A 72,089-nucleotide genomic window follows, 5' to 3' on the forward strand; every position below is an offset into this window, starting at 1 on the left:
CAGTAGAATACTATCAAAGGCGCCATCTTTTGGACCAAGCATTAAACCAAGTTCCCAGCTGATCCCTCAGTTGGATTTAAAATACCAATAGCAATATTCAAGGCGAGTAGGGGAGTTCTCTGCAACATTGCAAACCTATATTTGGAACTCAATCTTTTAAACATTGCTAAAAATGGACACAATTTACCATATTTTGGCTGCGTCAATTTTGACGAGAGAAATTTGGCACCTGCTTTGTTGACAAGGACCTGGACATTCTGGTTGATGCGGTGGTGCAGAGACAAGGTGTCATTTATCCTCAAGACCAGCAGAGGGCACACTGACACTAGACCCTGCCAGCTTTGTGCAAGGTTACCACAAAAGTTGGTGCAGTCTCCATGGTGCAGAGGAACACACAAAAAATAGTCTCCATTGTGCCAGGGTAATTGTCACCATCTTCATCCTGATGCCTCACACTCACTGTATTGGTGTTGCTGCACCCTCCTCCCACTAAGTCTCATGCACTACCACTATACTTTCTCTATTGCTTGCACTATCTCCTCCTCTCATTCTCACCCACTCCAACCTCCTCACAACATTAACCCTGAATGCTTTCTGCACTGCATACACATCAGGACTTTTCCACCCACCTGCATCACTGCGACCCACTTTCATCTCTCTCAATCCATCTTTTTCTTTCATTCCAGGAGAAAACAGCACACAATAGGGTCAAAATGGGCCTGGGTGGTTAGTGGGTACCTGAAGTTGGGCTCAATACCTCTGGTCATGAAAGGAACCTGGCCTTTGCAGGAAAAGACTACGACCACTCCTGTGGGAATATAGCAGCACGTCACACCAACTGAGTAAGAATCATTCTTAATTTTAGTGCAGCTCTTGTATTTATGCCACTATCAGTGTCATATTATCTAAGCTTTGATCGTGATACTTTCGGTTTTGTGTTTTGCAGGTTTCTGTGACATGTCCACTGTTTTGGCAGCCACTTGGGCCACCTGCAAAAGAGGCTCTCCTGCACCTCTCATCTTCTCATCCATACTTTACCATCTTTACCCTTACAGTTGGAGAAAGTGAGGTCTGCAGATGCTGGAGATCAGAGCTAAAAATGTGTTGCTGGAAAAGCGCAACAGGTCAGGCAGCATCCAAGGAACAGGAAATTCGATGTTTCGGGCATAAGCGGGCCCGAAACGTCGAATTTCCTGTTCCTTGGATGCTGCCTGACCTGCTGTGCTTTTCCAGCAACACATTTTCAGCTCACCCTTACAGTTCACAAGTATCATCTCCCAAACTGCAGTCCCCAATCCTCCCAAGTATGTTCTGCAGTCTACATTCTGCAGCAGCAGCTCCCCCAATACCTTGCCTTTATTAAATGGCAGATGGGTCTAGATTAGGTTGGCATATCTGTTCGACATGGATGAGTTGGACTGAAGGGTCTGTTTCCGTACTGTACATCTCCATGACTCCACAGACTGACTGTCTCACCTCTAACCAGACTGACCGAGATGAGCAGTGATAAGCCCAGTTACCTATAGTTAAATCATCAGGAAGTTTTGAAAACATTGCATTTTGTCCCCGTCACAAACGTTAAACCCTTGTTCATCTTCTAGTATTTTTTAGCTAACATGCCGTAAGACCACAAGATGTGGGAGCAAAAGTAGGCCATTCAACCCATCAAGTTTGTGCGGCCATTCAATGAGATCATGGCTAATCTGATAACTCTTAAATCCACTTATCTGCCTTTTCCCCATAATCCTTGATTTCCTTATTGATTAAAAATCTGCCTATCTCAGCCTTGAATATACTTAATGACCGAACATCAACAGCCCTGTCAGGAAAAAAAAATCCACAGATTCACCATCCTCTGAGAGAAGAAATTCTTCCTTATCTCTGTCTTAAAAGTGAGATTATGCTGTGTGGTCCTAATTCTTCCACAAGGGGAAACAGCCTTTTCAGACCTACCCTGTCAAGTCCCTTAGGAATCTTGCATGTTTCAATAAAGTCATCTCTCATTCTTCTATATTCCAATGAGTACAGGCCGCTCAATGTCTCTTTGTATGACAATCTCTCCATACCTGGTATCACCCAAATGAACCTTCTCAAGACTACCTCTGAAGTCTTGATTGATTTGTAATTAGAAAATGTTTTTAGTTGTTATATACTAACAGCCAGCTATAATCAATTTTGATCATCTCTTTGTTCATGACAGGGAATTTAGGGAGACTTGGTGCATAGTGGCAATGACACCTGACTAGGTAATCTAAAAAGGAAATGTGCGCCACACAACACCTTGCACTCGAGCAAGGAAGGACTCGAACCCACAATCTTCTGACCCGAAGTCAGACGCATTATCCATTATGCCACTATCCGGTATTCTTGATGAAGGGTTTTTCTGCTCTCCAGATATTGCCTGAACTGCTGTGCTTTTCCAGCACCACTCTACTCCAGAATCTGGTTTCTAGCATCTGCAGTCATCGTTTTTATCTACATAATCTAGAAGGCGAAAGTGACGGCTGCAGATGCTGGATATGAGAATCAGGAGTGTGGTGCTGGAAAAGTGCGACAGGTTAGGGAGCATCTGAGAAGCGGGAGAATTGACGTTTTAGGCAAAATCTAGAACCCAAGCTCGTGTTCTTAGAACTTGGTTTCATCTTCAGGCATGCTGGGATTTGAAGTTTTAATTTAATAAGAATTTGAAATAGAAAGCTACTTTAATAGTAACCTCATAATAATTATCATGTTTTTATAAAATCCCGTTGGATTCATGAATATTCTTTAGCGAAGGAAATCTGCCACACATGGGGTACATATGACCCCCAACCCACATCATGTGGTTGACTTATAACTGTCACCTGGTCAGTTAGGAATAGGCAATAAAGGCCTAGCCAGCAATGTCCACATTCCATTAATTAAGAAACAAAAAATTAGCATAATGTTAAAATTAGTGTTGTCCAACAATTCAAATAAGTGCATTTCTGAACGCAACACGTAAACTTATGAGTTAGGAGTAAGAGTGGATCAATCAGAACCTTGAGTCTGCTTTGCCAGCGTTGGGATCATGGCTGATCTAACTGTGTTCAAAATCACTTTCTTGCCTATACGCAACATTTAGACTGTCATTTTAGCTCCTTAATCTGATTTCTAGTGAAAATAAAAGGTTATTAGAATATACATGAGTTTGAGTGTCGTTGCTATATGTTGAATGACCTCCTTCTATGCTGTACCTACTTACAATTATGCTTTTTCTTGGATGGAATGTGACTCAATAAAGGTTACATATTGCAAGCTAGGTTTGGCTACAATGATGTTCCCAGGAGAAATGTTCTGAATCCCGGGAGAAATGTTCTGCAACAAACACTTTTCGTGAAACATTGATTAGAAAAATAATCAATGCAACACCCAAAGAGATAGCATGCAAAGTGATTTGATTGAGGTTTTATTTACTCAGTGTAGGAGCCTCAATGACATGAAATACAAAGAATTCTATATTGCACTGGTTACATATAAAGGACATAAAGATACAAAAATAATACTGACAAGAAGGAGGGGAATCAAAGGATTGTCTCAAGTATCTCAGAAGTAAATTAAGAACCAAATGATTAAATGATTGAATACATCACTGAGTGTAGCTCATGTTGACCAGAAAGGCCCCTGATAATTTACTCATTCATCCTGCATTTTTCACAATTAGAAGCAGACATTTAACTTAACTTTACTAACAATGAATGTCTGTAGCATCATTTCATTGGAAGACAGCAGCAAGAAAATTAATATATATGACCACGCATATCTGCATCACTGATTCATGCACAACCCATTGCTCCATCCATTTCCCCCAATTACATATGGGATGTGGAGTTCTTAAACTGTCTGCCATTGTATTGAGGGGAGCAAATCCAGCTGATTCCAGCCCTTGACTATAACCTATGATGAGTTGTGGATGGGGAGATTGTGAGAGCAACAGGAGTAGTTCCCAGTGCAAGTTTAGGTGGCTATGTGGCTCTGATCATGGTGACCTCTTCAGGACCTGGCTGCAGTTTCTAGCAGGTTAGGCTTGCTGGAAGAGCCAGATTGCTGCCCCATTAGGCCTCGTTGAAAGGTCATAATCAGCCTCAATATTGTGATTGACCTGCCTATTTAAAGTTTGCCTGAGCACAATGACTGGAGTAGGTTGTTCACCTCCTTGAGATTGCTTCATCATTCAATGGGGCCATGGCTGACCTATGATACAACTTGATCAACTTACCTTGGCTCCTTACTCTTTCATGTCCTTGGCTAGCAAACAAAAAACCTGTGCGACTCAAATTTGAAATTCATCGTGCATGTGCTGCTTTTAGTCAAAGACAGTTTCATGTGTCTACTATCTTCTGGGTGAAGAAGAATTTTCTGGCTCTGTCCTGAGTGTCTGGCTGTCTGATTCATATCGTCTTGTTCTGGTCTCCCTCAACAGCAGTAAAACGTTTTCTCTACCATATCACTATCCTGTGAGTCTTGGTAACTTCACCTCCCAGGAAACATAAACCTACTTCGGCTCTTTGCTCCTCATAATTAGTTTTGGGTGAGAGTTCTTGTTGTCTGCAATTCCATTTGAACTGTCACCATCCAGGGATGAATTAAAATTGAACCCAGTGACCTCTATCCCTATTTTGTGGAATGCAAAGTTCAGTCAGAATTCCCACTGTCTAGTAAGTTCTGCAATTATGTGCTTCTGGATACTAGATGAAGATGTGTTCAAGCTCAGCAGTAATCACCGAAGGCACAAAGTCTGGCATAGGCCCCAAAAATGAAGAATTATAAAGACTCTACCTGTGGAATACTGTAAGTTGTCCAGTCTGGAATTCTTGGAACAAAATCATTTCTGGATTTCAGAAATTTATCTGTAGTTTAAAGTTTAAATTGCCCCCCTACACCAATAGTATTTAGTCAGTACTTTGTCTGTTTTTCTCACAGTAACAGTAATAAAATGTAAAATCTTGTTCTGTCATCTTTTCAGCTATCAATTAGAAATTCAATTTTGTTTTAGGGAATTATTGAACTGATAATTGAGCAAATAAGGAAACTTCTCCAGTAGAATTTAGTTTGAGCTCATGTTTATTACTGGTAAGTTTCCCAACAACAATATTTTATATTTATATTGGACCTTTAACACTACAGAATGACCCCAAGTTGCGTCACAGGAGTATTATAAACCAAGTATGATACCAAACAACATAAGGACACTTCGGATTTGATAAGTAAAAGACAAATGTTTTAAGGAGCACTTTAAAGCAGGAATGGGAGGTAGACAGGTATAAGGACTGAATTCTAGGACCAGGTCATTGGTCACAAATAAGAGAGTGATTCAAGATAAGGATGTACAGGAGACCAGAAAGACTAAACATATTTCAAAGAATTTTAGGGCTGGCGGAGATTGCAGAGACAGGGAGTGACATGGAAGGACTTGAAAACAGACATAGCTTGACCAGGACTGTTAAACTGTTAGAGTCTATAGCTCAATCTATAAATGGTTACGAGAGCAGGACCAGTGCAGATCAACAAGCACAGGGGAGATAGGGGAATTGGGACTGTGTGATTTAAGACATGGGAAATAGAGTTTTGGATTACGTCGAGTTTACAGAGGGTAGAATGTGAGGGTAGAATATTTTGGAATATTTAAATCTAAAGGTAATGAAGGCTTGAATGATTAAAAGTCATAAACTAATCAGAACACTATTCCTGCAAACTAATGTGCTATAGCTGAGAAAACTGCACAAACACAGACTTCTGAGGGCAATGATTTATAACTGTAAAGATTTAATTTTTAATTCAGCATTAAACATGGAGTCAAAGTAAGTTATCAATTCTTATTTTATTTTATTCTGCACTCAATAAAATGTTCTTGAAAAGTGTTTCTGAAGCTGGCTTTCATAGGACATATAGTCATAGAGGTTTGCAGCACAGAAAAAGGTCCATTAACCCATCAAGTCTTTGCAGACAAAAACAATTACCTAAGTTTTCTAAATCCATTTTCCAACACTTGGCCCAAAGCTGTGACATTGCAAGTGCACATCAAAATACTTAAATGTTATGAAGGTTTCTGCCTCTACCACCCTTATAGGTAATGAGTTTAAGATTCCCACCACGCTCTGGATGAAAACACATCCCCTCAAAACCTCCTGCGTCTTTTCTTCAATCTATGTCTTGTCTTCATTGAACTCCCCACCAAGGAGAAAGTTCCTTACTGCAGCTTTCCTATGAAGTATTTTCCTAATAGTTTAAAGAAAATTGGGAATATGCAATGTAAAATGTTGTGATGGGAATGATCTTGCAATTCAAAGTCACAGTGCTTTGAGGTAGCACTCTATTTACAACATCAATAATTCCTTGAATTTCTATCATTGTTTTGTGAAAAATAATGAAATACTTTTATACGAACTGACTGCGTTTATTTGAAATGTTTAACAGGAGCAGACTAGATAATCCTTCCTCTCTAACCTTCTCTCAATCATTATCTAGCCAGTAGAACAGGCAGGAGCTGTATACAATACTGACCAGTCTTAATCTATGTAGGCACGGTGGTGATATCATAAAACGAGTAATTCAGAAGCCTAGGCTGATACTGTGCCAACACAAGACATAATCCCACTGTGGCAGCTGGTGGAATTTAAATTCAATTTAACAAATAAAGGGATTGAAAAGTAATTACAGTAAGGGTGAACTTGACAACTATCATTGGTTGTTGTAAATCCCATCTGGTTCAGTAATATCCTTTGTGAACGAAAATGCACCATCAGGACTACACTCTCAACTCTAATCTCCAGCATCTGCAATCGTCACTTTCACCTACCATCCCTATCTGGTCTAGGTTACATGTGTGCACTATGTGTAAGGCCATTCTGCTCAGAGTAATTAGGAACTGGCAAAAAATATTGGCTTGCCAGCAATGCCTATATCCCATGAAATAAAGAAAAAGTGAAAGGGGGGAAAGAGGTTAACTGGATGGTTCTGCCAAAGATCCATCCAGCACTGCTTCTACATGGTATGCAAATATATAAAGTTACTTCTCCTCAATTGTAAATCAGACCCTTAAGCATAATTGAATTTGGGAAAATTATGAGTGATAAAAAGTAAATCAATAGATAAGTGAAGTCTAGTCTTCCTGTCATAATTTTCCATAAGTCCTACATACATATGGTGTTGGTTAGCTCAGTTGGCTGGATAATTGGTTTTTAATGATGCTGAGGCCAAAAGATCCACACTGGCTGAGCTTACCGTGAAGACCTCCCGTCTTGCCTAAGGTGGAGTGACCCTCAGGCTAAACTATCAGTCATCTCTCTCTCTCTGTGTAATGAGAGAACAGCCTCAGAGAACAGACCTTATACATATATATAATTGCCTCTGTGACCAGTTAGTACTAGCATCCTAAATCAAATTTTCAGGTTTTTTTATTCATTCACAGGATGTGGGTGGTGTTGGCTGGGCTAGCCATTGTTACCCATCCCTAATTGCCCAGAGGGCAGTTAAAAGTCAACTACTTTGCTGTGGGCCTGAAGTCACTTGTGGGCCAGATCAGGTAAGGTTGGCAGTTTCCTTCCCTAAAGAACATTAGTGAACCAGATGGGTATTCTGATAATCAACAATGGATTCGTGTTCACCATTACACTTAGTTCCAGAATAAACCCTGTGACAAACTACAAACAGAAAAGGCAAGAATGATTACTATTTACTAGGGATATAATAAATTTTAAAACAAACAAAATCTATTACTTACTAACACATTATATTTCTAACTTGAATCAGTTTTGATGAAAGATGACCTATGTGAATATTTGAACTGGATTTTCAGGACCTCCCTACCAAGTTAGAAATAAAGGTGGGATCCTCAAAAATACCATACTGGTATGTGAATTTCATAATGCTATTCCCCTCTGTAATGGATGGGTGTGTGTGTTGGTGGAGGGAGGTGGCGGAGGAAGAGATTCAGTGGTGGTGATGGTCATGGGTTATTGGTGGGATGAGAATCCTGCATTCTTTTCAGTTGAGATCAATTAAAATAACAACATAAGAACCGCTAAATGCTGAATTTTAAGAAGCACAGGTCACAGGTCACAGGTAAACTCAGCGCTTGGTGAGGGACAGTTAACTGAGTTTTGTCTGCAGTTCTGGAAGTCTCTGATTTTGGTAATTTACTGACCCCCATTCTCCTTGCACCTATTTTTCCCTAATGAACCTGTAAGGGATGTAACTACACATCTCATGGAACACGTGGGATTTGAAGCTGGGTCCTTAGTAAGGACACCACCATTACACCCAAACCTACCCGCACCACCCCCCTTTGTTTTTTTTTTGTTTTTTTTTCTTTCTTTTTTAATCTGCTGTTTATTTTTTTCCCCCACCACCCGGAAGAAAGGAAACACCCGAGTGGCCAGTGACAAGCACTGCCCTTCACATCAAAGGGCAATGTTGTGTGAAACAAATCTGCTGTTTATTTTTTCTCTCTTTTTTATGGTGTGTGTGTGTGCAGGTGTGAGACACAGTGCGAGACACAAGGTGTACGAATCTTTATTCAATTTCCACAACCACGAAGATAGGAAAACACCCGAGTGTCCAGTGACAAGCAGTGCCCCTCACAAAGGGCAATGCTGTGTGATCAAACAGTGAAGGGGAGGGCAGGGACTAAATCAAAATAGAGTTGGAGGGGGAAACCATCCCCCTTTGTAACGCTTAGGACCTGTCTAATTATCATTAGTAGAGTATTTTTAAGCAGAATACGCAGCTGTCTTTCATTGAATCTGGGTTGAATATTAAACAATGTTTAACTTAACAGTCAACAACTAGCTTGTCCACCAGCGACCCCCACCGGCAGCCCGCCGACATGGATGGCCTGCCCCGCACAAACATGGCGCAGGCTCGCAATTAACGTTGTTGCTACTGCTGCTGTTGCAGCGCGCAACATCCACTTTCTTCCCCCAGCTCTGCCACTGCGCTCTCACCCTAAAAGGGGCCGGGGACATCACAAATATCTCATTCGCCAATGTGCGCAGTGACGTTCGCGACATGTTATGGTGGTGTCGCCATTCTGATTGGTTAATTGCCGTTACCACGGGAGATGACCGTTTCGCTGATTGGCGGACCATTTACCTGCTGCGACGTTCCGACCAATCAGCGCGGAGTGGTGGTGGGGCAGGTGCGTGGTGTGAGAGTAGGCCTGCGGCAGCGGGTTGTTGCTTCTCTCGGGCGATGGATGAGGGGAGCAGGATGTGGATGGTGACTTGCACGGCCCCTGTCAACATCGCTGTCATCAAATACTGTGAGTATTGACACTGAAACCGGCAGCAGATTCAAAATCCCGCTCTTTATTCTGTTGTGCTAGGATTGGTAACTGCCGAGTATGCAAGTAAACTCGGAAAGAGCTAGTACCACCACGATGGACCGAATAGCCTTTTCCCGTGCTGTACAGTTATTTCTAACCTGCCAGCACCGCACAGTCTGTCCGTCTGCCGGAAATGTAAACTAGGCAGACCACTGAGATCAGCTTTGCATTGGGAGTAGAACCTGATGGCAAATAGGACCTGACCACTGTTGTACAAGACTCTTCTCATTTCAACTGATTTAACATGAACTTTTTTTATTAAATTTAATTTGCCTAATTTTTAATGTTAATGAAAATCTGGTGGGCAAGCATTGTCCTTTCAAACAATATTCTCTCCATCACACTGTCATAACCTCAACGCAAATGCTGTGGAACAGGGACGTGGGATTGTCATTTCAGCATTGCATATTGCTTCTGGCAGAGGTTAGAAAGAGTTTCTTTTCAAGCCATTTTCTCTGGATGAGCTGATTCAGGAGTTCAAAGTAAAATTGGAAGTGACCTCTTAACCAGTTGAATTGTATTGTGGGGCTAAAATAGCTTGTAGTGTTAGATGTAGGGGAATGGGTCTGGGGAGGTTGATCTTCGGAGTGTCGGTGTGGACTTGTTGGGCCAAAGGGCCTGTTTCCACACTAAGTAATCTAAGTAATCTAAAACTTGATCAGCGAGGACTGATGAAGGTGTACAACAGTATGCTTCTTGATGTTACCACTTGCAAATCCATAAGGAAAGGTTTCTCTCACCCACAAGCAGCAGGGAGAGGGGGAGGAAATCAGAAATTGTATTTATTTTCTTGATGATTATTGTTGCTGTTCTGGATGAGTCTGAAGTACTGGATTGTTTTGGAAAAGAAGAATAAGGTCTTTTGTTGGTGGTTGTGGACCAAAAAAAAACTGGTGAGGGATGGTCACTTGTCCTTGTCATAAAGTCACAGAGATGTATAGCATGGACACAGACCAGATATCCTAGATTAATCTAGTCCCATTTGCCAGCACTTGGCCGATATCCCTCTAAACCCTTGCTATTCACACCCATCCAGGGTCCTTCTAAATATTGTAATTGTACCAGCTTCCTCCACTTCCTCTGGCAGCTCATTCCATACTCGCACCACCCTTTACATGAAAAAGTTACCCTTTAGGCCCCTTTTAAATCTTTCCCCTCTCGCCCTAAACCTATGCTCTCTTGTTCCGGACTTCCCCCAACTCAGGTAAAAGACTTTGTCTGTTTACCCTACCTCATGATTTTATAAACCTCTAAGATCACCCCTCAGCTTCCAGGAAAAATGGCCCCAGCCTATTCAGCCTCTCCCTTTAGCTCAAACCCTCCAACCCAGGCGAGATCTTGTAAATTTTATCTGAAGCCTTTCAAGTTTCACTTCCTTCCTATAGGAGGGAGACTAGAATTGCATACAAGATTCCAAAAGTGGCCTAACCATTGTCCTGTACAGCCACAGCATGACCTCCCAATTCATTTTCTCAGTGCTCTGACCAATAAAGGAAAACATGTTAACCACTTTCTTCATTATCCTATCTACTTGTGACTCCATTTTCAAGGAACTATGAACCTGCACTCCAAGGTTTCCATGTTCAGCAACACTGCCCAACACCTCACCATTAAGCATATAAATGCTGCCCTGATTTACCTTTCTAAAATGCAACACCTCACATTTATCTAAATTAAACTCCATTTGCCACTCCACAGCCCCTTGGCCCATCTGATCAAGAGCCCTTTGTACTCTGAGGTAACCTTCCTCCCTACACTTCCAATTTTGATATCATCTGCAAACTTACTAATTGTACCTTCTATGTTCACATCTAAATCATTTATACAAATGATTTATATAAATACAGGGAGGTTTAATTCTGCACCCCATTGTTCACACTAGAGTGAATGTGAAGATTTTAGCCTGACAAGCATCAAAAGTGCAGGTAAGGTTGGTGTAGCTACTGGTGGGTTATTAGGTATTATGGTTGTTGAACAGCAAAAGACGTGGTAGATAGGAGTTTGAAGGTTCAGTTGGACGTGTCACGAGGAATAGATTTGTTTCCAGTGAACATGGGAGAAAGTGGTTTTGTACAAGGGGTAAGGGCTGTGGATGATGGGAACAAGAATGGTCAGAAATGGCCTCTGAAATAATGGACATCAACAATTTAAGATCAAAGGGACTAGCTTAAAATGTGTTAAGAATATTTTTATGGAGGAAAAGCCATGAATCTACTCAGGTGAGAAGGAATTTGGAAAATATGAGGGTGCAGAACATAGCAAAAGTTACAAAACCGACTGGTAGAAGTGTTATTCAGGCCACACCACTGCTGTGATAACTGGGCATTTCATGTGGAAGACTATATAGTCAGCACACCAATGCAATCATCCCTGTTAAACTTCTGGATGAGAAGAGTTTTAGTGACAAGTAAATGGGCATTCTGAAGAGATTGTTAGACATCTTCTAGCAGAGTCCAAGGGGATGTTAATAATGGGATAACTGGAACCAGAGCAAGTTGATGAGGTCAACCCCAAGAGGCACTATAGGGTGAGGTGGAGGCCATTACTACTAATGGCATTTGGTTTGCTGCCAAATGCTGCTGCCTCATTCAGTTGATCAGAAAATGCCAAGACAGGCACAAATGATAATAATGAGTTGAGATAGTAGTGAAAATATATACCCAGACTATTCATTCAAATTAAAATTAAATTGTCTGAAAAATTGAAATTGGTGAAAGGAGCTTCAGATAGCAGGAAAGACTGAATGTTATCAGATCTAAAGAGAATTTAAGCTATTCTACTTCTTTTGCTTAGGGGGAAAACGAGATGAAGAGCTGATTTTGCCAATTAATTCCTCTCTAAGCGTTACGCTACATCAAGATCAGGTAAGGTTTCAGACTCTAAAGGTTTTAAAAGATTAAGGGTAGGGTTGATGTTCAAACGTGAATCCCATTTGTGTTCTGGGTTTGCTCTTTGCTTTACTCCCTAGTTAAAGAATCCACAGGTGGCCTAGCGACTACTGGTGCTACGCGGAGTGTTTCTCGGTTTTATATAAAGCAGTTTGATCCCTGGCTTGAGATGACTGACAATAACCAAAGCATCAATTGAAGTGGTCTCATTCCCTAAGCAAGAGGAGGGGCCAGTCAAACAGGGTTGCATTCGTGTTAATATCTAATAGTACTCACTGGAATGTGAATCTGTCTGCTAATGACTTGGTTGTGACAAATGATCTGCATTTGGTCCTTCTACACCTCTGCAGAAAGGCTCCTGCCTTCAGTGGAGGGGAAACTTTAGTAGCATTTCAACAAAACACATTGTCTAGAGTGGTGCAGAAAGTAATACTGCAGCCTGATGAAGCATATGGAATTGATAGCTGTACATTAGAAGTAGACTGTATCCTCTGTAATCTCACATCAAATGAGACGGGGACCTGAAGGAAGAAGGTTCCAGTGAAGTCCCACTGTGCTATTTTTCTGCATATAACTTAATGCTTAATGTTTGCCCTTGTTTGATGTTAAGTCTTCAATCTTGCTTCAGATTTGCTATGTGGTGTCAGAAGTCTGAATTGTTCCCTCATCAATGTTGAAAAAGGCAGAAAAACTGAAAAACCTTCTAACCTGACAAATCGCACATCAGAAATTACCTATGGTAGTACTTGAGGTAACTTAGTGAAATCAGGATCTAATGACAAGTCACTAAATTGTTGGAGGTCATCATTCCTCTGCTGAGGGACCTAAACCATGTGGAATTCCTCAACCATACTGCATACTGTACAACTTAATATTGGCAATTCGACTGATGCCATATTGCCTTCTGACTATTAGCTGGATAATGTTCAAGTATTATGATAGATGGCTGCACAGGCATTCTGAGAAGATAGGGTCTATCTGAAAGTTTCCAAATATGGAGAGATTATCAAAGCTCTAGATTGATATATTAGTGTTCACAGGGTGGTTGTCAAGTTGGGGAAGAAAAGTCAGTCTAGGACTCCCAGGACTTTGCAACAAAATCTGATTGGGTGACAGCTAAGAGTTGAGAGTCGGGATGCCCCAGAGCACCTGCAACAGAGTTGTGCAGGAAAGCAGTAGCCACCATTGCTGCTTGCTGCGTTGTCAGGGCAGAGCCTTGCTGGTACCTAGCTGATCCAGCTATCAATGCTGAGCATTATTTGCGCTGTCTGAAAGGCCATTTTTAGATTATTTGCTAAAGAACTAAAGGAAAACATACATCTGCCAGAGAGAGAAAAAATAAAATCACAATTGCAACTGTCTGTGAAGTAGGCAAAACTAAAGAGCAAGATGTACTGTTAGGAGTTCTATATTGACGAGATGGTTTTGGGTATGCAGACGCCATGGCAAGAAATTTATATTTAAATTGGATTCAGCAGCAGGCTTTATCAGTTATTTCAGAATGATTACTATCAGCAAAGCATAAATTTCTCTAACAGTCATCAATTCAACTTTAAGGTGCAGAAACTATCTCAATCCTAGTGAGGATGGATGCGAGGTATAGTTCAGTAAAAGAAGGAATGAGATCAACATTTTCTTTGATTGCAGCCAGTCACCTTAAGTCATGACAGGGTTAAGTTTATCAGTAAATTCCCCTTAAAGGTCAAAACAAAAAATCTGAAGATATGTAAGTTTGCAGATTACACCAAAATTGGAGGTGTCGCGGACAGCGAAGAAGGTTACCTCAGATTACAACAGGATCTTGATCAGATGGGTCAGTGGGCTGAGAAGTGGCAGATGGGAGTTTATTTAGATAAATGTGTGGTGCTGCATTTTGGGAAAGCAAATCTTAGCAGGACTTATATACTTAATGGTAAGATCCTAGGGAGTGTTGCTGAACAAAGAGACCTTGGAGTGCAGGTTCATAGCTCCTTGAAAGTGGAGTCACAGGTAGGTAGGATAGTGAAGAAGGCATTAGGTATGCTTCCTTTATTGGTCAGTATTGAGTACAGGAGTTGGGAGATCATGTTGCAGCTGTACAGGATGTTGGTGAGGCCACTGTTGGAATATTGCATGCAGTTCTGCTGTCCTTCCTATCAGAAGGATGTTGTGAAACTTGAAAGGGTTCAGAAAAGAATTACAAGGATGTTGCCAGTGTTGGTGGATTTGAGAAATAAGGAGAGGTTGAATAGGCTGGGGCTGTTTTCCCTGGAGCATCAGAGTGTGCGGAGTGACCTTATAAAGGTTTATAAAATCATGAGGGGCATGGATAAGGTAAATAGATAAAGTCTCTTCCCTGGGGTGGAGGAGTGGAGGGCATAGGTTTAGGGTGAGGGGAAAGATATAAAAGAGACCTAAGGGGCAACGTTTCCATGCAGAGGGTGGTGCACGTATGGAATGAGCTGCCAGAGGAAATGGTGTAGGCTGCTACAATTGCAGCATTTTAAAAGGAATCCGAATGAGTATATGAATAGGAAGAGTTTGGAGGGATATGGGCCACGTGCTGGCGGGTCGGACTAGTCTGGGTTGGAATATCTGGTTGGCATGGACGAGTTGGATTGAAAGGTCGGTTTCCATGTTGTACAACTCGATGACTCTTATATGCTGGTTTAATTTTCCTCAAATCAATTTGATAGAATAATCAATCACATTTTATGGGTGGATTTTCAACAAATTGTACCTTTTAACTTAAAGTAGAATTGTCATGTTGTAATTATCTTTGATATTCTACAATAAAGTATTCATTATCCTATAATTTAGAAACGACTCTGAGAAGAAATATTTGTAAGCAAGTTATGAAATAATTGTGGTCTCCAAATCCTGAAAGACTCACATTTAGCAAGGATGTAGAATCAGAGCACCATTGAGAGCTTCATATAGAGCTGAATCCTGATGACAGTGTCCAAGAGGGACTAATATTCTCCAAGCTTCATCTTTATTCTGTTCACAGTGTAGACTTATCTTCTGCAGAAGTTCCTGAGATCTCATTGTTTGCAGCAGAGTAGCCTCCAGTTGAAGTAAATAATACTACTGGCATTATTCCTTCTGTAGGAGTCCAAGGAACAGTTTCCTTTCTTCTCCCTTACAGCTGCTTTTGATGTTCCTTGTCCTACTTTGTCTACCAGATTCATCCTTGGATAGGGTGTTGAATAATTCTTTTGCTATCATAGTAGTTGCAGATGGTACAGCTGTGAAGTCCTTTTATAGCAGTTGAACTTGGTTCATTCCCTCAAGCTGGTGTTTTGACCTTCCCCAGCATCCAAAACAGAAAAAGAGAATGAGAATTCCAGTTCAGTGTCTTCATCGACATGGGAGTTGTAGTGTTTTGGGTCTGGAGCTTTGTCTCTTGAATCAATCCTGGTGTTCAGGTCATGGTAAGTGTCTCAATCCAGGTAATAGCTGTTGACATCCCACTCCATTGATATGTTTGCTTTTCAAAGAGGTGATAGTGGAAAACATGCCTCTGACTTCCTCATAATGAGCTGAGGACACTGGTGATTGACACATTTGATGAAAGGTGAAATATTGGAGTAGGGTGGAAATGTAAATACTTCCCAACATTAACAGTTGTGGGTAGGGTGGATTGGGGAAGAGCTGTAGTATTGTAAGGTTGACAGCTACATTCAACTGGCTAGACTGCATCATCAGTGATGTCAGATAGCATGAGACAGAGAGAAAGGTCCAGTGAAGTTACGCTCTGCCATGTTCTGTGTTTATTTTAATAGCTATAAATTATGTAAATAGTTGTACTATTATGGTGTATAATGCTCTTCTGTATACGATCCCTAGAATATGCTTCTCATATTCCTACATTTGCCAGTTACTGGGCCATCAGTGACGAAATTCAGTTTGGTTACTTAAAGCCTCTCACCTGTGAATGTAAGAACACAAACATTTAATGCAAAGTAAAATAATGCCTAACATGATGTGATGTTCTTTCTTAGAGCTCTACATATTTCTGTGAAGGAGTAAAATCTGTCTTTATTTGGAATTTTAAAAAGCACTTAGCAGAAATCAATAATATGTGAATGGGAAAAATACACTATTGTCACTTTAATGAAAAAAATAGTTTAATAGAATTTGTTCTGTAACTCCAGGGTCAGCATTAGGCAGTTTCATGCCATGTTGGTATGGCTTGATGTAATGTTGAATTCCTTCCCGTGTTAGGTTCTTTACTGAGGTTTCACACATGAGATGCAATTCACACACACCAACCTCTGCAAACGGTTAAAGTTTGTACAAGCTAGGTGACCCCTTTTCACCCCCCTCGCAGGTGTGTGAGCTTTAGTCAGTGAGGCCCTGAACTAAGAAAACACATCCCCTTTATTCAGGTCATTTGGACGTGCGCACAGATACTCTGGCCATTCCTCCATACTAGCATGCCACTCAAGACAATCCGCAGTTACTCTGTCACAAGTTACCCCAGGTAGAATGGCAGGATGAGATCATCCTCTGAGATAATGCAAATGCTAATGCCCTAATCCTGGGAAATCATTATGCAGACAGTTTTCTGACTCAGTGATTCCCCAAGGCAATTCAGGTGCTGCATACCTCTGGCCAGAAAGCATTTCTGAATGAAAGATTGAATGATAGTTTAACTTGCCAATAGTAAGGGAGTGATAGCAAATGACTGTCAAAATGAACTGTGAAATACAATGGATGGTCATCCCTGTTCTTTCATGATTGTCGTCCTCACCAAGGATATTAAAGAGTTAAACTGCACTATTACATTAATGTCCATAGATATTCCCACTTAATCTTTTAACATTACACTCAGGCTGATTATTTCCTAGCAAAGGCTGAAACTTCATCTCAGCAGGGTAGTTTAATATTTCACTTCCCTCACTATCTTGTCAGTGGTGTTTGGGAGTGAGTTGATGCGGTAATGTGCTTTGGTTGAATGGGAACGGTATTTGGGCTAGTCAGATGTGATCGTTTCAGAATATCATCAGAAATTTAAATGTTTGTCCTCTGTTTAAGCATTGGCACGTGCAGCCAAGTATCATATTTTTTAAATCACTCCTGCAGAGGAAAATAGCTATTTGGCGAAAAGTGAAGACAGAGTTTGTAATTGAATTTTTTTCTCTCTCTCTCTCCCATATTAACCTATCAGGTGCTGTTAAAATTTGTGCTAGATTTTATTTTGTATTCTATGGGATGTGACAGAGGAAGGAAAGCTAACATTTGTTGCCCATGAACTGATTGCCTTTCGGGATGGCTGACAAAGCCAATTAAGAGTCAACCACATTGCTATGCATTTGATGTCACATGTAGGCCAGACCAGGTAAGAGTAGTAGATTCAAAACAGACAGAAGTTGCTGGAAAAGTTCAGCAGATCTGGCATCTTGTACGAAGCTTTGGGTCCAGCGACCCATCTTCAGGGAATCCTGAGGAAGGGTCACTGGACTCAAAACGTTAATTTTGATTTCTCTTCACATATGTTGCCAGACCTGCTCAGCTTTTCTAGGGACTTCTGTTTTTGTTTCTAATTTACAACATCTGTAGTTTTTTTTAGTGTGGTAGATTTCCTTCACTAAGGACCATTAGTTAACCTTATGGGCCTTTTAGTTATATGTCGCTATTAGTCTAGCTTTTAATTCCAGATTTAATTGAATTCTTATTTCGCCCATTGCCATGGAGAAATGTGAATCCATATCTCCAGAACACAGGTGTTCAGAGTCCCAATCCAGTGACATTGCTACAATGCCACCATCCCAGTTTCCCCCACTCCCCTACTTCTTGCATCATGGGAGTGAAAATTGGAAAATACCTAATCAGCTGTAAAGCACATTGGCATTTCCTGAGGAATGCAAGATTAAATAAACTTGTCTTTTTCTTTTAACCAAAGAATGGGAACAATAAAACACTTTGAGGGGATGTTGATCAGTAAGTTGAACTAATTTCTAGTTACAGTATTAGAGACTTATGAAGAAGGAATAAGAATAGGCCTTTTAGGCCTTTGACCTTGCTCTGCCATTTGATAACATGATGGCTGATCTGATTTAACTTAAATTTGACATTTCTGTATATCCCTGATAATCTTTCAATCCCTTGATAATCAAGGTTAAAGCTTCTGTATGTACATCCTTTTGAGCAAGGGAATTTCAAAGACACTGAACCTTGTGAGAGAAAATGTTAATGGTGATGAATTCCTATATGAATCATCTGAACCTCCTCTGAGAGATACCCAGTATTACAACTGCCAGTCTTCAACCACATCGATTCATTCCTTGTGATGTCAAGAAATAGCTGAATACCCTGGAGACTGCAAAGATGTGTGCCCTGACAACATTCTGGAACACTGCTGATTGTACAGTGTTCAGTGCTGTTTGCAACACCTTTTATGTACTGAAGCAGTCCATAGCTAAATGCAGCAGGACCTGGACGATATCCAAGCTTAGAATGAAAAGTTACGAGTAACATTTGCAAGGAACACAAACACCAGGCTATGACTATCTCCAACAAGAGAAAATCTAGCCATCAAAGTTGTCATCACTGAATTCCCCCACTATCCACATCATCAGATTATTATTGACCAGAAACTGAACTGGACCAACCTTATAAATACCATGTCTATAAGAGTGGGTCAGAGGCTTGAATGCTACAACAGGTAACTCGCCTCCTGACTCCCCAAAGTCTATTATAGAGTCATAGAGATGTACAGCATGGAAACAGACCCTTCGGTCCAACCTGTCCATGCCGACCAGATATCCCAACCCAACCCAATCCCACCAGCCAGCACCCGGCCCATATCCCTCTAAACCCTTCCTATTCATATACCCATTCAAATGCCTCTTAAATGTTGCAATTGTACCAGTGTCCACTACATCCTCTGGCAGCTCATTCCATACATGTACCATCGTCTGTGTGAAAAAGTTGCCCCTTAGGTCTCTTTTATATCTTTCCCCTCTCACCCTAAACCTACGCCCTCTAGTTCTGGACTCCCCAACTCCAGGGAAAAGACTGTCTATTTATCCTATCCATGCCCCATAATTTTGTAAACCTCTATAAGGTCACCCCTCAGCCTCCAACGCTCCAGGGAAAACAGCCCCAGCCTGTTCAGCCTCTCCCTGTAGCCTTAAATCCTCCAACCCTGGCAACATCCTTGTAAATCTTTTCTGAACCCTTTCAAGTTTCACAACATTTTTCCAATTAGAAGGAGACCAGAATTGCACGCAATATTCCAACAGTTCACCATCTATAAGGCATGAAGTAGGAGTTTAAGTGGCTGAGGAACTGAATAATTACTTTGTGTCAGTCTTCAGTGGAACACATGATTACTATTCCAAAATTGGAGAGTGATGGGGCAGGGCTGAGTATGGTGGCCATCACCAAGGAGAAGGTGTTAGAAAAACTGAAGGACTTCCAGGTGAATAAATCACCTGGACCAGATGGACTACACCCCAGAGTTCTAAAGGAGCTAGCTGAAGAGACGTTGGAGTCATTCGTGTTGATCTTTCAGGAAAGGCTAGAACCAGGTAGGGTTCCAGAGGACTGGAAAATTGCTAACATGACACCCCTGTTTAAAAAGGGAGTTAAGCAAAAGAAAACTGATTAGCCTAACCTTGATCATGGGTAAGATCTTGAAATCCATTGTGAAGGATGAGATTTCTGAATATTTGGAAGTGTATGGTAAACTAGGGCAAGATCAGCATGGTTTCATCCGGAGGTCATGCCTGACGAATCTAGATTTCTTTTGAGGTAGTAATGGACAGATTAGACTAAGGAGTGCCAACAGATGTTATCTACCTGGACTTCAAGAAGGCCTTTAACAAGGTGCTGCACAAGAGGCTGCTGAGAAGATAAGGGCCCATGGTGTTAGAGGCAAGATGTTTGCATGGATAGAAGCTTGGCTATCTGACAGAAAGCAGAGAGTGGGGATAAAAGGGTCCTTCTCAGGATGGCAGCAGGTGACAAGCATGTTCTGCAAGGCTCTGTGTTGGGACCATGACTTTTCACTTTATACGTTAATGATCTAAATGAAGGAACTGAGGGAATTCTGGTTAAGTTTGCAGATGGTACAAAGATAGGTGGAGGGACAGTAGTATTGAGGCGGCAGGGAGTCTGCAGAAGGATTTGTCCACTCAACCTGTCCAAAGAAGTGGTAGATGGAGTACAATGTGGGAAAGTGAGGTCATGTAGTTTGGGAAGAATAAAGGCATGGACTATTTTATAAATGGGGAGAAAATTCAGAAATCTGAAGTGCAAAGAGACTTGGGAGTTTTAGTCCAGGGGTGCCTCAAGGTTAACTTGCAAATTGGGTCAGTAGTTAGGAAGGCAAATGCAATGATGGTATTTATTTTGAGAGGACTTGAATACAAAAGCAAGGATGTACTTCTGAGGCTCTAAGGCTCTGATTAGACCACATTTGGGGTATTGTGCATAGTTTTAGTCCTCATACCTCAGGAAGGATGTACTGGCCCAGTGATTTCTGAGGAGGTTCATGAGAATAGCTCCAGCTTAATATGAGGAACATTTCAGGATGCTGGGTTTATGCTCGATGGAGTTTAGAAGGATGAGGGGAGATCTAATTGAAATATACAGAATACTGAATGGCCTGGACAGAGTGGATGTTGGGAAGATGTTTCCATTAGTAGGAGAGATTAGGACCAGGGCATCCCTTTACTCTAAAGGGAAGATCTTTCAGAATGGAGATGAGGAGAAACCTCCTTAGCCAAAGAGTGGTGAATTTGTGGAATTCACTTCCACAGAAGGCTGTGGAGGTCAGGTCACTGAGTATATTTTTAAGCCTGAGAGTATCAAGGTTTTGGGGGAAAAAGCAGGAGAATAGGGTTGAGAAACTTACCAGCCATGATTGAATGGCAAAGCAGACTCTCTGGGCTGAATGGCCTGATTTTTGCTCCTATGTCTTTATGGTCTAATGGAATTCTTCCCACTTGCCTGGTTTGAGTGCAGCTTCAAAAACACATAAGACAAAGTAGCCCACTTCACTGGTACCATATTCGCAAACATTCAGACACTCCCACTGATGCTCAACAGTGATGTAGAAATTCACAAAAGTTTCTTAAACAGCACCTTTCAGTCCCATGACACTACTGTCTAGAAGGGCAAGGACAGCAGATACATGGGGGACTTGACCACCTGCAAATTTCCCTCTAAGTTGTCCTGAGTTGGAAGTTCTGTTCCTTCAGTGTTACTAGGTCAAAATGCTGGAATTCCCTCCTCAAAAGTATTGAGTCTACCTACAGCAACTGGATTATAATACTTCAAAAAGGCAGCTCACTGCCCAACCTTAATTGCCCTGGAAAAGATGGTAATGAATGATGGCCCAGCCAGTGATGGCCACATCACATGAATGAATGAACAAAAAAAAATTGAACTCATTATTCCTAAAGCTAACTGCATTAAGAAAGGTGTGTTTGGTTATGTAATCCAACTGTCATTCAAGTGCTGAGTTTTACCAATGTTACATGACTTTTTTTGTGTAATTTCAGTTAAAGAGTACAACTACAGTAGCTGCAAGTCGGGATTTTAAGGAAGACAGAATATGGCTAAATGGAAAAGAGGAAAACATCAACCACCCAAGACTGCAGACGTGCTTACGCGAAAGTGGGTATCAGTTAGACATTCTGCGTAATGTTTCTGAAAACGACGGTGTACCAGTGGAAAAAGTTCTGTTGGAGTCTGATCTATGTTAGGGATTCATTTAATTGTGTAGTAATGCAGACTTGTTGATTTGGTATTAACCAGCTGTGTGTTAGTGCAAGAAGCTGTCAAAACATGCAATCTTTGGAGGACGTGGATGATGTTTTATTGCTGAGAGCCATATGGAATCCTGCTGTAGTATCAAATTATTAAATATTCTAGTATTCCCATTACAGCTGGGAATCAGAATCCATCCATTTGTTGGACGGATGGATTCTGATCAGCACAAGCAATGTTCTAAACAATTTTTTTTTTCCCCAATCTGTTGTATGAATTTGTATATTTTAATTGTAATTTTTAAAGTCTTTATCAGATGGCGTTTATAATAGACAAAGCACTGGACTAATAGAGTATAAAACCTTGCTGTACAAAGGAAGAATTTGACACTCCACTCATCAGTGTTTACATTTGGAATATGCTCCCCTTGGGGTACTGTACATATCATAAACCATAAATGTTCATCAAATTAGTTTAATGAAACATTTGTCATTTTAAAGCCTTTATATCTCAGACTGTAATTGTGATAAACTCACCATTTCATTGAATCCTGATGGTTTACTTTGTCCCTCTTCATCCCAAATTTTGCAGGGATGCCTTCAGCTTCTAAATCTCATGACCTGGAATTCAAAGCTTAAAACCCTCCCTACCTGCAGCATCCCTTCCTTTAAAATCCTAGAAGCTGATCTACTGCCCCCTGTTCACACCTTCCCTCTGTCCATGAGCCTACGTTTTCCATCATTCCACATTGATTACCTCAAGGCCTGGGTTACAATCCTGGGACTCCAGAACCTGTCTTCCTGACAGCAACTGTGGCCTTCCTAGTGAATTTGCTGGGTGTGGGAGCTGTGGCCTCTGCTGGCAGCTTGGTAGTCAAGACCTAGGGTTTTGATTCCAGATTAAGGCTCACCACTGCCTAATTATTTTGTGGTTTGGCAGACCTTCATGTGCAAAGGCAGCAAAGTTCTTTTGACAGGCTGTCCAGTGGGCAAATCAAACCCAATTTCTCATCAAAATACAGTCTGTATGATTTACATATAATCAGAAAATGCAGCAATATTTGTTTTCCGCCTGTGTTCCTACATTACTTCATAGCTATAAAATGGTTTGGGACATCCTTTGGTCATTGAAAAATGCTGTAAGAATGCATGTTTTTTAAAACATTTTTTCCAGGTAGTAAACGTGAAACTTAGTGAACTCTTTCAGCTGAGCACAATATTTTTAAAGTTACCGGAAACTATAATACAAAATTTGTACTGAAATGGATGACTTATTCATTTTATATTTCATCCCAGCAGAAATGAACCCATTCAGATCTTATATCAGTTTATAATTTTGCCTGGGGTTAATTTGGCAATCCTTGGTACGTGCCTATTAATGTGAAGGTCAAGGCGGGTAGGTGGAAGGAATGCTGGATGACTAGACAAATTGAGGCTCTAGTCAAGGAAAAAAAGGCAAAAATCGGATATAGACAGGATCGAGTGAATTTCCAGAGGAGTAGAAGAGAGAAATCAGAAGGGCAAAAAGGGAACATGAGGTAACTTTGCCAAACAGAGTTAAGAAGAATCTTAAGAGATTCTGCAAATACATTAAGGACAAAAGAGTAACCGGGGAGATAATAGAAGCACTGAACAAATATTTTGCATCAGTATTTACTATAGAGAAGGGCATGTAAGCTCAATTACTTGTGGAAATATATAATGAGGTCTTGGAAAGTGCCCATATTACAGAAGAGGAGATGCTGGAGGTCTTAAAGCATGTAAAGGTAGATAAATCTCCAGGAGCTGATCAGATGTTTCCCAGAACTTTTGTGGAAAGCTGGGGAAGAGACTACTGGCCCCATTGCTCAGATATTTGTATCATCAATAGCTACAGGTGAGGAGCCAGAAGACTGGAGGTTGGCTAATGTGTTGCCATTATTTAAGAAAGACTGTAAGGAAAAATCGGGGAACTATAGAACAATGAGCCTAGTCAGTGGTAGGTAAGTTGTTGGAGGGGATTCTGAGAGACCAGATTAACATGCATTTGGAAAGGTGAGGACTGATTAGGGATAGTCAGCATGTCTTTGTGCATGGGAAGGCAAAGTGGTAGACATCCATATGGACTTCAGCAAAGCATTCGACAAGTTTCTGTATGGTAGACTGATTAGTAAGGGTTGAGAGTGTGATGCTGGAAAAGCACAGCAGGTTAGGCAGCATCCAAGGAGCAGGAGAATCGACATTTTGGGCAAAAGCCTCTAATTTCCAGCACCTGCAGTCCTCACTTTTGCCTGGTTAGTAAAGTTAGCTCTCAGAATCCAGGTGGAGCTAGCCAATTGGATACAAAATTGGTTTGAAGATAGGAGACGGAGGTTGCAGTGGAAAATTGTTTTTCGGACTGTGACCAATGGTGTGTCACGAGGATCAGTGCTGGGTCCACTGTTTTTCACTGTTAATATATTCACATCCAAATCATTCATATAAAGTTTGCAAATGACACCAAAATAGGTGGTGTAGTTGACAGTGAAGAAGGTTATCGCTCAGTTCAACAGGAACTTATCAGATGGTCCAATGAGTGGCAGATGGAGTTTAATTTAGATAAATGTGAGGTGTTGTATTTTGGTAAGGCAAATAAGGGCAGGACTTATACAGTTAATGGTAGGGTCCTGGGCAATGTTGACAAACAAACTGACCCAGAGGTGCAGATGCATAGTTCCTTGAAAGTGGAGTAGCAGGTACACTGGGTGGTGAAGAAGGCGTTTGGCATGCTTGCTTTCATTAGTCAGAGCATTGAGTGTAGGAGTTCGGATATCATCTTGCAGCTGTCAAGACATTGGTTAGGCCTCGACTATCCGAACAAGATGGGCGGGCATTATTCCGTTCAGATGATTGGTTACTCGATTAAATGCCTTTCCTGTGGGGCTCGGAGTTTTTAAAGTCTGCTCCCCATTCAGGAGACTGCAGCAGCACGCGTTGTGCGAGACCCTGCCCCCCAACCCCTTCCAACACCGCCCATGCCCCAGCAAAAGGCACGCAAGCCCCCGCCCCAACAATGACCCTGCCCCCAAAACCCTGTCCAACCCCGTCTCCCAACCCTGTCAAACATGGCCCCTGCCCACCCCCGCTCTCCAAACCCATCCAACCCTGCCCCTGCCAGCCCCACCCTCCAAACCGATCCAACACTGCCCTCACCCAACACCTTCCCCCACCCCAACCCTGTCTAACACCACCCCCCACATGCGCAACCCCTGTCCACTCCCCCCACTCTTCAGGGCAGCCGAACTGTACACCAACAACAAGACTGCTGCTGCAGCTGCCTATGGGTAAATCTCCAAATAGCATGTACACATGCACAGCCACTCATACAACTTTTTACTACAACGTTTTGACAGGTTCCACCTTTGCCCTGTACAGGTTAATGTTGGAGAGATATCTGGGGAAGGGGGGATTTAGGATACACCTCGCTATAGAACTCCAGAGAAAGTGTGGGGAGAGAGAGAGAGGGTGGGAGGTCAGTCATTTGGAGATGGTGCCTGTTTAATCACTAAACAAAAGATGTGATCACATTTGGAAACACGTCTTTGATGTAATGTTTCTATCAGGACCTCAACATCTCCTTCGGATAATTGGTATTCGGATAATCTAGGTTCCTCTAATGTGTACAGTTCTGGTCACTCTTTTTTAGGAAAGATGTTAAATTTGATAGGGTGCAGAAAAGACTTACGAGATGTTGCGAGGACTGGAGCTATAGGAAGCAGCTGAATGGGCTGTGGCTATTTTTCATGGATGGTTGGAGGCTGAGGGGTGCCCTTATAGAGGTTTATAAAATCATCAGGGGCATAGACACGTCTTTTTTTCCCCAAGGTAGAGGACATAAAACTGGAGGGCATAGATTTAAGGTGAGAGTGGAAAGATTTAAAAGGACCTGAGAGGTAACATTTTCATGTAGTGGGTGGTGTGTGTGTGTGGAATGAGCTATCAGAGGAAGTGGTACAATTGTCATTTAAGAGGCATCTGGATGGGTATATGAATAGGAAGGGTTTAGAAGGATATGAGCCAAATGCTGGTAAATAGGACTATATCAGATTGGGATTTTGATCTGCATGGATGAGTTGAACTGAAGAATATGTTTCCTGCTGTATAACTCTGACTCTATAAACACACAACAGGCAAGACTCCGTTTAAAAATATGTTTTCATCAATTCATATGTTTGTTACATATTCTTAGCACTTTGCCAATCATTTTTTCCTTAGAAACAGGAAAAATACACAACATCAATTGAAAGTTTATATTTAAACTGCAGGGGTTCAGTAAGAATACTGAATAGTTTTTCTATGCTTTGCTGAAGCTATATGTGGTAGTATTTGCTTTTGAAAAATACTGACCTTTTATAGTATGATTGTAAAATGATTAAAGTGTGATCTGTAATTACATAAATACTTAATTTGCAAATACTCAGGAAATTAAAATTTTCTCTCCCAGTCCGCCGTCTAGCAAGAAAAAGAAGAACCAGCGGTGATGGAAATTCTAACACATTATCGCTCCACCATAAAGTTCACATCTGCTCTGTAAATAACTTCCCTACAGCAGCAGGCCTGGCATCCTCTGCAGCTGGTTATGCTTGTCTGGGTAAGCAACATGATCGATGGACCTAGAGCTTTAAAGCATGCACACTATACAAAATGAGGTGAGAACTAAATTGGGTTGAAACAGGGAAAATCGTAGAATTGTATGAAGGTACAGAGGCCTGAAGCTGACCAGAAATTAGACCTTGGGCGTTAGTTATGTCTTTGTAGCCTCAGTTGTAGTTGGCAGTGATCCAAGCTCTGATAATTAACTGGATGATGGTTTGAATTTTGTTTTGTTTTTTTTTTAATCCTTTGAATTCGAGATGCTACAGCACCTCCAACAGTGCAGCATTCTGGCAGTACTGCACGAAAACGTCATTGTGTTCCAGGCACAAAACAAATTGTTCAAAAATCTCAGCAGATCTGACAGCATCTAGAAAGAAATCTGAGTTAAAGTTCTGGGTCCAGTGACCACCGTTACAACTTCAGGACCTAAGCACAAAAATCAAACCTGAGACACCTGAGTATTGAAGTGTTGCACTGTTAGAGGTGCAGATGATATGTTAAACAGAGGCTCTGTCTGACTTTTCAGGTGGATGTGAAAGTTCCCATGAGACTAGTGAAGAAAAGCAGTTTTTTTAGGTGTTTTGGCTAATAACCATTCATTTAAATGTATTATTTGGCATTGTATTTTTGCTCATTGTGGGTACTAACTATACACAGACTGGCTGCCACCTCTCCAACATTACAACAGTGACTACTTCAAAAGTGATTATTAGCTGTAATATGCTTTGAGACGTCTAGTCATTATGAAATGTAAGTCTCATTTCCTATGTTTTTGTGTTTTAACTAACTGATGTTCCTTTTTGCAGTCTATGCACTTGCCAAGCTGCATGGTTTGGAAGGAGAGCTGTCTGAGATTGCTCGCCAAGGGTCAGGAAGTGCCTGCAGAAGCATGTATGGAGGCTTTGTGCAATGGATGATGGGAGTAAAAGAAGATGGAAGCGATAGTATTGCCCAGCAAATTGAGCCGGAAACTCATTGGTCAGAGCTTCGAGTCCTTATATTAGTGGTGAGTCCATGGCAACATGAGCAGATCCATTCTCAAGATTCAGTCCTGTCATGATAATGACAATGGCCTAATAATCAGTAGCTCTTCAGGGATTCAATGGGTTAATTTATTTAAAACAGTACAACATATTATAGCCAACTGATTTCTGTATTTGGAGCTTGCAAACCACAGAAAACTAACTGCCAGGTAAGTCACAACATTGTTTACATTACAACAAATTTTGAGTCCTTAAAATAAACTCTTTGAAAGGAACTACTCTTGGCCCTGACCGTACAAGAGACTGCATATGTGTTTATGTACATTCTTTTCTCACTTTGCAACTTGTTAATTAAATTTACAGACCACGTTGAGTATGCTATGAGGAATTGTGTATTCTACAAAAAGTAAAACTTTTCATCCAACATGTTTGTAATGAACATAAAAGTCATTGAAATTAAAACAGGGAATACGAGGACAACTCAGTAGATCAGACATCATGTGTGAAGCAAGGAAGATAGTGTTATGCTTACAATCGATGAGGTTTTGCCCAACTTAAGAGATGAACAACTCATTAGAAACAGAGTTGAAAAGAAGGGGCTGGGAGGTAATAAGTATTGATCCATGATTTAGTCTGAGAAAAGATGATTAAATGACCATTAGGAGTGATGAAGAAAAAAACAATAATGAGAGTAATAAAATATGTGAGTGATGCTGTTTATCATGGATGGGTGGGTTATAAGTGGTGATGACTAAAACATTTGTGTTACAGGCTTCACTGGTTACACTTTTCATAGCATGCAATAACTCTTGCGAAAAAGTTGGAGGTTGAGCAAACAGTGTTGGCTATTTTGTAATAAGTAAAAATAATATAGAATTAGCATTTTGTTATAATATGCAATTAATTGTTTCACAATGTATGCTACAAGAAAGCATTATAATAATTGGCTGTAAACCTTCAACTCTGGATAGAAAAGGTACAGTACTACTGATCGTATCTTGAGGGGGATAAAGGAACGAGAAAGCTGCTTCTATGTATTACTTCATTAGCAAAGGACGGCTAAATGTGGCATATTATTTAGAGTGTTGTATTATGCTAAGATTGACATGAATAAGTAATGGTTATTTCCTTGAATCAGTAGAAATGCTGTTCCACACTCATCAGCTCAATTCTATAAACTTTGCTTTAATTTGATCAACATGCCACATTAAAATCATTACTGTTCCTGGATATTGGAAAGCAACCCCAAAATATCAGCTAACTCAACAGTTTCTTAAGGCCTACTTTTCAGACATCTACTCAATTAATTATAGTTTAATATGATATATGGTGATTTTTATTTACAGAATTAATGAAATATGAAAAGCAACTATTTCAATCAGCAACTCAAATTATCTTGGCGCTGAAACCTTTTAGAGTTTTTGCACTTTACAATTTGCCTCATTTTTCCTCTCTCTCAACAGTCTAAGTTTGGCCCTAAGTAGCTACTATATCAATAGGTATGTATTTCTGTTTTGTGGCTGTCAGTGTCATCAGCACATTAGTCGTTTCATTGCTGAAATAGAAATGTTGTTACTCTTGAGAGTCTTTTTGTGTGGTAAGACATCTTAACACGTAAAGATCACCCTAAATCTATACATTAAAAGAACTGTTGTGTAGCTATTACTTTACATGCACTTACTTTCTTTGTCTTCATTATAATTTTTTAGTGGAAATCCTGATTATACTAAACTGCAGGTTTAAAAAAAGTAGTCCCATGATGTCACACTCTGACCAACCTATGTTAGACTAAAATCTTTGGATTCTAACTTGTGCTAAATGGTTTGTTTTAAGGTGTTTCTCTTGTGGTAAATGACAAATCCAGAAGTTCAACTAACTACTGCTTCTTTTCTAGGTCAGTGCGGAGCAGAAGCCAATTGGTAGCACTGCTGGGATGCAAACCAGTGTCAAGACCAGTCCATTGCTGAAAGTATGAAATTTTTTCATTTGAAGTATTAGCAAGCTTTTGAAAAACTTAGAATTGCAACAAAGAAGTCTATTCTTCTCCATCAGCCCATGTCAGTTCTACTCTTCCATACAAATTGCAGTCATAACCACATATGTGCACCATGTTTCCATGTGGTTTATTTCCCAATTTTCTTCAATTTCTCGGCCTCCGGCATTCCAAGGCCTTACAGCCCCCTGTATTGAAGAAAATAAGTTAAAGGAGACTTGATGAGAATTACTTTGTTTAAGAACAGACCATTTTAAAAGAGCCCCAAACACGACACACGTTCAAGAGTCAGAATACTGAATAGGAACCGCTGACTGCTGGTTTTAGTTATTATAGTCATAAAAATGGTACTTCATTAACAATGGAGTTTCATTTCACCTGGTCAACATTAATTAAAACCTTGGGCCTTTCAGATAGAGATTGTTTTCAAGCCTTTGTTCTGGTTCCATTGGTTCCTTAGGTTGAAATTAGTTGCTTTGTTCTGCTGCATCTGTAATTAATGAAAGTAAAAGTTCCTTAAAATAATATTATGATTAATTTTGAAGATCATTGTTGGCAGTGGGGCTTACAGAACACGGTTAAAATGTTCTTATTTCCTCTTTGGAAGAAGGTAATGTGAAAAAAGATGAGTGAATGAGAAGTTAACTCCAGGAAACCATTTCATACCAGAATGGGAATATGCATTTTATGTTTCCAGTATCGGACTGAAATTGTTCCAGAACGAATGAAAGAAATGATTGATGCAATCAAACGGCAAGATTTTGAAACCTTTGGACAGCTAACAATGAAGGACAGTAATCAGTTTCATGCAACATGTCTTGACACCTTCCCTCCAATCATCTATCTTAATGATATTTCCAAACGCATCATTAACCTGGTACACAGATACAACACCCATTTTGGGGAGACACGGGTAAGATCTTTACTGTTATCTATACCAAACATTGTGTTCACTTTAAAAGATGTATATACAGCTATTCAAATTTCCAGTAATTTCCCAAGCTAAAAGTGATACATGAACTTTTTCTGGAATAATGATAGAAATACCTTGTTTCCAACTCAGTAATTTCTGACCAGTTTGCTGCCATTACAGCATCTGGTACATGATTGTCTTTCTTAGTACTGGAGAAAGAGAACAGCCTTCCTCTCCTCCACTCCATCCACTAAGTCCTCCAGTTCCACGTTAGCGAATTAAGGTGCTAACTTCCCTTTCTCGGCTTTGTACTTTTGGATTTGTGTAGCAACACTACGTAGGGCAATTCTTGACTTGCAGCTTTTAAAGTGGTCTGTAGCTGGAGTATAATCATGGCTTTTGCAGTATGAATGCTGGAAGGTCCTGGCGTCAGTGACCACTTCCTTTGCTGACTTGTCAGAGCAAGAGTAGCCTTGTTGAGGCTGGATGCATAATTACTGAGGTGATCAGTGAAAAATTGCATGAGAAAGGTCACCAGGGCTCACAGTGGGAAACCCTTCATAAAACTCCCTGAAATTGATCCTTAGCCAAAATATGGGAAAATTTCAGCCAGTAGTTTTTAAGGAGTGTGGGATAAGGGAAAAAAGTGAGGGAGAGAAGTGGGATAATTTGTTTTGGACCAGGGATGAAGGTCAGTGATTACAACAAAGTGGGCTTTGCTGGCAAGGCCAGCTTTTGTTACCCAATCCTAATTGCCCTTGAACTGAGTGGCATAGTCAGCCTTTCACAGGGCAGTTAAAAGACAATAAATTGCTGGGATCTAGAGGCACATATATACCCAATTAAGAACAGACAGCAGATTTCCTCCCATAAAAAGAGCATTATTGAACCAGATGGGTTTTCCGAAAATCAACAATAGATTTATGGTTGCCATTACTGGGACTGGCAGCAAAGAAATTTATGGTAACTTATATAAATTCAGCTCCTGTTTTTGGTATTGCATTACTTTATTTAACGGTAGCAAAATTTAAACAAAGCAACTTCTTCAAAAATTTAACCATTAAAATATCAAAAGAATTGTTTGTTCTGGCAGCTAAAAATATTACTCTCAGTAATTGAACTGACAATCCAAGTTTGTATACATTCCAGTGTGTTGGGTATTTGTTTTGTTATGCATAATTAATTTATCTATTAGAAATCTATTAGAACATTTCCATTCAGTTGTGACATTAAGTTATTGTAGATCATCACATACAGGTCAAAGTTTGAAGCTTCGAAACATGCTTTCTAAGATTGGTGGTCCACTTTTGTGTTGAGTAAAAATGTGTAGCATTGGTGCTGCTGCAGGAGGACCCCAGTTCTGTTCATCATGCACAGCATGCTGTGTTGTTACCTTAAAGTCCCACCTATCTTCATTGAATTGTAGTCATATTACCCCCTTAATCCTGTTTGTTTATTTCTAAGGTGAATATGCAGCTGAACTGAAGATTTTGGGCCAATTCCTAATTTGAGCGTAGCTCTAAGCCTGCATTTATTAACTGAAATTTTAAGGGAAATATAGATCTAAACATGCATTTTATCACTGACAAAATGAGCTCATCTTGTATGTTGGGTCAACTAATACGTCACAATCTACAGTAATTGCTCACTGCTTATGAACAACTTCTGCCTACTAATTTACCCTTCAGTTCCTGAGCAGAATTGATATGAGCTCCATGATACAGTGGAAACTGAAGGATGGAATATAACCTATGTTGTGATATGGCTAATAATTAAGAATGTACTGAAAATATGTGCAGATAATCTGTAAATTGGGCTGGTATTGCTTTTTGATGCAATTTTTGTTTACATTAGGTAGCATACACATTTGATGCAGGTCCTAATGCAGTCATTTACGTACGGGAGCAGCATGTGGATGAGTTTGTGGAAGTTGTGAAACATTACTTCCCTCCTGAAGAAAATGGTGAACAGTGAGTCCTACAATTTTTTTTCTATTATAACCTGTTGAAATTTGTTCAATTTGCAACTTTTGTTGTCCTCAATCAGTAGAGAGAAACAGCCATGTCACTTTGATTTTTGATGAGAGAAATGCTGATATTGAACTGAGGTGGACAAATTCAGAAATCACTTGATACCGGGTTATAATCCAACAGGTTTATTTGAAATTACAAGCTTTCGGAATGTTGCTGCTTCATAAGGTGAAGTGGAGGGAAGTGCATAGGCACAGACTATATAGGCGGAGATATAATAGCAAGATAATTCCAGGTAGTTAAGAGTGTCAACAGATAAGTACAAATATTATGAGTGGAGTGTCAACAGACTGAATAACAAGTCTCTGCGTGTGATCGAAGGTGTCAACTGGTATGAGTAAAGTGTCAACAGCTGAATAGCAAGTGAAGGGATGACCGATGAACCGATTACTTAAGGCAGAGAAATTGTTACAAAACTTCAAAAAGAAAGATGATGCTAGAGGTGAACCAAATGGCCAGAATACTATAATGGGTATCAGAGTCGCATGATGAGGGTCTAACCAAAGGAACAAGACATCCAAAACTGTACAAACTAATTAAGATAGAGAGGTAATAACAAGTCATAAAGTTGATGATATCAAAACAGAACAGTAAGGAAGATTTTTACATACAGAACAAAATGGTGGGGCTACATGTAGCGTGACATGAGCCAATGGTCACCGTTGAGGCCACCCTAATGGGTATGGAACTTGGCTATCAGTTTCTGCTCAAAAATTCTGTGTTATGTATTTTGAAGGCTTCCTTGGAAGCTGCTTACCTGAAGATCCGAAGCTGAATATTCTTGACCGCTGAAGTGTTCCCTGACTGGAGGGAACATTCCTGTCTGGCGATGCTTGCAGTGTCTGTTCATTTGTTGTTGTAGTATAGGAATTTAAATCAGTAATGTTAATGCAAGTAATGTGGGAAGACAAATGTCAGGGTACAGTACCAGGAATGGCAAATGCAATTGGAGGGTTGTTAGAAAGTGGAGATAAAAATTAAATGTGATAAAGCTCACCAATGAAAGAAAACTGCAGAGGTGTTCTAGGGACCAGGGTCTTGTGTATGTAGCTCTAGGTTGGAAAAGAGGGCTGAACACATGCTTATTTGTCTAACAGTAGGAGGGTGTATCTGCTATTCACTTGAATGCTAGGCCCTTTACTTCCATTCTGTTTATTCTTTAGTGTGTGACATCTAGAAGGCAAATGTTTGTGACCCATCCTTAATTGTCCTTAATGCCACACGGATTTGATGTAGGTCTGTTCCATGTCCTTTGTGGGGAGTCCCATATTTTAAACTCCAGTGAAGAGCAGTGATCTATTTCCAAGTCAGAATGATATAGCCTTAGAGCAGCTGTTTCCCCTTGTTTCGGATGCCTTTGTCCTTCAATGTGTCAGTGGTCACAGGTTTTGTAGGTTCTGTTGAATGTACCTTGTTAATTTGATGTTGTAAAGTGTTGCATATTGTTGCCACTGTTTGCCAGTAGTGGAGAGATGGAATGTTTTTACGTTGATGGTTTTGTGTGGGGGAAATAGTGTCTCACTCACTTGATGCAGTTTTTTTGAAGAGGTGACAAAAAACATTGAAGGCAGAATGGTAGACTTTAGCAAAGCATTTGACAAACTTCCACATGGTAGACTGGTTAGATCACATGGGATTGGGGAGCTAACCAATTGGATGCAAAAGGGTAGTGATTAGATTAGATTACTTAGTGTGGAAACAGGCCCTTCGGCCCAACAAGTCCACACCGACCCGCCGAAGCGCAACCCACCCATACCCCTACATATACCCCTTACGTAACACTATGGGCAATTCACCTGACCCGCACATCTTTGGACTGTGGGAGGAAACCGGAGCACCCGGAGGAAACCCACGCAGACACAGGGAGAACGTGCAAACTCCACACAGTCAGTCGCCTGAGGCGGGAATTGAACCCGGGTCTCTGGTGCTGTGAGGCAGCAGTGCTAACCACTGTGCCACCGTGCCGCCCCTAATAGAATGTTGTTTTTCAGACTGGAGGCCTATGACCAGTGGTGTGCCAGAAGGATCGGTGCTAGATCCACTGCTTTTCTTCGTTTATATACTGAAGAAGGCATTTAGCACACTTTGTTTTTCATTGATCAGAACACTGCATATAGGAGTTTAGGACATCATGATTGTCAGTTTGGGTTGACCTTTCACAGGAAGGTGGTTGTTAAACTTTCAGAAAAGATTTACAATGATGGTTGACGAGCCATCTGACATGGAGGCAGTGAACAGATGGGGTCATACTGCAGCATTCTGTAATGTGTAGGTTGACTGTAGGATTTCAATTCTGCTGTCCATGCTTTAGGAAGGTTGTTGTGAAACTTGAAAAAGTTGAGAAAAGATTTACAAGGATGTTGCTGGGGGTTGGAGGATTTGAGCTATAGGGAGAGGATGATTAGGGTGGGGCTGTTTTCCTTAGAGCATTGGAGGCTGAGCAGTGACCTTGGAGATGTTTTAAAAATCCTGAGGGACATGGATAGGATGATTAGCTTTTCCCTGGGGTGGGGGAATCCAAAACTAGAGGGCATAGGTTTAGGGTGAGAGGGGAAAGATTTAAAAGGGACCTTAGGACACCTTTTTGCATACAGGGTGGTGCTTGTATAGAATGTGCTGCCAAAGGAAGTGGAGGAGGCTGGCACAATTACAACAATTAAAAGGCATCCGGGTGAGCATATGAATAGGAAGGATGTGCTGGCAAATGGGATTATGTCAGATTAGGATATCTGGTCAATGTGGATGAGTGGGACTAAAGGATCTGTTTGTTTCCATGCTGTATGACCCTATGTCTGTCTGTTTCGCTCCCGGCCTCCCCCTCACTGCTCCCTCCTGGCTGACCCCCAGTCTCGCCCTTTCGTGTGTTCATCTGGAAATGAATGCTCGTCAGGTTTCGAATATCCAGGTGGCTTTCTCTCTCAACATTCCAGATGAACAATTTGGAAGCTGTCCACTAAGCATGACTCAGTCACCTTTTGTGTACAAAGTATTTATTACGTTATAGTAAATAATAAATTCTTGGCATTCAGCAGTAAAATTCCAGTAAGGATGTCAAGGTTGTAAATTTAATGTAATAGCAATAGATAATGACCGAAAATTGCATCCTCTTCTATTAGTTCAGCAAAGTGCAATGCGTAAGTTGCTGTGGGTCTTAATTGCAACATTAGGGAAATCACTCAATATGTGCAAGACTATTAGTAATCAGTGGATTTCCCATGTATTGCTTGTAGGGATTCTGAGGAAATGGCATTTAATAAGGCAATACATCACATGAGGCTGTGGCTGCTGGAAAAATGAACAAAAGAAAACCAGACGAGAGAAACCAAGTTAAAGGGTGAAATCTTCCCGTCTGGAACAGTGGGGGTGTTGGCAAGTTAGTTGGAAAAATAGGATTAGATTGGAGAAGGGTCCAAATTTCTAACCAAGTTTTGATCAGCAAGACAAGAATCTTAATGGTGAGCAGTGAGAGGCCCATTAACATGTCATTATTATCTAATTTAAAGAAATTTATATGGTGTCTTCTCATTTTTCACTTGCTGAATATAAAACAGACAATGGCAGTTCCTAATGCAAAAGTACAAACACATATATGACCACTCCAGCTAGACACTTGCGTTTAGACAATAGTTAATCATCTCAGACAATAGTCACTGGCATTTCAGAGCATGCTTCATTGACCGCTCTCCTTGCAGTATGCATCTGCACTGGAATGCTGCACTTTGGAGTACACAAACACTTTTCACTGGAATGCTGTTGTCAGGATTCTGTGTGTGCAGGGACAGGCAACCAGCTCATGAGCTCATCGAGAGCTTCTCATGTGCTTTCTTAGCACGCAAGTCACTTTGTCCCTGTTTAGATGCTTAAGCTTCTCTGCCTTGACTTGGCCTCTCTTGCACTTTGCACTCCCCACGCTGCCAGAGCTCAAGAGTTCACAGTACCTCTGTCTTGTCTTCCCTTCTACAGCAGCCACAGAGCAAGGCAGCTTGTCATGATTTCCAGCAGTGATCAGTCAAGGAGATGGACATATTTTCTATGCTGGTCTCACATATACACCATGCTGATGAGGTCACAGGTGGAGGTTCCCTCAGATTCAGAGGAGATACGCAAGTCTATCACCCTCCATGCCATTTCTTCGGATGGGAGAAGCACGGTGCTGCAACAAAAATAAGAAAGTCCAGGACATTATCATTGAACTATGGCAACTACTGGAGCTGGACCTGCAATAGTAAAGAGTGGGTGGCTATCATATCCTGGTGGCTGTCAAGGTGACAGCTACACTAAACTTTTTATGTAACTGGCTGCTTCCAAGGAACCAGTGGGGGGAGACTTTCAAGACTTGAAGCATAAAAATGTGGTTTAGATTACATTGCTTCATCTTATTTCCCTGTGATGACATCATTGCAGTTGGGCAGTAGGCTTTGCCAACATAGCTGACTCGCCCTAGGTGCAAGGTGCTGCACACCTGTCAAATTGAATGGGCCCCATCGGAACAGTTAACTTCAAGAACAGAAAAGGCTTCAATTCCAGGAATGTTCGCGTTGGCCATGATCAGCAGTACCACATCTTAAAGTCTGCGCCAGGTACCTTGGGAGTTGCCATAATGCCTTTATCTTTGAGAACAGTTGTATTCCTGATTTGTTTCAAGGGCTGAACACCTTACAAGAATGATGACTGGGGATGAAGGCTAACTTTTTGAAACCAAAACTAATGAGTCTATTATGCCCGAAACCAAACAAAGCTATAATGCTGCCCATTCTTAAGTCAGGGCTATCATGGAGCAGACGAGATGAGGCTCTGATGACATTCTCATGCTTGCGATTGTCCAGGGGTTGTGACTCTGACAAGCTGGGAGAGTGGCAGCTGTCTTCTAAAGAGGAAGGTGAAGACAGTGAGCAGGAAGAATATCACCTACGTGATGGTACATTGCATCATCACCACAACAAGCCAGGCAAGGTTTAATTGACGTCCATTTACATGAAATGAGAGCTAGATAATGAGCATACGTTTGTTGCTACTTGAATGGCAAGCAGTCTCTATTTGTTCCCAGATGTAATTGCAGTTTCTGCTTATTTGCACATTCTTTGGCTGTTGCTGAGTAAAAGTGAAAGAGTCCAACCATCAGTAGGCTTTCCAATATGCGATGGTCTCACATTGAACAATGCGAAGATGTTAGACTACACATTGTGGGGGGAGTGGTATGTAGCCCTCCCTTAGACAAGGGGTTCTAAAATGAGTTGAGGCTAAGCAAGGGTAAGCTGTGTACCTTGTTTTTCAATAGCAATACATCTGAGAATGTGCACTAGTGTTTACAATAAAATGTCAGCTATGAGTTTTCAGTTCTTTCCCAATCTGTGCACGAACGAGAACTCCTCGCCTGCGTCACCTTGACCTGCTTTCTGGCTGGGGTTTAAAAATGGTGCAGGCACAAGGAATCCAGGAAATTCCAGCAATGGCAAGTACTTCCTCCTCTGGGGAGAGGGATAAACTGTGCACCATAGAGGTGTGGCGCACTGCTGGTACGGTGAGTATCCGAGAATAGTGTGAGAAATCTCATTAGGGCTTGTGGGTAGAATCCTTCCATGAAACTCGCCAAAATACTTGGAAATTTGCTGGTGAAATTTAGGCTAATGTTTCAGGACAGGTTCTGAAGAAAATTATTTTAAATTAAACTCTTTCTTCAGAGGCTGGATCTGTTCAGTACATCCAACATTTTCTGTGGTTTATGCCACTTGAGACAAACAATTGTGTACAAGTGCTGTTCCTGAATGAAGCAATTTTGTTTGAGGATTTATGAAGGACATGACAGTCATTAAGTATGTTGGGAAAGTGAGTTGAGAGTGCAGTGGTAACGAAAATATCACTTAGTTTTGGGAAGTAATTGGTTTAGAAAGTTACAATTAAAGTGAAGGGACAGTGAGAATCCGAACAAGACTGAAGGTATTTTGGGGATGGGGAATGGGAATTTGTTTGAGGGGTGATGGACTACATGTAAACAGGAAAATATACAAGAACTGCAAGAAAATTGCTGTTGATATGTAACAATGGCCAGATCATGTTTGTGAGTGCATACCATCAGAAATCTTGCTGTCTTTGCACTCAGGCCCACAGCCATTTTCACCATCTTTCGGGCCCCATGATGAAACAAAGGTGTTTGGTGAAAAGTTGAAAATGTGTTGCTGGTTAAAGCACAGCAGGTCAGACAGCATCCAAGGAATAGGAAATTTGACGTTTCGGGCATAAGCCCTTCTGAAAAGGCAAACTGACCACATCTGGCTTATGATCCTGTCCATCACCTAGCCATGCAAGGACGACACATCCAAAACAAGTGCCATGCAGCCACAAGGTACTTTACGGAGAAAACCAGTGGCAGCCTGCTTTCAAAGAAAAAAAAACTTTTGCTGCCTCGTCTCCTTTGGAGGTTGCTTTTCAGCACTCACCAAGGTGTGTTGAGTTTCAATGTAGACTATGGAGGAAGCAGCAAATCAGTAAACATGAGGGCCTTGCCTTTAGCACCAGATATTTGGAGGCCACCTTGGAACAAGAGGCGCGAGGGAGGTTACTGAGGATCTCTGACTGGCAAATGCAATTCTGGTGTTTTTATAATGTCATTCCACCTTTTCGCATTGCTTCAGAATTTACCACCATCTTTTGCTCCATTGGCTATATATCGCGATCATCTTGGCTAAAATCCCGAGAAGTGTCATAGTATCATAGCTACTTCACCAAATACACTTCAAATAATTCCTACAAAACTCAATTGTGCGCCTTTTGTGCATTCCATGGTTCTTGCCAAGCAGATGTTGTTACCTGGATGTTTAAAAAAGAAATTGAAGGGAAAGTTAGAACAAGAGAAGTCAAGAAAGACAACTGTATCAATGAGGCAGAAAACTCGGAAAGGGATCATGCTGTAAGGTTGAGTGAAATAGGGGTTGATGGGAAGGGTGAGAGCAGTAACAAATTTAAAAATACTGTATATGAACGCACGAAGCATTAGACATAAGATGGATGAGCTTGAGGGTCTTTTAGAAATTGTCAGATACGATATTGTGGGGATAACTGAGATGTGGCTTCAAGTGGACAGGGCCTGGGAAATGAATATTCAAGGCTACACGTGCTATCGTAAGGACAGACTGACGGGCAGAGGGGGTGGAGTGGCCTTGTTGGTAAGGAGGATATTCAGTCCCTTGCGCTGGGGGACCTAGAGTCAGGGGATGTAGAGTCAGTGTGGATAGAGCTGTGAAATACTAAGGGTAAAAAGACCCTCTTGGGAGTCATCTACAGGCCCCCAAACAGTAGTCTGGATGTCGGATGTAAGTTGAATCAGGAGCTGAAATTGGCCTGTGGTAAAGATGTTACTACAGTTGTTATGGGGGATTTTAACATGGAGGTAGACTGGGAGAATCAGGATGGTATTGGACCTCAAGAAAGAGACTTTGTGGAGTGCCTCAGAGATGGATTCTTAGAGCAGCTGGTGCTGGAGCAGACCAGGGAGAAGGCAATTCTGGATCTAGTATTGTGTAACGAACCAGAATTGGTCAGAGACCTCGAAGTGAAGGAGCCATTGGGAAGTAGTGACCGTAATACATTAAGCTTCAATCTGCAATTTGAGAGGGAGGGGGTACAGTCGGAAGTGACAGTACTTCTGTTGAACAAAGGGAACTATGGAGCTATGAGGGAGGAGCTGGCCAAAGTTCAATGGTGCAATAACTTAGCAGGGATGACTGTGGAGGAACAATGGCGAATATTTCTGTGTATAATGCAGAAGTTGCAGGATCAGGTCATTCCTAAAAGGAAGAAAGATCCTAGGAGGAGGCATGGGCGGCCGTGGCTGACGAAGGAAGTTAAGGAAAGACTGAGGCACTTGGGGCTGTTCTCATTGGAGAAAAGAAGGTTTAGGGGAGATTTGATAGAGGTGTACAAGGTGATTAGGGGTTTAGATAGGGTTGACAGTGAGAACCTTTTTCCGCTAATGGAGTCAGCTGTTACTAGGGGACACAGCTTTAAATTAAGGGGTGGTAGGTATAGGACAGATGTTAGGGGTAGATTCTTTACTCAGCGGGTTGTGAGTTCATGGAATGCCCTGCCAGTAGCAGTGGTGAACTCTCCCTCTTTATGGTCATTTAAGCGGGCATTAGATAAGTATATGGAGGTTATTGGGCTAGTGTAGGTTAGGTAGACTTTGGTCGATGCAACATCAAGGGCCGAAGGGCCTGTACTGCGCTGTATTTTTCTATGTTCTATGCTCTATAAAGTTAAGAGAGAAAAAGTATAACATAGCAAAGATAAGTGGGAAAACAGAGGACTGGGAAGCTTTTAAAGAACAACAGAGGATTACTAAGAAGGAAATACGCAGAGGAAAAATAAGGTGCGAAGGTAAACTGACCAATAATAATAAAGGAGGATAGTAAAAACTTTTTTTTAAGTATGTGCAAGGCAAAAAAAATGGTTAGGACTAAAATTGGGCCGTTGAAGACAAACAGGGGAATATATTACAGGGAACAAAGAAATGGCAGAAGAATTAAATGGGTACTTCAGATCTATGTTCACTGGGGAAGACCCAAGCAATTTCCCTGAGGTAACAATGGCTGAAGGACCTGAACTTAAAGGAATCTATATTTGCCAGGATTTGGTGCTGGAGAGACTGTTAGGTCTGAAGATTGATAAGTCGCTGGGGCCTGATGGTCTACATCCCAAGGTACTGACGGAGGTGGCTCTAGAAATCGTGGATGCGTTGGTGATTATTTTCCAGAGTTCGATAGATTCGGGGTCGGTTCCTGAGGATTGGAAGTTGGCTAATGTTAATCACTTTTTAAGAAAGGTGGGAGAGAGAAAGCAAAAAATTATAGACCAGTTAGTCTGACCTCAGCGGTGGGAAAGATGCTGGAGTCTATTATAAAAGATGAAATTACGGCACATCTGGATAGTAGTAACAGGATAGGACAGAGTCAGCATGGGTTTATGAAGGGGAAATCATGCTTGACTAATCTTCTTGAATTTTGAGGATGTAACTCTGAAGATGGTCGAGGGAGATCCAGTAGATGTAGTGTGCCTGGACTTTCAGAAAGATTTTGATAAAGTCCCACACAGGAGGATAGTGAGTAAACTTAGGGCGCATGGTATTGGGGGCAAAGTACTAGATTGGATTGAAAATCAGTTGGATGATAGGAAACAAAGGGTAGTGATAAACGGCTCCATTTCGGAATGGCAGGCAGTGAGCAGTGGGGTACCGCAGGGATCCGTGCTGGGACCGCAGCTTTTTACAATTTATGTTAATGATATAGAAGATGGTATCAGCAATAACATTAGCAAATTTGCTGATGATCCAAAGCTGGGTGGCAGGATGAAATATGATGAGGATGTTAGGAGATTACAGGGTGACCTGGACAAGTTAGGTGAGTGGGCAGATGCATTGCAGATGCAGTTTAATGTGGATAAATGTATGGTTATCCACTTTGGTGGCAAGAACAAGAAGGCAGATTACTACCTCAATGGAATTAATTTAGATAAAGGGGCAGTACAGAGAGATCTGGGTGTTCTTGTACACCACTCAATGAAGGCAAGCATGCAGGTACTTCAGGTTGTGAAGAAGGCTAATAGCATGCTGGCCTTCATAACAAGAGGAATTGAGTATAGAAGCAAAGAGGTGCTTCTGCAGCTGTACAGGGCCCTGGTGAGACCACACCTGGAGTACTGTGTGCAGTTCTGGTCTCCAAATTTGAGGAAAGACATTCTGGTTATTGAGGGAGTGCAGCGTAGGTTCACGAGGTCAATTCCTGGAATGGAGGGATTACCTTACACTGAAAGACTGAAGCGATTGGGCTTGTGTACCCTTGAGTTTAGAAGACTGAGAGGGGATCTGATTGAGACATATGAGATTATGAAAGGATTGGACACTCTGGAGGCAGGAAACATGTTTCTGCTGATGGGTGAGTGCCGAACCAGAGGACACAGCTTAAAAATATGGGGTAGACCATTTAGGACAGATGAGGAGAAACTTCTTCACCCAGAGAATGGTGGCTGTGTGGAACGCTCTGCCCCAGAGGGCAGTGGAGGCCCAGTCTCTGGATTCATTTAAGAAAGAGTTGGATAGAGCTCTCGAAGATAGTGGAATCAAGGGTTATGGAGATAAGGCAGGGAGCAGATACTGACTAGGAATGATCATATTGAATGGCGGTGCAGGCTCGAAGGGCTGAATGGCCTACTCCTGCACCTATTGTCTATTGATAGAGGACAAATTGCTGGAGAGCTGTGAGAACCTGCCTGCTCTTTAGAAGTGAAACCCACAGTCTTGGTGGCAATAGTCTGAAGCTGCATGGCAGCAAGTATGGATCCCATGACTTCAGTCTGAATTTCCACTGCAGCGCATTCCAATGGAAATGACATATTGGCCACTGAACACAACGTCATGAATTGGATCGGCAAGTGTCATTGCGGAATTGGGATGGGTTTCCAGTTCTGCAAGAAACTCTGCCAGGTAGCTGGACTCTGCCTTGTTCCTTGATTTAAAAACAACAAGCTCCTTGATAAGCTTGCAAATCTACCAACCGCCTCAGTATGTGTGCTTATCAGTTCTCCTGTACCGTGTCCATCAAAGTTCTTATGAGTTCTCTGTAGCAGAACTGGGAAACAAGCATATGAAGTCTATTGGCATATTTGCAATCTTTGTGCCTGAAGCCTCACCATGTGGTGTATTAAAATCTGAATTGGTGGCTATAATATTCCCGTCATATGGTGGTACTTCGTCCTCCGAACTGTAGCATTCTCACTTCTATCGTTAGGCTGCTGTGGCTGACTAAGCAGTGGTTCATTTGTGCCTAATGGTATAAAATGCAGTAGTGAAAAAGACTGGGTGAAAAGCAAGAGATCTGTGATTTCACCATTTGCAGCTTTCATTTCATGCTAATACAGAAAGTAGGAAGAATGGGGAGGAATTCAAATTGACAGGATGTGACCAATCGTGCCACATAAGGATCTGTGTTAGGGCCTCAATTATTCATATTTTTATTAATGACTTGGATAATGACATGGAAAGTCATATGTTCAAACTTGTCGATAACACAAAGTTAGGCACTGTTATAGACCAGGTAGGTGATCACATAAATTTATAAAGGGATATTGATAGACTAAGTGAATAGATAAAACTGTGGCAGATGGAGTTCCACGTAAGCAAGTGTGAAATTATCCATTTTGGACCAAAAAGGATAGATCAGGTTATATTTTAGATTACATTAAGTTACATATGGTGGGTGTCCAAAGGGTTCAGGTGCATAGATTTTTAATGTCACAAACAGGTGCAGAAAATGATTTTTAAAAAAATGGAATGATGGATTTTATATCTAGAGGATTGGAATACAAGGATGCAGGAAGTATGCTGCAGTTATAGCAAACCCTGGTTAGACCCCACTTGGAGAACTATGAGCAGATTTGGGCATCACATTTTAGGGAGGATATATTGGCTTTGGAGGGAGTACAACGCAAGTTTACAGGAATGATACTTGTATCTTCAGGGTTTACATTGTGAGTAGAGATTATATAAATTAGGCATACTTTCTCTAGAACTTAAAAATTTAAGGAGTGATCTGAACAAAGTCTTCAAGATATTAGCAGGAAAAGACAGAGTAATGAAGGTAAACTATTTCCATTTGTTGATTCTGGAACTAGGGCCATAATCTGAGAATTGGAGCCAGACCTAGAGAGGTTAGGAAGCACTTCTCCACACACAGGTTGGTGGATGTTTGGAACTCTGTTCCACAAATGGCACTGGATGCAAAATCGGTTGTAAACTTTAAACAAGGGATAGATAAATTTTTAAGCAAAGGTATTGAGGGACATGGGACAAAGGCATGTATATGGGGTTAGGCCACAAATCAGCACAGATCTCATTGAATGGTGGAACAGGCGTGAGGTGCTGAATGGCCTACTCCTGTTCCTATGTATTAAATAGCAAAATGAAGCAAGGTATGCTTTGAGAAGCGGCTTACAGCAGGCACATTCTGTCTTGAATGTTTTCAGCAATGCGGGATGCTGTGCAAACAAGATTCCCATGATGATGAGTGTTTGTAGAGGGCTTTGAATGATGTAGATGTTCCCTGTCCAGTTCTCTGAAAAATCCAAATTGAGCACAAAAGACAGAAGAATAGCAAAAAAGGGGAGATGAAACAAAATGTGAGAAAATATAATGAAGTTAAAAATAGAAGAGGAGTAAGGGCTTTTATAAATGCTAAAAACACAAAAATGCTGACTGCTGAAAAATACAATGGAGAAAAATGGGGCAATTAAGAAATTTAAACTATGCAATTAATTGATTCAAGCAAAAGCACAATGAATTTTTAAAGAAATTTGCAATACCATAGCCAATAAAAAGGTATTAAAAATGGGGCAATTGAGGCTGATAAAGAAGCCAAACTGTTGGTATTCCTAACTAAAAAGCAAAATTAACTCATTCTGCTGCCATTATCATTATTATCAAAAGCTACAAGGAAATATGAAACAAAAGCAGAATTGGGCTGAACAAGGACTGCATCGTGGGATACTGGCTCGAAAAAGCAAGCGAGCTAAGAGGCAAGCTTTGAAGTTGGCTTGTTTTCTGAATAATTGAAGGGGGAAATAAATAAAGAAAACTGATTTCTTGAAATTTTAAAATTAAAAGCAGCCTTCAATTTTGAAAAGAGGCAATTATGTAAAAAGGGCACAAGTATCTTGCAGAATAATTAACCTGACTTGGAAAAGAAACTAAAGCTTTATTTTAAAGTGCACAAACATGAGAGAAGGGTTCTGTTGAAAGGTTATCAACTTGAAACGTAAACCCTTTTCTCTCTGCCAATGCTTCCTGCTCCCTATTTTTTAATTTCAAATTTGAGTATCTGCCTATTTAACTTCAATTTTAATAACTTTAACACCATTTTGTTGAATTATTATCTCTGGAAGTTATGTGAACTACAAAAAGACAAGATGTTGTAGCACTGGTGTATGAAATTGCAGCGTCTCCCCTCACCACCACCCCCCCCCCCCCCCCCCACCCCCCACCCGTTGCCCTGTTTATATCGTTAAGTAATCTTCTGTTGGATACTAAATTAATTTAGAAAATTAATTTTGGTAACATTTTTCTCTTGAAACTTCCTCTTTTTTTTAAACTGCAATAACTAAATGCTGAGCTAAGTACATTTAAAACCTTGGCATTAAATAGTTTCACTTAATTATACCCAAAGTCAAAAATGCTGGTTATGGTCAACAGATCTGGCAGTATCTGTGGCGACATAAAAGGTAATATTTCAGGTCTGTCACCCTTCGTTAGAACTATAGAAGTCAGAGCATTTAGATTCTAGATAATATGAAGTTAAGCTTGCATGTTGCTGAGGGAAGAGTGAAGGGCAATAGAAGGAGGGATTGACTTAGACTTACTTGGATGCTGGGTATCACAGATGGTTGCTGATGGCCTACAGTGGGTGTGTGAAGGTAGGGTAAGTCAAACACTTGGAGTATACCATGTTAGCGGATCTCCTGATAAGAGTAGATAAGGCAACAACAACAGCAGCAAACTAAAATATTTTCATATCAGTATACTCAAACTATCATTAACCTTAATATTGTTCATTAACATGTAGGCCTAAGCAAATAGTTTTGTTTGACAATGCCTTTTGTATGATATTCCTCATATATTCATTCATCAAACGTCCCACTGTCTCAAAATCTTAGCCTTGTTATATATGGGGAGGTAGGGAGCTTGGGGAGTATGCAAGTTAGTTAATAGGATTCCTGGGATGGCTACAAAGCTGTCCCTCCACGATCTCTTCCATGTTTTGAATCAGCATTTACCTCCCTTCAAGCCCTAATTCTTTTCTTTACATTTTTTAGTTTGGAAAATATGACTGCTTCTGATGGATGTGCACAAAAAGTGGATGAAGTCTGTATAATTGCGAAAGAGAAGAAAAAAGTTTTAACAAACTGCATTTGCTTCTCTATGTTCTGTTACAGTTTTTTGTTTTTCTTCCTAGATTCCTGAAAGGTTTGCCTGTAAATTCAGTATCTGTATCAGAGCATCTGAAGTCCAGCATCCAGATGGATTCAATTAAGTCTGGAATTCAATATATCATTAACACTCAGGTGAATTTTCAATTCAGTGTCTCCACATAACTTCCTGTTGCTGGCTTTTTTTTTACTGTGTTGTTTGATGATATTTTATTTGCCCTACTGCTGTCTCTTGCATTTTTTTTTGAGCTCATTGTTACTCGTCTCCCGCATTTGGTATCATCAGAATATTCCTTTCTTTACCTCAACTGAAGATACCTCCCACTGGTTGATTAGGGCTGTCAACTGTGTTCAACCATCTCTCGTACCTCAGCCCTCCTTCCCATCCCCATTTGCTTAGAATGATCAAGTTCGGGCGGCATGGTGGCACAGTCATTAGCACTGCTGCCTCACAGCGCCAGAAACCTGGGTTCAATTCCCACCTCAGGCGACACTGTGTGTGGAGTTTGCACATTCTCCCCGTGTCTGCGTGGGTTTCCTCCGGGTGCTCCAGTTTCCTCCCACAATCCAAAACTGTGCAGGTTGCCCATGCTAAATTGCCCGTAGTGTTAGGTGAAGGAGTAAAGGTAGGGGAATGGGTCTGTATGGGTTACGCTTCGGCGGGTGGGTATGGACTTGTTGGGCCGAAGGGCCTGTTTCCACACTGCAAGTAATCTAATCTAAAAGTAATCTAATCTTCCCCTTGCCCTCACCTTCCACCCGCCAGTCTCCACATTCAAAGAATCATTGATTTCTGCCAGCTTCAGTAGGGTACCACCACCAAGCTCATCCTCGTGTGCCCTTCACTTTCAGATTTGTGCCGGTACCACACCTTCCTTCAATGCCTAACACTTTCTCATGCCCCCATGGCACCTTTCCATACAATTGTAGAGGGTACAACGTTAGCCCTGCCCTTCACTTCCTCCCTCCCCCCCCCCCCCCCCCCATTCAAGGCCCGAAACACTCCTTCCAAGTGAAGTTGTGTTTTACTAGTACTTCTTTCAATCTAGTCTGCTACATTCACTGCTCACAATGCAGCCTCCTTCATATTGGCAAGACCAAATGTAAACTGTGAGACCACTTCGCAGAATACTTCCGTCTGTAGAAATGACCCCAACCTTCCAATTTTTTGCCATTTCAGTAAAACATCTTGTTCTGATTTCCGGTGTCATACAGTCATAGAGATGTACAGCACGGAAACAGACCCTTCGGTCCAACTCATCCATGCTGACCAGATAACCTAACTTAATCTAGTCCCATTTTCCAGCATTTGGTCCATATACCCCTCTAAACCCTTTCTGTTCATATGCCCATCCAGATGCCTTTTACATGTTGGAATTGTACCAGCCTCAACCACTTCCTCTGGCAGCTCATTCCTTCTGCACAAAAACGTTGCCCCATTAGATCCCTTTTAATTTTTTCTCCTCTCACCCTAAACCTATCCCCTCTGGTTTTGGACTTCCCCACCTGAGGGAAAAGAGCTTGTCTGTTCACCGTATCCCTGTCCCTCATGATATTATAAACCTCTATAAGATCACCCCTCTGCCTCCAATGCTCTAGGGAAAACAACCCCATCCTATTCAGCCTCTCCCTGTAGCCCAAATCCTCCAATCCTGGCAACCTCCTTGTAAATTTTTTCTGAACCCTTTCAAATTTCACAACTTCCTTCCTATAGAAGGGAGACCAGAATTGCACACAATATTCCAAACATGGCCTAACCAATGTCCTGTACAGCCACAACATGACCTACCAAGTCCTATACTCAATGCTCTGACCAATAAAGGAAAACATACCAAAAGCCGCCTTCGCTATCCTATCTACCTGCGATTCAAGGAACTATGAACGTGCACTTCAAGGTCGCTTTGTTCCACAACACTCCCCAGGATCTTACCATAAAGTGTATAAGTCCTGCTTAATAGTCTTTTACAAAATGTGGCACCTCATATTTATCTAAATTAAACTCAATCTGCCACTCTTCAGTCCATTTGGCCCATCTGATCAAGATCCCATTGTACTCGGAGGTAACCTTCGTTGTCCACTACATTTCCAATTTTGGTGTCATCTGAAAACTTACAAACTATACTTCCATTGCCCCCATCCAAATCATGTATATACATGACAAAAAGCAGTGGACCAAGTACTGATCCTTGTGGCACACCATTGGTCATAGGCCTCCAGTCTGAAAGGCCACCCTCCAACTTCTATCTTGGAGTCTTATATAGTCTAGACCAATTCAGGATGGCAAGTTTCTTTCCCTTAAGGACATTAGTGAACCAGATAGATTTTTTAATGACATGATAGTAATAGTTGTCATGGTCACCATTACTAACATTAGTCTTGTATTTCTTATTTACTGTTTGAAATTAAACTCTACCAGCTGCCATGATGTAAACTGACAACCATTAGTCAATAACCTGAGTCTCTGGATTGCTAGTCCTTTGACATGATCATTTCATCAACATCATTATTTGCTCTAATTATTTTACTGCTGTGGGCACCTCAAGTCGGTGTGCAGCAGCGGCTTCCAAGCCTGTAAATCAATGCAGGAAAAAGGTCATTGTGCTAATTGGCTTATGTGGAACTTCTGAGCAGCCATTTCTTCATAATTGACCTATACCTTTTGAATATTCAGTTATTTAGTGGTCAGGTTAATGAATCAATGCTCCCCACCTCCACTTTAATTAGTGATGTATAAATAGATACAGCTTCTGTGGACCTTGAGAAATAATGTGTTTATTACTTCCTCAGTAATTTTCTGCATTTTTCCTGGATATTGATATGTTTATCACCTTTATTCCCAAAAGAACTATTTATTTTCATTATAGAGTCATAAAGATGTACAGCACGGAAACAGACTCTTCAGTCCAACTCGTCCATGCCAACTAGATATGTCAACCCAATCTAGTCCCAGTTGCCAGCACTTGGCCCATATCCCTTCAAACCCTTCCTATTCTTACACTTATCCAGATGCCTTTTAAATGTTGCAATTGTACTAGTCTCCACCACTTCCTCTGGCAGCTCATTCCATACACATACTACCTTCTGTGTGAAAATGTTGCCCCTGAGGTCTCTTTTATATTTTTCCCCTCTCACCCTAAACCTCAAGTTCTGGATTCCCTCACCTTAGGGAAAAGACTATTTCTGTTTACCCTAGCCATGTCCCTCATGACTTTATAGACTCTAATAAGGTCACCCCTCCGCCTCTGACACTCCAGAGAAAACAGCCCCAGCCCTAGTATTAAGTTAGCTTGGAGCAGTGATATGCTCTTGTCGGATGTGGGAGAGTTTCAATGTTACTGAGGATTATATCTGCAATAAATACCTTTTGGTTGCGAATGCTATCAGATCTAATGGATGAGTTGGAGTGACAGTTTGAGGCGATGAGGAATTTACAAGAGCAAGGGGATGTGATGGATGGCAGTTATAGAAAGGGAGAATAAAGTTAACTCCAGGAAAGGTAGGCAGGTAGTGCAGGAGTCTTCTGTGGCATTTAAAACAAGTATGCTATTTTGGAAAATGTAGGGGGTGATGGATTCTCAGTGGAATGTAGCATGAACAGCCAAGTTTCTGGTATCGAGACAAGCTCTAATGCAATGAGAGGTACGTCAGATTCCAAGAAATCAATTGTGTTAGGAACTGTCTAGTCCGAGGCACAGACGGATGTTTCTGTGACCAGCAGCGAAAAATCAGATTGGTGAGTTGCCTCCCTGGTCCTAGGATCAAGGATGACTCCTGAGGTTGCAGAATTCTCTCAAAGGGGAGAAGGACCCTTAGGAGGTTATTGTACACATTGGAAACCATGACATAAGAGGGAAGAGGATGAGATTCTGAAGGGAGAATATGGAGAGTTAGGCAGGAATTTAAAAAGGAGGTCCTCGAGAGTAGTAATATCTGGATTACTCGGGTGCTACGAACTAGTGAGGGCAGGAGTAGGAGGATCGAGCAGATGAATGCATGGCTGAGGAGCTAGTGTATTGAAGAAGGATTCACATTTTTGGATCATTGGAATCTCTTCTGGAGTAGAAGTGACCTGTCCATGAAGGACGGATTGCACCTGAATTGGAGGGGGACTAATATACTGGCAGGGAGATTTGTTAGAACTGCTCAGGAGGATTTAAAATGGTAAGGTGGGGAATGGGACCTAGCAAGATGGTGAGGAAAGAGATCAATCTGAGAGTGGTAAAGTTGAGAAAAGAAGCGAGTCAAACAGTCAGGGCAGACAGGGACAAAGCAGCGAACAAGGTAGGACTGATAAAGTGCATTAATTTCGATGCAAAACAGGGAAGGCAAATGAAAGCACGGCATGGTTAGAAACATGGGACTGGGATATCATAACAGTTACAGAAATGTGGCTCAGTGATGGACAGTACTGGTAGCTTAATATTCCAGGATACAAATGCTACAGGAAGGACAGAAAGGGAGGTGAGAGAGGATGGGGAGTGACATTTTTGATAAGGGATAACATTACAGTTGTACTGAGGGAGAATATTCCTGGAAATACATCCACGCAAGTTATTTGGGTGGAACTGAGAAATAAATGGATGATCACCTTATTGGGATTGTATTATAAACCCCCTAATAGTCAGAGGGAAATTGAGAAACAAATTTGTTAGGAGATCTGTTATCTATAAGAAATAGAGTGGTAACGGTAAGGGATTTTAACTTTCCAAACATAGGCTGGGACTGTCATAGTGTTAGGGTGTTTAGATGGAGAGGAATTTAAGCGTTTACAAGAAAGTTTTCTGATTCAGTATGTGGATGTACCTACTAGAGAAGTGCAAAACTTGACCTACACTTGGGAAATAGGGCAGGGCATGTGACTGAGGTGTCAGTGGGGGAGCACTTTAAAGCCAGTCAAAATAATTCTATTAGTTTTAACATAGTGATGGAAAGAGATAGACCAAACCTATATATTGAAGTTCTAAATTGGAGGAAGGTTAATTTTGATGGTATTAGGCAAGAACTTTTGAAAGCTGATTGGGGGTAGATGTTCACAGGTAAAGGGTTGGTTGGAAAATGGGAACCTTTCAGAAATGAGATAACAAGAATCCAGAGATAATATTTTCCTATTCGGGTGAAAGGCAAAGCTGGTAGGTGCAGGGAATCCTGGATGACTAAAGAAATTGAGGGTTTTATTCAGAAAAAGAAGGAAGCATATATCAGGTATAGACAGGATAGATGGAGTGAATCCTTAGAGTATAAAGGCAGTAGGAGTATAGTTAAGAGGGAAATCAGGAGGGCAAAAAGGGGACATGGGATAGATTTGGCAAATAGAATTAAGGAGAATCCAAAGGATTTTTACAAATACACTAAGAACAAAAGGGTAATTAAGGGAGAGAATAGGGCCCCTCAAAGATTAGCTTTGTGTGGAGCTGCAGGAGATGGGAGATATACTAAACGAGTATTTTGCATCAATGTTTACTGTGGAACAGGATTGGAAGATATAGAATTTGGGGAAATAGATGGTGACCTCTTGAAAAATATCCATATTACAGAGGAAGAAGGGCTGGATGTCTTGAAATGCATAAAAGTGGATAAATCCCCAGGACCTGATCAGGTGTACACTAGAAATCTGGGAAGTTATGGAAGCGATCATTGGGCCCCTTGCTGAGATATTTGTATCATCAATAGTCACAGGTGAGGTGCTGAAAGACTGCAGATTGGCTAACATGGTGCCACTGTTTAAGAAAAGTGGTAAGGACAAGCCAGGGAACTATAGATCGGTGGGCCTGATGTCGATGGGCAAGTTGTTGCAGGGAATCGTGAGGGATAGAAGTTACATGTATTTGGAAAGTCAAGGATTGATAGGGATAGTCAACGTGGCTTTGTGCATGGGAAATCATGACTCACAAACTTGATTAGTTTTTTGAAAAAGTAACAACGAGGATTGAGGGCAGAGTGGTAGACATGATCCAAATGGATTTCAGTAAGGCATGTGACAAAGCTCCCCATGGGAGACTAGTTAGCAAGGTTAGATCTCATGGAATACAATGAGAACAAGCCACTTGGATTGGATACATTAACGTACACTAATGCAACTAGTTAAACTGGATGATGTTAGAATTACATTTAGTTTGCTTTTCCTGGGGGATTGGAAAGAATTTACGTGCTTTCTGTTCTTGGATAGATTGTGTTTGTTTACCTCCCATTAGAGAGAGCCCCTTGATAGTGCGGGGAATTTTTCGTTTAGTTTTATTCCACACTTTGTTCTGTTAAGAATTGAGCAATTTTTTTTTTAAGTCTAGTTTTCCTTTCCAAAGGTAGGGCCGGGGCCACAGTTGATACAAGATGCCAACCTTCACCTACTTGGAGAGGATGGATTTCCCAAGCAATAGAGTCTAAAAGAAACCTTTCTGCAGTTAAAGGGAGAGCTGTAAGATCTTTACATTGATTGTAATAAACGTGGCATTTTTTATCTGAGTTATATTGCACATGCAGACCACTTCTGGTTTCAGTTTGTATCAGCAAATGTTCATGTTTTAAACTTTTGGTACACAATGTGCCTGAATTCGGAAGAAAGAACTAAAGCCTGTAAACGTAGAAATCTGAAAAATAGTATGAAGTTTGTTGTCTGTCTATTTCATGTTACTCCTCTACATCTAACCTAATAATACAATTTCAAACGTATTCCTGGATCTTGGCTTAGTTAATAATATAGTTTAGTGTGTAAAAGGGGAAAAAAACCCTACACTGCACAGTAATGTAATATATTGCTAGTATTCATTAACTTTGACCTTTTATTCAATATAGTTTAATGTAATTTAGTTTCTGATGAAATTCCATTTGAATTTCCATATCAAAAACTCAGTGCTATTTACATTTAGTTTTGAATCCATAGTTTATAACATTGACAAACAAGGTGCTGCATCCATGTGTAATTCACGAACAAAATTGTTTAGAAGTATGTGGAAGTTCTCTGAAGTTTTACTGAACTAATATACAGAATATCATCTTTTGTATATTTGAATGCATGCCATTGATATCAATGGTGGATACCAAATGCAGATGGGATTTGCATCTTTGAATTGTAAATACCATAGATTTGTATTTTCTTTTGAATGTTGTCACTCAAACTTGCTCTAATCCATTACATTAATGAGTACATTTCCTCAAATATAGGATCCATTCCAAGTTAAGTATCATTCAAAAAATAAGAGGAGGAGGATATTTGTTCCCTCAAGTCAGCCACATTATTTTATAAGGTCATAACTGATCTGCCAAGGTCTCGCTCTTCTTGCATGTCAGCTCCTTACAGCTATCCATTCCTATTTTTCAAACATCTAGCCAGCTCTTCTTAAAATACTTCCAGTGATCTAACCTCCAGAACACACTCAGGTGGAGGATTCCTGACATTCATTAACCTTAAGGAGGAGAAATTCCTTTTCATCTCCATTTTAAATGAGTATTCCCATATTCTGAACCATGTCCCCTACTTTGATATTCCTGTAGGAGTGGAAACATCATCTCATCATTTACACAGTCAAGACCACTCAAAATCTTGTGTTTTTATAAGATCATCCCTCATTCTTCTAAATGCTAATGAATAAAGGCCGAAGTCATTCTTCATAAGTTTCTCAGGAAATAGCCTAGTGAATCTTTTTGAACTACCTCCAAAGTAGTATATAACTTGAGTACAGACTGTATACAGTATTTCATGTGGCTGGCCTTACCGACAGCCTGCACAGGAACAATTTGTAACAAGACTTCCTTATTTTTAAACTCCTAGCAATAAAGGCCAAAATTCCCATTGCCTTTTTAATTACTTGCTGCACCTGCATACTAACTTTGTGTTTAACCTTAGAAATTCCGATAATGAGAGAACATTAAGATGGCCTATTTTATATTTTTCACATGGGATAACCAGATAGTTCCAGAACATAAAAGCTAGTTGAAAATAAAAAGATGATGATGTGGTTGGTCCAGACTAAATAATGAGTGCTCATGGAAGAGTCTACAACCTGTGTTAGTTTGTTGTTGGAGTGGGAGAGTGTGTATATAATTCATTTGCAATGTTTTAGATTCTAGTTTGGGAATTGGAAATCTTTCCACAGTTTTATTGTGTATTGACTAAATTTTTATGCATTTTGAATGGTCTTTCTAATTAAGGTATTGTACAAGTAACTTGTACATGTAATCCTCTCTTCACTATCAGTCATCCTGATCTCCGAGGTTTGACCTTGTCACTTTGAGCTTGCAGGGATTGGGGACGGATTGGGATGACAGAGTCAATGGAATTTGGTACCGTGCCATCATACCATTTGTGGATAATCAAATTCCTCCACTTTGTGTATAGGTGATTTCAGATTTATAACTGGGGATTCATGATGATGAACTCAGATTTTCACTTCAATTGATGCACATTAACTGCATATTATCCTGTGCACCTCGTACTAATTTCTCCAATTTTTCTCTGATTCTGTGTTTCCTTTTGTTGATGTGTGATTCTACAACACCTTTACATGTATCTGTTATGTCCCAAACATTATATGAATTTTGATAAAATGTGGGAGATGCAGACACTGAATGCAGCCGAATTGAATAAATTCTTGTTAAATTACTTTTTATAAACTACCACAGTGTTAATGACAACTTTTTTAACATATATTCACTCTCTTCACATACACTTTATATTGATTCCTTTTACATTAGTGTTCTTGTTAATGTCATGAAGAATATAAGACACAAAGCTATGACGAATATGCCTTTTTGAGACGTGTTTTTAAGATGTAGAACATAGAACAATACAGCACAGAACAGGCCCTTCGGCCCACAATGTTGTGCCGAACATTTGTCCTAGCTTAAGCACCTATCCATGTACCTATCCCATTGCCACTTAAAGATCACCAATGATTCTGACTCTGCCACTCCCACAAGCAGCGCATTCCATGCCCCCACCACTCTCTGGATAAAGAACCTACCCCTGACATCCTCCAACCCCATACCTTCCACCCTTCACCTTAAATCTATGTCCCCTTGTAACGCTCTGTACCCGGGGGAAAAAGTCTGACTGTCTACTCTATTTATTCCCCTGATCATCTTATAAAACTCTATCAAGTCACCCCTCATCCTTCACCGTTCCAATGAGAAAAGGCCTAGCGCACTCAACCTATCCTCGTACAACCTATTCTCCATTCCAGGCAACATCCTGGTAAATCTCCTCTGCACCCTCTCCAAAGCTTCCACATCTTTCCCAGAGTGAGGTGACCAGAACTGCACACAGTCCTGCAAATGTGGCCTTACCATGGTCCTGTACAGCTGCAACATCACCTCATGATCCCTCTGCTAATGAACACTAATACACCATAGGCCGCCTTACAAGCTCTGTCCACCTGAGTGGCAACTTTCAAAGAGCTATGAACATAGACCCCAAGATCCCTCTGCTCCTCCACCTGACTAAGAACCCTACATTTAACCGTGTATTCCGCATTCTTATTTGTCCAAAATGGACAACCTCACACTTGGCAGGGTTGAACTCCATCTGCCACTCCTCAGCCCAGCTCTGCATCATATCTAAGTCCGTTTGCAACTGACAACAGCCCTCCTCACTATCCACAACTCCACCAGTCTTCGTATCGTCTGCAAATTTACTGACCCAGCCTTCGACTCCCTCTTCCAAGTCATTAAGAAAAACTACAAACAGCAGAGGACCCAGAACTGATCCCTGCAGAACTCCAGTTGTAACTGGGCTCCAGGCTGAATATTTACCATCTATCACCACTCTCTGACTTTGACCGGTTAGCCAGTTCTCTATCCATCTGGCCAAATTTCCCACTATCCCATGCCTCCTGACTTTCCGCATAAGCCTACCATGGGGAACCTTATCAAATGCCTTACTAAAATCCACATACACTATATCCACTGCTCTACCCTCATCCACATGCTTGGTCACCTCCTCAAAGAATTCAATAAGACTTGTAAGGCAAGACCTACCCCTCACAAATCCGTGCTGGCTGTCCCTAATCAAGCACTTTCTTTCCAGATACACTCAAATCCTATCCTTCAGTACCCTTTCCATTAATTTGCCTACCACCGAAGTAAGACTAACTGGCCTGTAATTCCCAGGGTTATCCCATCCAAAGATATGCAGGTCAGCTGAATTGGCCATGCTAAATTGCCCTTAGTGTTAGGTAAGAGGTAAATGTAGGGGTCTCGGTGGGTTGCGCTTCGGTGGGTCGGTGTGGACTTGTTGGGCCATAGGGCCTGTTTCCACACTGTAGGTAATCTAATCTAATCTATTCCCTTTTTTTGAACAGAGGCACAACATTCGACACTCTCCAGTCCCCTGGTACCACCCCCATTGACAGTGAAGACGAAAAGATCATTGCCAACGGCTCTGCAATTTCCTCTCTTGCTTCCCACATAATCCTAAGATATATCCCGTCAGGCCTGGGGGACTTGTCTATCCTCAAGTTTTGCAAAATGCCCAACACATCTTCCTTCCTAACAAGTATCTCCTCTAGCTAACCAGTCCGTTTCATACTCTGCTCTTCAACAATACGGTCCCTCATTTGTAAATACTGAAGAAAAGTACTCATTCAAGACCTCTCCTATCTCTTCCGACTCAATACACAGTCTCCCACTACTGTCCTTGATCGGACCTACCCTCGTTCTCATCATTTTCATGTTAAATAAGTCTAATATTTTAAATGTGTGAGATTTTCTTGAAAAATAAACTGTTACTTATAATCTGTGTACATCAATTTTATTTTATTAAACTGTTTTCATATTCTTATCAGCCTGGATTTTTAGCTTCCACCAACAAATATCTCTTGAATCCTAAGATCTAACAGTCTGTCTATCATCAGCATTATATAATCAGAAAAGTAAGCATCAGAAAGTGTAACACCTGAGAAATTGATGATGGGAGCACATTAAATAGATTACAGCCTGAAAACTAAAAAATGTCAGACAATGAATTAACATGCACACACAGCAATAAACATGGCAATAATGGGAAAGCCTGAAATATTTGAAATGTACATATATGCAATTTTGTCTTTATGGTTTCCAATTTGTTATTCTCCTGATTAAGGTCGTCTGTTTTACACCCTGTCTAATTTTCTTTTCAGTTGAGATCCTTAGAAGGGATGTACATTTGCTTATCTAGCAATACTTATTTTTGAATTAGTGCTGAAGGTGAATTTCACTCTCTTGTAATTTTCAATGTCATTTGTTTTTACGTTTTAAAAGACCAGAATATAGGGCCAGTTACCAAATTAAAGCTAAGCATTAATGTCCTACCCACTTAGAACTTAAATAGCTTTCAAATGAATTCTTAGGATCCATTCAGTTGCACAATGCTCACTGTGAGACTTCAGTCAATAAGGAGCACCACAAAGATGTGGTGGTTTGCCCCTCAGTGACGGATGTCGGTTTGAGTGTAATCATGGGTGACTGTGGAGTCTGCACATTTCCCTGGGTCTATGTGGGCTTCCAACAGTTTCCTCCTTCAGTCCAAAGATGTGCAGGTTAGGTGTTTTGATGATGTTAAATTGCTCATAGTGTCCAGGGATGTACAGGCTAGGTGGTTAGCCATGGGGTTCAGGAGATAGGGCGGTGTGTAGGTCCCACTGTGATGCTCTTTGGTGGGTTGCTGCAGATTCGATTGGCCAAATGGCCTTTATCTGCACTGGGGAGGTTCTGTATTAGTCAACCTTCATTCTCTGAACTTCTGTGAAGCTAGAGATAAGGGTAGAATTGCAGGAAAAACTAAGAACAGGGCACTCTAAGGCTGCTGATATTTCAGCATGTTATGTCAAAACTAGGGAATTTTGCTTTTTATAGGTGGATGTGCAGCTACTGTTGCAGTGCAACAAATAGACTTTATAATGAAAAATTCTCCCTTTACGCATTTCCTTCAATCTTCTCTGAAGTGAAAGTTTCTAAACAAGATAACTGAGTCTATTTTCTATCTGTTCATCTTACCAGTGAGTGTGCTTTTTGGAGCAATCTTGGCTTTATTAGGTATTTTCACAAGCACATTTTACACAGAGGAAAACCAGATCAGCTGGAGATACTCTGGAGATACTCAGGAGATCAGTCTGCATCTATATAAAGAACGAGCAAGAAGCTGCTTCATCAAAACTGAGCATTCCAATAAAGGCTTAACAAGTGAAAATGTTGATTTGTCAGTTTCTTTATGGACACTCCTGCCCTGAGTGTTTGCAGAAGTTTCAGTGTGGGTGAGCTTGTATCACAGAAATATTATGGCACAGAGGAGGCCATTTGGCCCATTGTGTCTGCATCACCTCATTGTCGTCATTACCTTCTACTAATCTCCTGGATTTTCTCCAAAGCTGTCTTTTTATTCAAATAATCATCTAATACCTTTTTGAATGCCTCAATTGAACCTGCCTCCACTGCACTTTAGGGCAAGGCATGTCAAACCTAACTACGCGCTGAGCGAAAACATTGTTTCTCACTTCTTTTGTAAAGGCATGTACTGTTAGGCTGCTTTAATTACTAGATCTAACATTACATGCCCCTTTACTTGATTTAGGCATATTGTTGCTGTTTATATGAAGACTAGAAACCCATTAAAACCACTCTGCCTCACTACATCTTTATATAATATTTTCGTTTTTACAATTCACCACTTCATAACTATTATCAGGGCTCATATACACAATTTTCACTATGGTCTTAATTCTTTTTCTATTTCTGAAGTCCTATCCTTCACTGTCAGTTTACCTCTTTATCCTTTATTATTGAAACAATTCCTTCCTTAATCACTAAAGCTGATACTTTTGTATTATAGAGAACAAAAAGGAGGCCATTTATTATGGCAGCACTTAGAATCAGATTGGTTACAGCACAGAAGAAGACAATTCTGGGTGACATGTGCAGGCAGTTCTTTGTCAAATTAAGTCAGCCAGTCCCACTTTCCTGACTTTTCCTTAAACTCTGTATTTTTTTGTTTTCTCTTCAAATAATTATTTAATGCCTTTTATTTAAAAACTATCCAGTTGGTCCCATTGATCTTGACCTTGCTCTTTCACCTTGACCTAGATTGTTTTTCCTACATAGGTTTATTCACAGAATCATAAAACCTAATTCTTGGAACACTTTCTTTCTCATTATGTAAATGTACCTACTAGAAAAGCAGTAAAACTTGACCTCTTGAGAACTAAGGCTGGGCAAGTGCCTGAAATGTTAGGGGAATATTTTGGGACTAGTGATCATAATTCCATTAATTTTAAAATTGTTATGGAAAAGGATAAACCTTCCATAAAAGTTAAAAGTCCTTAATTGGAGTAAGGCAAATTTTAATATGAGACACAACTTTCAAAAGTTGATTGGAGTGGACTGATCACAGGTAAAGAGGCAACTGACGAGTGGGAAGCTTTCGAAAGTATGATTATGAGAGCTCAAAGACATTATATTACTGTTAGAGTGGAAGGTTTGGCTAGTAAGATTAAGGAAGAATGAATGAATAAAGATATTGAGATTCTATTAAAGAATTTTAAAAATCTATTAGATGTAGACATTCTTAAGAGGGAAATCAGGAATGCAAAGAGGGGATACATGATAGCCTTGGCAGATAAGGTTCAAGATAATCCAAAGAGATTCTACAAGTACATTATGAGCTACTAGAGAGAAAGTAGAATTCCTTAAAGACCCACAAGGTCATCTTTGTGTTGAACTTCAGAAGATGGCAAGAGATGTTAAATGAATGTTTCACATCAGGGTTTTATATGAAGAAGGAAATGGAGACAAGAGAACTCGAATATAAATATTAATATTTTGAAAACAGTTCACATTCCAGAAGAGGAAATGCTAGATGTCTTAGAAAAATAAAGGTGGATAAATCTCTGGGACCTGATCAAGTGTATCCCAAGACATTGGGGGATATTAGGGAGGAGATTGGAGGCCCCTAGCTGATATATTTGTATCATCTATAACTACGGGTGAGGTGTCAGAGGACTGGAGGGTGGGTAATGTTGTGCCTGGATTTAAGGAAGTCTGTAAGGAGAAGCCTGGGAATCAAAGATATGTGAGTTTGACATCGGTAGTGGGTAGGTTTTTTGGAAGTGATTGTGACAGGATTTATATCCATTTGAAGACATCAGGAATAGCATGGTTTTGTACCAGGGAAATCCTGTCTCGCAAATTTGAGTTTTTTTGAGGAAGTAACCAAAAAGGTAGATGAAGGCAGACCGGATGACTTTGTTTACTTGGACTTTAGTAAAGCTTTTGATTTTTTTTAAATTCCTGAATCTTTATTCAAATTTCCACCACCAGGAAGAAAAGAAACACCTGAGTGGCCAGTAACAAGCAGTGCCCTTCACATCAAAGGGCAATGCTGTGTGATCAGACAGTGAAGGGGAGGGCAGGGATTAAATCAAAATAGATTTGGACGGGGAAATAATGCACTCCACTCCCAGTGGCACCCACCTCTCTCTGAACAACTCCAGGGTGTTGGTGGACACCGTGTGCTCCTTTTCCAGAGACACCCAGGCTGTAATGTAACCGCGGAAGAGGGGCAGGCAGACGGCTCTAATGACCCCCTCCACGGCCCACTATTTATGGCCAGGCCCAGGAGCAGACCCATGTGGAGGTCGTCAGACCTGCCCTCTCTCCTCCGTACCGGGTGCCCGAAGATCAGGAGTGTGGGACTGAAGTGCAACCAAAAGCAGAGGAGGAGGTTTTTGAGAAAATCAAAAAGGGAGTGCAAATGCTAACACCCAATATACACACGGTCCACGGACTTCACAGCGCCACAGAACAAGCAGTTATGCTGGGAGTCTGTGAACCACCGAAATCTGCGGTTGCAGGGGACCGCTGCATGCAGCACCCTCCACCCCAGATCCCCAAGAGAAAGGGGGAGGACACCCGCTTAAAGAGCCCTCCACTGGGGATCCCCACCGCCCAGTGGCAAATGGGCGCACCAAGGCATGTCCGGACAGTGGATGAGGGAGAAGAGATGGACGGTGTGCAGCAGCAGTCAATACAGGGCTAGCCTTTTTACATCCTTAAAAGGAACAAAACTAAAATTCCAGAGGCGGCTCAGGTTGTGCGGCACAGGCTCCCGCGGGAGGTACGGGACGTTGGGGCCAATGTGAAATTCCGTCCGGGCAGGGGTAAGCGCGGATGGGATTCCACTGCACACCTGAGCATCCTTCAACTGGTGCACTACGTTGGGTCTGAGCACTGCTGTTTTAAGGCGTCGGATGGCGGTGGCCACGTACCGGATGTCTACCGCTGCCCTGCTCGCTATGTCCTGCAGCAGCATCCAGCCCAGGCCCCCGCTATCCAGCACGTCCCTGACCCTGGTCACCCTCACCGCCACGGCCCTCCCCGCTGACAGCCACTCAAACCCGGGAATACGGAGGTGCAGATTCCTGAGCAACGGCTCCCTGACGACAGCTGCTACTCCTGCCGGAGGGTAGCCGCGAAAGGTAAAGCCTTTGACAAGATTCCGCACGGTAGACTAATTAACAACACTGGATCACATGAGATTCAGGTTTGCCAATTGGATGCAAAATTAGATTGATGGTAGGAGACGGAGAGTGATGGGATGATGGAGGTTTGTTTTTTGGACTGGAGGCCTATGACCAGTGGTGTTCCATAGGGATCAGTACTGGGTCCATTTTTCTTTGTCAGTTGTGTAAATGATTTGGATGAGAATATAGGAGGCATGGTTAGTAAGTGTAGATCACACCAAAATTGAGTACAGTGGATAGTGAAAAAGGCTATCAAAGATTACAAAGAGATCTTGATCAATTGGGTCAGTGGGCTGAGGAGTGGCAGATGGAGTTTAATTTGGATAAATGTGAGGTGCTGCATTTTAGTAATACAAACAAAGACAGGACTTATATAGTTGAGGTTAGGGCCCTAGGGAGTGTTGTAGAAGAGAAATCTAGGGATACAGGTACATAATTCTTTGAAATTTGCATCACAAATAGACAGGATGGTTAATTTTCTTAGAATCCCTACAGTGTGGAAGCAGACCATTGAACCCATCGAGTCCACACTGACCCTCCAAAGAACATTCCACCAAGACCCAGTCTTTAAACTCTGCATTTCCCATGGCTAAACCCACCTAGCCTGCACACTATGATCAATTTAGCATGGCCATCCACCTAACCTGCACATCTTTGGACTGTGGGAGGAAACTGGAACACCCAGCAGAAACCCACATAGACACAGGAAGAATGTGCAAATTCCACACCTGAGGCTGGAATCAAACCCTGGTCTCTGGAGTTGTGAGGCAGCAATGCTAACCACTGAGCCACTGTGCTGCACGCTTGCTTTCATTACATAGACTTTTTGAATGTAGGAGTTGGGACGTCATGTGGAGGTTGTATAGGATATTGGTGAGGCCTCTTCTGAAGTATTGAGTGAAATGCTGATTGCCCTGTTATAGGAAGGATATTATTAAACTGGAGAGGGTTCAGAATGTTTCTGGGATGGTAGGTTTAAATTATAAAAATAGGGTGGGACGATTTTCACTGGAATGTAGGAGGTTAAGGGATGTTTATGTAGAGATTTCTAAAAACATGAAGGGCATAGAGTCATCGAGCTGTACAGCAAGGAAACAGACTCTTCAGTCCAACTTGTCCATACCGACCAAACATCCTAAATAAATCGAGTCCCATTTGCCAGCATTTGGCCAATATCCCTCTAAACACCTCCTATTCATATACCCAGCCAGATGCCTTTTAAATGTTGTAATTACAGTATAATGAAATATTACTCTAGTTGTGTGCTCACGTCCTGCAGGGTAGTTGGACTCTCAGTCTTCTAATAGAGGGATATAGGCTTCTAAATGGGAAACTCAGATAGTACACGCTGTTACTGTGAACAGGAAAGACTTAAACCCATGAAGAACAATTTAGATTTAGTTTTAATGCAAATTATACTTTTCATACACCAAGTGTGACAGAAAAATAGTGGTATGCTTAGGTCAAAGAAACTTAATATAAAATGACATTTAGCAATTGTTCTCACCTAAACAGATACCACTGAATCCCAAAGAAGCTGCTCAGGACATGGATGGTACCAAGTAGCAACAGGCCGAGGTCTATGTAAAATGCTGCTGCACTGTCAAAGATCGGCTGTACAGGACATTGGTTAGGCCACTGTTGGAATATTGCGTGCAATTCTGGTCTCCTTCCTATCAGAATGATGTTGTGAAACTTGAAAGGGTTCAAAAAATATTTACAAGGATGTTGCCAGGGTTGGAGAATCTGAGCTACAGGGAGAGGCTGAACAGGCTGGGGCTGTTTTCCCTGGAGCATTGGAGGCTAAGGGATGACTTTATAGAGGTTTACAAAATTATGAGGGGCATGGATAGGGTAAATAGGCAAAGTCCTTTTCCCTGCGGTTGGTGAGTCCAGAACTAGATGGCATAGGTTTAGAGTGAGAGGGGAAAGATATAAAAGAGACCTAAGGGGCAACTTTTTCATGCAGAGGGTGATACGTGTATGTAATGAGCTGCCAGAGGATGTGGTGGAGGCTGGTATATTGCAACATTTAAGAGGCATTTGGATGGGTATATGAATAGAGGAGAAAGTGAGGACTGCAGATGCTGGAGATCAGAGCTTAAAAATGTGTTGCTGGAAAAGCGAAGCAGGTCAGGCAGCATCCAAGGAGCAGGAGAATCGACATTTGGCATGAGCCCTTCTGCAGGAATGAAGAAGGGCATTCGTGAAGAAGGGCTCATGCCTGAAACGTCGATTCTCCTGCTCCTTGGATGCTGCCTGACCTGCTGCGCTTTTCCAGCAACACATTTTTAAGCTGGGTATATGAATAGGAACGGTTTGGAGGGATATGGGCCAGGTGCTGGTAGGTGGGACTAGATTGGATTGGGATATCTGGTCAGCATGGACAGGTTGGACCGAAGGGTTTGTTTCCATGCTGTACATCTCTATGACTCTATGACCTGAATCTTAAGTTGAATCTTCATTGCTTCAGTATAACTAAGTCTTGCAGAGATAAGGTGAATAGCAAAGGCCTTTCTCTAAGGTAGGGGAGTTCAAAACTAGGACACATACTTTTAAGGTGAGGACATTAGGACTAACTTTTTTTACACAGTGGTTAGTGTGTGGAATTAACTGCCAGAGAAAGTGGTAGATGCAAGTGCAGTTAGAATGTTTAAAAGACTTTTGGATAAGTACATGAATAAGAAAGGTTTGGAGGGATATAGGCCAAGTGCAGGCAGGTGGGACTATCTGATGGACTGAAGGGTCTGTTTCCATGCTGTATAGCTCTATGATTCTTTGCAAGACATATTCAAGGTTAGCTGTTTAAAAACATTTCCCCATGACATTTCTGGTCCCTATGTCAATCACCTTCAATGTGTCCTCTGTTTACCTACTGTTCTACCATCTGGACAGTTTCTCCTTATTTTCTCTATCAAAACAATTTATGTCTTTGAATACCTTTATTAAATCTCTTAGCCCTTCTTGTTCTGTGAAGAACAATGCCAGTTTCTCCAGTCTTTGCACATAATTGAAGTTCTTCATCCTGACTTCATTTTCGTAATTTTTTCTGCACCTTCTCTTGAGATGTCGACATTCTTGCAAAGGGTGGTGCCCAAAACTGAACGCAGTACTTTAGCTGAGTGATAACAATTTTTTAATAAAGAAATGATAGAACGTCTTTGGTTTTATTAATAGAAGAATAAAGTAAAAAGGCTATTATGTTTTTTTATAAAGCCCTTTCAACTTGTTCTGCCATTTTCAAAGAGTTATGTGCACATCGCTTGAGTTTCCTGCAGCCCTTTTAAATTGTTCTATGTTATTTATATTGCCTCCCAGCAAAATGTATGACTTCACACTATGTTGAAAATTTTGCAATCTGAGAAATTCACCCTTGCCTTCCTATAATTGTCAAAGCAGATGCTGTATGTTGTTACCGACAAGTCATAATTAGATTTGAGAGAAGCAAAACAAGGAAGCAAATACAAATAATTTTCTTCTGATGTGGTTCGAATTTAGAGTACAAAAGCTGATTTAGTAAGACATGCTGCGCCCAAAGCTGATGTGATCTGTGTTCAAGTTCATTGCTACTTTCAAACTCAACTTTGTCTTGGCTGAAAGATTCTGACAAGCTCTGCTTGTTCTCATATTGAACTTCCCCCTTTGACTCCACTCACTTCCTCCAAAACAATGCTATGCAAATCAATGAGTGCTAGCTATGGCTGCCTTTTTGAGTGATATATGCAACATTTCTTCCTGTTCTAACCGGTCCCCACCCTCACATCTTTTCAATTCACAGATCATTGTTTCAATTCCATTTCTTGCTCTCAATGCCAACTGGAAACATCAACTTAGCTTCCAATATCCACCCTTCCCTCACCTTTACATAGTTCATCTCTGGCACTTCATTTTCTCAAATTCTTTCACCTCATTTCTGGAGATAGGTCAATGACAAATGACCATTACAAACCCATTAACACCAAGAGCCATCTTGCTGACACATAAAAACTGGATTAGGCCATTTGGTCCCTTTAGCCTGCATCACCCACACAGTTTGCTGTTTGGAATCTTCCCCATGCTACCGGTTACTCAGTCTCATCGTATCTGGAAGGTCAGCGAACAAACTTACATCCAGAACCTCAACCTGAGCTACAAAGCTTCTCAAACCTTGCTCATCATATCTATTCAGATGACATTTCATACCCATGCTTCTCATATATCTTCCTTTTTCCTCAACAGAGAATTCTCCCCAACAAGGATAGGACTGTTGAGCATGTCCATTATTTTGCCAGTACTTCCCCATCCAACACTTCCATTTCCTCCCAAATCTAAAATCGAGTTCTTCTTCTCCTTAATGTTGACAGCAGAAGACTCCAAATTCAATTCTTACTTTTCTGCCAACTCCAGTAATAAGTCACATCAACACATATTTCCCTTCCCCTCCCCTTTCATAATTCTGAAGGGACTATTCCATTCACCATACCTGGTTCACAGCGCAATCATATCTCACACAGGAGATGCATCTCTTGTCCTTTTACGTTCTTCCCTGCCACTGCCAAGGATGCATGCATATTTCTAGGTGAAACAATGATTTACATGTATTCCTTTCAATTCAGTGTACTGTTCCGTATTCACTGTTCATGATGCCTGATCATTTATATTAGAGGTACTGCTCAATGGAATAGTTCAATTGAATCATTGAGCTTTTCTGATGATCTGTCACCATAATTCTCCAACTCTGACTTGTCTTCAGTTTCCTGTTTTGTTCCAATGAAGCTCAACCAAAATTCAAGCACCGTACCTTTTGGCTGGGCAATTCTTCTGAACTCAATCTTGTGCTCAACAATTTAAGATAATAACCATTGCTACCATTTCTTCCAATGGCAACTAATGGTGACAATTATGTTTTCTCTCTTACATCTGACTCCTTTGTGTCTTTAATCTGTCTTATGAGCAATATCTCCTTTGGCCTTACATCATCAGTTTAGTCATTTCATCTCTCCCTGCCCCAAGTTACCACTGATTTTCATTGTTGTTCTTCCTCCTACTTGCTTAGAACCTACTACATATCTACCCATTACCAGTTCTGAGCGGAACTATTAACTAGCCCCATCACCACTGGTACTGCCAGCTCTGCTTAAAATTTCTAGCAGCATCCTTATTCTAAACTTCCTCTTGCTGCAGTCGTAGAAACTGTCAAGACTCAGTTGCTGCGCCATTGGTCACGTAGTCAGTGCAAAAGAGGAAGTGACGTGAGGTCGTGAGTATTTATCGATCTCAAAAGTTCTTGAGCATCTGAGATACAGAGCATTCGGAGGTTCAGCGGGATAGGGAGTGTGTACACCATGGGCCAGATCGAGTGGGCGATGTGGGCAAATGAACAAGCTCTGGCATCGGGGCTCAGTGAGTAACATAAAGACTGTCGAAACTCTGCAAAACTTCCTCACGTATGCTTCCCTCAGTGCTAGAGTGAAACTTCTGTAAATGTCACTTTCTGGGACAAACTTTTCGCTTGTGAACTGATGGAAGAGCCGCAGGAATAGACAGGGTTTGTTAAGATGCTCACCATCCCCTCGATTGTACAGTTACTGCTTGTATTTCTTTTGACTAGCGAGAAACATTTGGGGTCATAACTTTAGACAGTTAAAACTGATTTTGTCGCTTTCAAAACAAGTCGGCATCGACTAGTACAGAGATCCCATTTTATTTCATACATATTTTGAAAACCGTGCTATCCCCTATCATTGAGACGGTTTTAGAGTTTCGATGACTTAGAGCTGTCTCAATTTTTTCGTCTCTGATTTTTTCACTTGTATTTCCTCCTTTTTAGTTCTGCTTATTGGAGGCGTGGTCGGAGTGGCTGGACAATTCAGAGATTGGGAATTTGCCGCTTATGGCGTGTATCCTTTTCAGCGTGGAGAGCTCCCAAAATGTTAGTCCTGGCTTTAAATTAAAAAAAAACTCTTACGTTGAACATTGAGAAATGTATTTTCAGTAAGCAGTTTAAGAGAAGCTCTATTCTGGGCAGTTATAAGCCACACCAGGGGCTGAGGGCAGGGTGGTGTGGACTAGATGGGCCAGATAGCCTTTCTTGTGCTGTGAATTTATCAGTGTTCAGAAATGTTCTGGCGCAGAAGGAGGTGATTTGCCCCATTGTGTCTATATCAGCTCTTCAAGTGCACATTGTTACCTACTGCTTTCTCCCTCTTTCCTTGATCAAACTTGTGGTTGCCACTTCCAATCTCAATTTTTTTTTGCATTCTTCATGCGTTTGCTTCTATATTAAAGGTGAGTTGCTTGAGGAGGAGCAGTTGCAAGTGTTGACAAATGATGCCAGCTTTTTGATTTCTGATCATAGAGTAAGGTGCACAGTCACTGCAGTGATAATTCACAATTTCAACTTTGGAATGGGTTAATTCTTGGGTAGAGTTCTTTTACATCACAACAGAGGGTGAAAAAAAATGGTAACCTTCCTCAATTGACAATGATGATGTTCAGAAGATACATCATCCTTTGAAGACCGGGGTGGGGGGGTGGGGGGGAAGACAATGACAAGAGGATATCGAATTCTGTGTTTGGTGGAAGTAGAATAGAGTTAAAAGTCAGGAGATTGCAGAGCCTTTGCCTTTACTCTTTATGTCGTCAATGTCTACAGGAATAGTGCGAGAAGACTGAATGATAGCAAATGTCCCCTTGTTCAAGAAGGGGAGTGGGGACAACCCTGGTAATTATAGACCAGTGAGCCTTACTTTGGTTGTGGACAAAGTGTTGGAAAAGGTTATAAGAGAGGATTTATAATTATCTAGAAAGGAATAAGTTGATTAGGGATAGTCAACACAGTTTTGTGAAGGGTAGATCGTGCCTCACAAATCTTAGAGTTCAGTAAGGTGTTTGATAAGGTTCCCCATGATAGGTTATTGTACAAAATAGGGAGAGATGGGATTGAGGGTGATTTGGAGGTTTGGATCAGAGATTTTCTAGCTGAAAGAAGACAGCGAGTGGTAGTTGATGGGAAATGTTCATCCTAGAGTTCAGGTACTAGTGGTGTACTGCAAGGATCTGTTTTGGGTCCACTGCTGTTTGTCATTTTTATAAATTACGTGGATGAAGGCATAGAAGGATGGGTTAGTAAATTTGCACATGACACTACTGCCAGTGGAGTTGTGGATAGTGCTGAAGAATGTTGCAAGTTACAGAGAAACAGATAAGCTGCAGAGCTAGGCTGAGAGGTGGCAAATGGAGTTTAATGTGGAAAAGTGTGAGCTGATTTACTTTGGAAGGAGCAACAGAAATAAAGAGTACTGGGCTAAAAAGATGAGCAGTGTAGATAAGCGGGGAGATCTTGGTGTCCATGTACATAGATCCCTGAAAGTTGCCATCCAGACTGATAGGATTGTTAAGAAGGCCTACGGTGTGTTGGCTTTTATTGGTAGAGGGATTGAGTTTCGAAGCCACAAGGTCGTCGTCAGCTGTACAAAACTCTGCTGCGGCTGCACTTGGAGTATGCATACAGTGCTGGTCACCACATTATAGGAGAGATGTGGAAGCTTTGCAAAGGTTTCAGAGATGATTTACTGGGATGTTATCTGGTATTGAGAGAAGGTCTTATGAGGAAAGGCTAAGGGACTTGAGGCTGTTTTCATTAGAGAGAAGAAAGTTGAGAGGTGACTTAATTTAGATGTAAGATAATCAGAGAGTTAGATAGGGTGGACAGTGAGAGCCTTTTTCCTTGGATGATAATAGTTAACATAAGGGGACATAGCATTCAATTGAGGCATGATAGACATAGGACAGATGTCAGAGGTAGTTTCTTTACTCAGTGTAGTAGGGGCGCGGAATGCCTTACCTGCAACATTAGTAGACTTGCCAACTTTAAGGGCATTTTTAAATGGTTATTGAGTAAACATATGGATGATAATGGAATAGTGTGGGTTAGATGGGCTTCAGATTCCACAAGCTGACGCAACATTGAGGACTGAAGGGCCTGAACTGTGCTGAATTTTTCCATGTTCTATTTTAACACCAATTTGCACATGCAAACAGCAATAAGATCAATTAACTCATCAATGTTTTCGCTGTTACAGAATCAAAGAATCATACAGACCCTTCAGTCCAACTAATTTGTGCTGACCATGTTCCCCTAGTTCCCCCTGCCTGTGCTTGGCTGATATCTTCCCACACCTTTCCTATTCATGAACTTATTCAAATATCTTTTAAATGTTGTAACTGTACCTGCATCCACCAATTCCTCTGAAAATTCATTTCACACTTGTGTAAAAGAAAATTGTCCCCCATGTCCTTTTTAAGTCTTTCTCCACTCACTTTAAAAATATGTCCCCTAATCTTGAAATCCCCTACCATCGGGAAAAGCTGCCATTCACCGTATTGGTATCCCTCATTATTTGACAAAACCCCTCGACTTCCTCTGCTCCATTGAAAAAAGTCCCATCCTATCCAGCCTATCCCTTTAACTCAAATCTTCCATACCTGGCAACACTCTGGTAAATCTTTTCTGAACGCTGTCTCTCTAGCATGATAATATCCTTCCTCTAATGGGGAGATCAAAACTGGAAGTAGTACTCTAGAGGCTCTAGAGGAGTTGGGGGTGAAATTCCAGGCAGAATATTGGGAGGAAAATTCACATACTTTCCTTTGAAGAATTCAAGTTCCAATTTAGGTTGTTACTGAAGAGACAATGCATAACTCCCTCCATAATATTAAGCCGTGAGCCAAATAGTTGCTCAAATATTTAAAATAGTTCTTCTGACTCTAAAGCTCTTGGCCAAAACTAGGAGACAGTACATTTAGAAAAAGATGAATGTATAAGTCATTATTTATTCTCTCTTTTTCAGTTATATCAGCATTTCTTTACTTGAAAGGCAGTATTGTGTATGTATGGACCCTGAATCAAATGGCTGGATTGTACCTATTTTAATAGAATAATCTTAAGAACAAAAGGTGTTTTTGATGACAATGTAATGGTAACTTTTTGGTGAAGCTTTGAACTATCTTCAGGCTTTGGAAGCGGATGTTTAGTTTTGCATTTGATCTACTTCTATTGGTATGTGGAGTGAGTGGAAACTAAAGTGATGAAGATATCCAAAAGTAAAATGCATACCAACTTAAGTCCATTGTCACCATCTTAATTACAAGGATCAACTCAGTAGTGTATCTGAATGTTTTGGTAGGATGGAAATAATTTTCTTCTTTCTCCAAGAAGTCACTGAATAAAATGTAAAGTTACAGTAGATTTGTGGAGTGTTCTTTGTGATTGATACTTATGCTGAATTTCTAGCAGCTGTTTAGACTGTAGTGGCTGTAATAAAAGTAATCTTTCTAGTTTGATAACTTTTGAAGGTCATGAGAGCAGGTTATGAAATTGAAGAAGTAACTACTGGTTCCATGGAAGGCTGACTGAGTTGAATCATAGTGGCATTCAATTGTGTGTTTGTTTTTCTTTAACTTGAAATATTCAGTGCTGCAGGTGTCTTTGTAATTTTGTTGGAATACCCCAGAGGAAAGAGACGAAAGGGAACAACCATGGAGAGACCGTAAGTAAATTATTGACAGAGAAAAGAATATGATAAAGAAGTTAAAATGCTTGGCTATATATGAATGTCATTTATTTAAAAGGAGTATGATTGGTACAAAGAAAGATAGAGAAGCATCAGAATAAAAGCAAATGGAAATAATTGAAAGAAGCAAATTGTTATTTTAATAGGAAGAGTTTTTTTTAAATTACAGGGCATTTTCAATACTTTGTCTCATTTACTGCTAATTTTTTGATCCTAGGGGTCAGTGGTTTTTGGCAGCTGTTGTGAAATTGTTTGGACCTTTAACACGGAATTACTATGTCCGTGCTATTCTCCACGCATGGTAGGATTCATATGTTTCTTTTTGTTTTGTTGTCAAAATAATTATGATTTGAATTTGAAGCTGTCTCTTGAATTCTTTATCTCAAAGGAAGTTTTGACTGATCTTCTTTATTAATAATCACATGAAAATTTGAAGCTAAAAACTAAGTGCTACCTATGCTACAGAAGTCCTGTGGGTTGGATATTCCCACACCTTTCCACCAAACACACTCTAACCACCAACAATTCCAAAAATGCAGTGCTGGTGCATTCATTTGTTTACTATACTTACTTATTGAGGAACTCTGCTGCTAAGGGCAGTGCCACATCTAGTGATATGC

At 41.0% G+C, this 72,089-nt stretch overlaps 2 protein-coding genes across 3 annotated transcripts in view; both read left to right on the forward strand.

Moving 5' to 3' along the window:
* The first annotated feature begins 9,139 nt into the window (after positions 1 to 9,139).
* mvda (mevalonate (diphospho) decarboxylase a) lies at positions 9,140 to 57,159 on the forward strand. Of its 2 annotated transcripts, XM_060838030.1 has the most exons (11): positions 9,140 to 9,280; positions 12,137 to 12,207; positions 21,726 to 21,840; positions 26,395 to 26,541; positions 27,353 to 27,552; positions 29,424 to 29,498; positions 30,220 to 30,435; positions 32,290 to 32,405; positions 46,460 to 46,568; positions 52,733 to 52,845; positions 56,726 to 57,159. In XM_060838030.1, exons 1-10 carry the CDS (start codon positions 9,211 to 9,213, stop codon positions 52,805 to 52,807), a joined length of 1,194 nt encoding a protein of 397 aa, XP_060694013.1. In that variant the 5' UTR covers positions 9,140 to 9,210; the 3' UTR covers positions 52,808 to 52,845; positions 56,726 to 57,159. The 2 variants fall into 2 exon arrangements, with proteins under 2 accessions (XP_060694013.1, XP_060694014.1); XM_060838031.1 differs by lacking the exon at positions 52,733 to 52,845.
* Positions 57,160 to 67,161: 10,002 nt separating this feature from the next.
* The window catches only part of LOC132823683 (cytochrome b-245 light chain), a 13,279-nt gene continuing 8,351 nt past the window's right edge, over positions 67,162 to 72,089 (forward strand). Inside the window, exons 1-4 of the mRNA XM_060837642.1 lie at positions 67,162 to 67,297; positions 67,725 to 67,794; positions 71,371 to 71,445; positions 71,687 to 71,770. Of these exons, the coding sequence (XP_060693625.1) occupies positions 67,240 to 67,297; positions 67,725 to 67,794; positions 71,371 to 71,445; positions 71,687 to 71,770 (287 nt within the window). The 5' untranslated portion in view covers positions 67,162 to 67,239. The remainder of the gene's footprint in view (positions 67,298 to 67,724; positions 67,795 to 71,370; positions 71,446 to 71,686; positions 71,771 to 72,089) is intronic.

This window comes from Hemiscyllium ocellatum, chromosome 17, assembly GCF_020745735.1.
Source record: "Hemiscyllium ocellatum isolate sHemOce1 chromosome 17, sHemOce1.pat.X.cur, whole genome shotgun sequence".
Taxonomy (NCBI): Eukaryota; Metazoa; Chordata; class Chondrichthyes; order Orectolobiformes; family Hemiscylliidae; genus Hemiscyllium; species Hemiscyllium ocellatum.

What these genes read in the sequence shown, in the direction of transcription:
- mvda (XM_060838030.1), top strand. Translation starts at nt 9,211, where the DNA reads ATGGATGAGGGGAGCAGGATGTGGATGGTGACTTGCACGGCCCCTGTC. An exon ending in TTCGAGTCCTTATATTAGTG is followed by an intron (nt 27,553 to 29,423) that starts GTGAGTCCATGG and finishes CTTCTTTTCTAG; the next exon opens with GTCAGTGCGGAGCAGAAGCC. An exon ending in AATATATCATTAACACTCAG is followed by an intron (nt 46,569 to 52,732) that starts GTGAATTTTCAA and finishes TCCTTTCCAAAG; the next exon opens with GTAGGGCCGGGGCCACAGTT.